A 69,309-nucleotide genomic window follows, 5' to 3' on the forward strand; every position below is an offset into this window, starting at 1 on the left:
TCGTCCTGCAAGGGCGGGAGGAAGGCTCCTCAGAGTGGAGAAAGGCTTCAGGCTTGAAGGACATGTTTTAATTAATTAATAAATTAACTTTGGTTAGTAGAGTGGTAGGATAGGAGCAGGATCCAACCCAACAACAAATGGACTAATCAATAAAACAATTTTGAAAACCAGAAGTGCAGATACCAAGCTTAATGGAACAACCAAATTGCCTTAAATCAAGAGCTTAAATACAAGAATGCTGCCTCAAATACCAGAACTCATCATGGGCACTCAATGAAATTGCTGAGCAGTGGGGTTAGAACGGATAAAAGAAAGTACTTCTTCACCCAAAGGGTGATTAATGCATGGAATTCACTGCCTCAGGAGGTGGTGGCAGCTTCAAGCATAGACAGCTTCAAGAGGGGATTGGATAAACATATGGAACAGAGGTCCATCAGTGGCTATTGGCCACAAGGTATACAAGGGGCAGTGATGCTCTGTTTTCTTGGTTTTGGGGGAGGGCAATCAATGGGAGGGCTTAGTGTCCCTTCCCCACTGGCAGACCTCCTGAGGACACCTGGTTTTGGTTCACTGTGTGACACAGAGTGTTGGACTGGATGGGCCATTGGCCTGATCCAACATGGCTTCTCTTATGTTCTTATATTCTTAAAGGTCTACCCAAACGAAATTGTTTTAACCAGTTTTCTGGAAACCAAAATGGATGAGGTCAAATATGCAGCAGAGAGAGTTCCCTAATCTTGGAATATGATCCCCATAATTCTTGCGCCTCAGAAAATGGGAGATCAGGCATACATGCATATGCAACAAAGTCCAGGACTGCCCAGAGCAATCACAGGGCCACCCCACAACACCCACCAACCCAAATTGCAAGCAAACCACATGCCTTATCCAATTCTATGAGCCCTCTGCATAACCAGGGCCTTCAGAATGGGGTGTTCTTCCCCTTCAGGGGCTGTTATGTATTGGGCTAGCTTCGAGGAAAACAGGGCTCCTCAGGTAGCCAATCCTATTGGGATTTAGGGTTATCAGCAACCAATCATTTCCCCTGGATATGAGCCAATTGCGGCCGGGTAAACATGTTACCTTTTGTTTAGTGCATGCAAATGAAGGATCCTAGTGCCTGTGTTCTTATTGGGGAGTTACTGAAATGGGGTGGAGTTGGAGGTGTATATATCTGTCTCCCTTGGGAGCCACGTTGTTCTTTTTTGCAAATAAAGTTACTATCATGAGCTGAAGTCACTGCCTGGCTGACATCAGTTGAGCACTAGGCTCAATATTTAATAGGGGCCCAACCCAAGTTCCATGTCATCTGCTTGTAGAAAGGGAGTGTGATTCTCATATCCTGTGAAAGATACCTGCTTTGGCCAGCAACTTGGTCAACCAGCTCTTGGTGCAAATGGAAACAGAGCAATTCCCCAGTTAACCAGTTTCTCACATCATATACGAAAGCGATGTTGTGTCGTTTTGACAATGCTTAGCATAGTGGTTGGAGATGGCGTTCACGTGGAAACACCCCCCATTAAACCACTTCATTCACTGTCACATATAGCCTAGGGCAATTTTCACAGGGAGGTTGCTAGCCTCTCAACTGGATATAGCAAAGTATCTTAAAATGCAAGGGTGTAAATATGTCAAGAGGTGAAAGAGGACGTGGAAACGAGGTTCAAAAATGGTCTGCAAACGTAAGGGAACAAGAAAACCCCGAGACAATCCTGCAAATACCTCGCCTGCTACCATGGACCAGTGAATACAGTGGTTACCATGGCCGGGTGGTGGACTTCGGAGGGCAGGCTTTGTTTCCCCTCCTTACCCAAACAGAGAGTCTTGATCCAGTCTGTGGGTTTGTGTACTTTAGGCAAGCCAACTTAGCCCCACAAGAGCTAAGAAGATTGTTTCAGTCTGAATGTACCTCATACCTTTGGGTTTCTCTTAGCATCCTCTTTTTGAGTGATTCACTTGCTAAAGACAACAGAGATACCGTGTCGTTTTGAGAATCCAAAATGCGAACCGGAAAACTTTTTGCTTAATCGAATGCAACTAGAAGCACGGCTTGCATGCTAAATTTTTGTCGTTTCCCTTACTGGAAAAAGAAAGAAGCTAAAATGTAGATCCTAATAATCAACAAACCCTACTATCATTGATTCTCAGAGGGTTTCGCTGTTTAGCATGCAGAAAGAGTACCGGTTGAAGGCGCATATTGTTCCTCACTGAAATGACTACAGCATAGAATCTTCTGGTTATTAATATCTTAAAAATGGAGGTGTCCGCTACTGCAGCTGTTAGTGAACTCCAATTGCAAGATTTCTGGGGTCTGGGCTGAGGCTATGTTTGTAAAGCCAACACATCTTTTTGGGAAACTTTAGGTTACTTCGATCCAAAATGGCTTGCTGACCTCTGTCTTGCTCCTGCCCTCCTTGATACTGTTGCCTCCAGCCCTTTCCTGTCTTTCTTAAAGTTCCCCTTCATGCTATCCAGCAACAAGGCAACACATCTTAGCAGCTTGGAGACTCCATCCCTCATACTACCCCTGTCTGTTTTTACTCCACAAGCTTTCTTCTGGGTCGTTGGCCCTACAACTCCTGTTGTTTAACCCCATCCCCTCAGCTGCATGGTCTGTGTAGACCAGGGTGTTTTTTTCTGGGAAAAGAGGTGGTGGAACTCAGTGGTGGAATTCAGGACCACACAATGATGTCACTTTGGGTCAGCTGGAACAAGGGGGGAGTTTTTTATAGCTCAAATCACTCTTGGCGAAAATGGTCACATGGCTGGTGGCCCCGCCCCCTGATCTCCAGACAGAGGGGAGGGCACGGAGGGCAATCTAAACTCCCCTCTGTCTGGAGATCAGGGGGCGGGGCCACCAGCCATGTGACCATTTTCAAGAGGTGCCGGAACTTGTTCCCCCGCGTTCCAGCTGAAAAAAAGCCCTGGTGTAGACAGTTCATTTGTGAACTGGGCCCAGCTACCATCTCTGATCAGTGACTTTTGCCCCTCCCCTTGGCCAGATACCTTGGCTGAACCCCACTGACACCCACAAAACCAAAACAGCCCCTTGCCCACTCCTGATATGTCTTCTGTGCCCCCTCGTGCTTGCCTAGTCTTTCTCCAGAGCTACAGGCTGAGCTGGAGCCTGCCGGATTCATGGGTTTTGATGTGGAGTGGGGAGGCAGGAGTCGTGAATTTATCTGCACATATTGCAACTCATCACTTCATAAGGATGATCCAAGATTAATTGAGTGGGAGCAACATGTAACATTCGGTTTGTGAACTAAACTCATGTATGTATATTGTGCCATTAAGTTGGAAGTATCTGTATAAAAGAGATATTACCCGCGTAGTATTAATGCCTTCAAATTTATTTTGCTATATGTAACACGTAAAATCTCTTCAAGTGTATAGTTAAGAGATTTTACATGTTAAATATAGTAAAATAAATTTGAAGGCATTAATACTATGCGGGTAATATTGCTTTTATACCGATACTTGTTTACCGCGTTGCTCTCTGTTCGGATTAAGTTGGAAGTGACTTATGGTGACCCCAGCAAGGGGCTTTCGAGGCAAATGAGAAGCAGAGATGGTTTGCCATTGCCTTCCTCTGCAGAATCTTCCTTGGTGGTCGCCCATCCAAGTACTCACCCTGCTTAGCTTCCAAGATCTGATGAGATAGGGCCGTACCATACCATCCCACATCCCCGAACTAAACTATCTCCCATACTTTGGCGACCTTCCTTTGGTCAACTTTTTTTTGTTAAAACAAGAACCTTTGTAGTTGAGACGAAATACCTTCTGGGACATTCCTGTGGGGAGAATTGTATTTAAAATACCAGGAATCTCTGATGTGCACTCTTAAAAATTTCAGAGTGATCCTCTGAGCATAGTCCAAGATATAGTTAGTTTCCTTGATCTTGCTTCAATACAATCAGGCAAAATGCCATTTCTGACTCTGACCTTCTCTTGCAAGAAAATGGTGTGAAGAAGGCCTTCAGAGGACACATTCTGTCTTCCAGTGCCAGCCACATTATATTAATGGTGTGTGAAGATACTCTATGAAGACCAATTTGCCTTCAAGGGGGAGGATTAGGGCTTACTTCCGGGCCTCCTGGGAGCAATTTTGTTCAAATAGGTGGAAAGGAAGAAAGGATACTACAGCACAAAAGCTGTAGGAACCCCCCAGGAATCCAGAAGGAAAATATGCAAGTGTGGTGGTTTAGGGTCTTGGGAAGTGTACCACTGATGGAGATGAGAGGACTGAAGGATGCTTTTATGATGGTATAAATTTACTCATATGAAGAGAAGGATCAGGGATGCAGTATTCATGCAGAAACTTTGGCTTTCTTCGGTGACGATTTGAAGGATCTCTATGTGGCCATTAAGCTCCCACTGGGGACTAGGGTGTTACTTCCAGTGAAGTCATACAAAGCAGAGTTCCAACCTTCACAGCCGACGAGCTTTAACAGACTTAGAAGGGGGGGATTCTGCTTAGAACTGAGCTGCTAACATTAACATTTGTATTTTCTATACATGGTTTGCATCTTGTTTCAAAGCCTAGCTTGACGATGTGGCAAGGTCAGACAGCTGCCAAATCCCCACCAGAGGTGGTCTTAGCCACAAGTTATCTGTTTAAAGGACCTCTCACCTAATGCCCTATGTGTGCGCACAGTTGAAGCTGAACATGCACACAAGAGGCACATTTGCCTCAGTGGCAGATTCTTTCTCCCTGGCTTCTGGAATTAAAACTACAGCTCAGTTTTGCACTGAGGAGAGAAAGTTCCTTTTAACTATAAACATTTTCTTTTGTTTTTGCTTTCCAACTAAGATATTAACCTTGACTGTGTTATTTCCCAGAAGAATTTTGAACCCGTGGCAAAATTATGACTCCGGCATTGAAATGTTTATATTACAGTGAGATCTGATTGCCCTGTCAATCAGACCCGTTGGGTGCCATGTCTCCTGGGGAATGTATTATTTGTTCTAACCTTTTATCTTGTACTCTGTAAAACAAATAACCATTATTCTGTAAACAATCAGTGTTAAGGGCATTTAAAGCCCTCCAGTGTTACTGGTCTTTACACGTCTCCCCCTAATGGAGATTGTGTCTGGGGTTATTCCATATAAGAAATAAACCCATTTTTCTTCTGTAATCATTGTGTTTGGTGTCTTGAAATATATATATGGGTTAGTGGTAGTAGGGGACTTATAATTTACAGCAGAGTACTATTACAAAAATTGCCCCTAACAGTATCCAAATGCTGTGGGCCCCTGGCTGAAATGAGCCCTACCCACCATCACCCTACCTCCCTCCAACAGAGGGGGAAAGAAGAGGAAGAGCTGGCAGTGGTGGCAGACGTCCCTCCACTGAAGGGCTCAGTGGCTGCCCTGCTCTCTTGTCTCTTCTGGGACTCAGGCCCCGGCAGACTGGCTTGGCAGGCACCATGCTTGCACAGGGCAAAAGCAACCCCTTGCTTGAACCTGGGAGGCCCAGGTGGAGAGGGGGCAGTGGTTCCTGGGGCTTCATTGTAAATGTTTGTCTGAGTCCCCCAAGTCATTAAGACCACCCTTAATCCCCAATACCAGCCAGATTCCTAATTCCACTACCAACAATGCAAGTGAAGTCAATTGTGACCTTAACTTTGGGGCACATAAGCACAATGACGCGGCATGTTGGCCCACCAACATACACAGCACCAATGCAGCAGTTTTTCTTAATTTCAAACATGATCGCTACTGAGGATTTCCAGTGTCTTGGGGTGAGAAGGCACAAGAGGTGATGCAGCAGCTGGAGAGAGGCAGAGTAGATGCACCAGCACAGAGGGCGCCCAGAGTGGAGAGAAGTGAGCCAGGCGAGTGGGAGCGAGTGACCGAACTTTTCAAGTGTGTCAAAAACTTGTGCATAAATAGCAGTATGTTTGGGTGCTGGGGAAACTATCTGTGAAAGGACTGAAGTAAACACTGCTGGGCCTTAAGGGTTAAATTGAGCATCCTGATCATTGAAAAAAAGAAACGCTGAGCCCAGTCCATTGGGAATTTCCGTGCATGTGCCACAAGGCCTGCGAACTCTCTGGTGTGGTTCCCTTTCTTTCAAGGAGGCGGGCTTGGGAGAAAGTGGTTTGTGTCCAACAGTGTGAAACAACCACGAGCTAAAAAGGAATTAGGAGTATCCTGGATATTTACACACTGAGAAGTTGTCCTGTGCCTTCCCCCTTGAAAGCAATTGGAGCTGTTCAGGCTATATAGTACGGAGAGGGTCGGTGCTGCATAGTGGTTAGAGATCAGGAGACTTGGGTACAAATCTCCACTCAACCAGGAGGCTCCCTAGGTATCCCTGGGCCAGGTACTAGCCTACCTCACAAAGTTGTTGTTAGAATAAAATCGGGAAGAGGAAAACCTTGTGAATGTCTTTGATCTCCGCGGGATGAAGATGCCATAAGAAACAAAGATAATGTGCCATTGTACGAATCCCACAAACAGAAGTGCCTTTTGTTGTTTTCACTGCGAGAGAGAGTAGCATCCCGCCCACTTTTCCTGGATAAATATTGCAGCCTTAAAACAGGTTCCAGAACTCCTGTCACTTAACACTCCTGAAGTGATAATGGTTATCTGGAAGAGGCGGATACTTGTCAAGAAGCTATTTGCACGTGGGGCTTTCCTTCCTCCCCCTTAAACAGGAGAAACCTTCGCTATGGTTGTCACTGCATTCATAAGAGCAAATTACATCAAGGCACTGAACCTTGGAAAGTTTAAAAATAAGTCCTTAGCGGATGCAGCTACCAGGGAAGATGCTCCAGGGCCTCTCTCTGCCTTTAAATAATGCAGAGTAATAGGCTACCCGTTTAGTTATTTTTAGGGGGGGAGATAAAAATAGCGGCGATCTCACATCTTTTATATTACTGAATCATAATGTGGAATAATGAAGGCAGTGTCATCGCTTCAGCCGGGCTTGCCCTCATGATAGAGGAGAGTTGTGCCAGGGCGGGCGGGCGGGCAGCCTAAAAGCAGAAATGGACGGGGAGGGCTGCATCAAAGCCTTGGGAATAAGTGTTTCGGATGACCCCTAATGGCAGAGGATGAGGGCGACTCTTGGAGAGAACCCATAACTGCCTTCACAGACAATTTAGGGCTGTCTGCTCAAACAGGCAGCAGCTCTGCAGAGTTTCTGGCATGGAAAGGCCTTTTCCCTCTCCTGTTACCAACCTGAACTCTTTCAGCTGAAGAGAGCAGGGATTCAACCGGGAAGCTTTTAAAACAATGGGAAGATTGGAAGATCTTGCATTTGTGGTCTAGCAGTAGCCCCTCTGTTTATGTCTTTTACGGAAATTCAGTCCTTTCTCCATTTCCTTTAACTTTAGCATCACCTTTTGCATCACTGTCTTAGGACATTGTATTTCCTTCGGTTTAAATTCCAAAGTATTTACAATTTCAAAAGAATGACCATAAATGCACTTTTGGAGATTCATACCGAACAGCGGCAGGACTCTAATCTGGAGAGCCAGGTTTGATTCCCCACTCCTCCATTTGAAGCCAGCTGGATGACCTTGGGTCAGTCACAGCTCTCTCAGAGCTCTCTCAGCCCCACCCACCTCACAAGGTGATTGTTATGGGGATAATAATATAACATACTTTCAAAACTGCTCTGAGTGGGTGTTAAGTTGTCCTGAAGGGCGATGTATAAATTGAATGTTGTTATCATCATCATCATCATCAATACAGAAAGTGAAATCTGCAATATTTGTATATAAATATTTGAGGTCAGTTAATAAATACGATACACAGAGCCTTAGAGATGGAATAACAATCTGGAGCGTCCAGTTTTGCTAAAGCAATGGGATAAGACTTTAAGCCATATACCTGTTGCTACTATGGATCTTAAGCTGCAACTTATTCAGCAAAAAAAAATTGTGTTTAGGGTATATTGGACACCACAGCATCTTTTTACTAAAGGTTTAAGCACAGTGTCTAACAGTTGGTGGTGTAATTCACAAAATGCATCTCTTGCGCATATCCTTCGGTCTTTTTTAGTCATTCGGCCCTTTTGGGAGGAAGTTATTAGCAGGGCTCATTTTGAGGGGGAATGCACAGGAATGCAGTTCCAGCAGTTCCCCAAAGAGGTCACATCTCAGGTGGCCCCACCCACCTGACTCTTGGCCATTTTGGGCCTGTTTTGGCCTGGATTGGGGCCAAAACAGCCCAGATCAGGCCTCTGACGTGTGATCACTCTCCCGCTCAGCAGCAGCCTGATCCTGACCATTTGGGGCCCCTTTTCTGCCATTTTCAGCCCCTTTTTGCCATTTTGGGCCCAATTTCGGCCCTGAAGGGCCAGAATTGGGTCCAAAACAGCCAGTATAAGTGATGCCAGGGGGTGTGGCATATGCTAATCAGTTATGCTAATGACACACTTTCAGTGATGGCAAGGGGTGTGGTATATGCTAATGAGTTATGCTAATGAGTTATGCTAATGAGTCCCTCCAGCTCTTTTTCTACAAAATGACCCCTGGTTATTAGTGATATTAATTTTGTGTTCGAAAATTCATTTGTTTTTGAGTATGTTAATGCATTGTTCAATTACTTGCCTGTCTCTTGGAATCTAACCAATGGTCAACAGAAATGGACCCTCTGTGCCCTTACAGTTGCTAAAAAAACTGTGCATTGCTTTCCAATCTTTTAATGTCTCTCAAAATCAGTTTTTCAAACAAGTCAATCAAAGGATCATGTATTTCCGGTACAAAAAAACTTATACTTCAACACTGGAAGGACAAAAGCCCACCTCCTGTAAATCACTGGATTGAAGATTGTATAAACTTATTAACATTTGAACAGATTGTATACAGAAGGCAACTGCACATGGACATATTTAGATATTTGGAGTCTTTTATAGATACCCATGTATAGAATTGCTAAGAGTATTTCTGTAGCCTGCACTTTTTCTTTTTTTTTCTTTTACTCTCTTGTTTGCTTTTTGTTTTGTTTTTTTGTTTTTGCACTAATTCAAAAACAAATTAAATAAAAGAATAATCATAAACAATAGTTATAAATATACAAGACAAACAATGGCGATTTAAAGTGTTGCATTGTTAAGGGGTAAAGAATGGAAGTATCAAAAGGATATGTTATGTTATACAAGGGGCTTTGTGTTTCCCAAGGGTGTGTAGTGTGTAGTATTGTGTAGTGGTTAGAGAGTCAGGTTGGGATCAAGGAAGCCCAGCTTCAAAACCCCACCTTGACGTGGAAACTTGATAGAAAGCTTCCTTAGGCCAGTTATACCCCCTTAGCCTAACCTGCCTTGTGAGGATAAAATGGAGGATACTGATGTACACTGCTTTGGGTCCCTTTAGGGAGAGGGGGAAAGGTAAAGGTAGTCCCCTGTTCAAGCACCCAGTCATTTCTGACCCATGAGGGAACGTTGTATCACGTTTTCTTGGCAGACTTTTGTTATGGGGTGGTTTGCCATTGCCTTCCCCAGTCATCTACACTTTACCACCAGGAACCTGGGTACTCATTTTACTGACCTTGGAAGGATGGAAGGCTGAGTCTACCTTGAGCCAGGTATCTGAACCCGGCTTCCGCTGGGATCGAACTCAGGTCGTGAGCAGAGCTTGGGCTGCAGTACAGCAGCTCTGCAGCTGACCACTCTGTGCCATGGAGAAAGGCAGGGTAAATTTGCCCAGCTTTGCCCTGCTCCTACTATTCTTTCACATACATGTCCTAGAATGCCCTTAAAAGGTCTGAATTGGCCGTCACATCTTCTTTTGGGGCAGCGCGGCCTCTGGGCTCAGGGAGCTCTTCACTGGGGGGAGACAAACACCAGCCATGCAGCCGAAGCCTCCAGAAGTTGAAACATGCATGAGTATACCAAACCAGGCCCTTGGCCTCTCCAGGTCCATGTTGTCTACTCAGACTGGCAGCCGCTCTCCAGGGACTCTCCGGGCAGAGGTTTTTCACACCCTCTCCTACCTGCTCCTTTTAACTGGCTGTGCCAGGGATTGAACCTGGGGCCTTTGGAGCCCCAAGCAGAGGCTCTTCCATTGAGCCTCAGGCCCTCCCCTGCAGCTCTTCGGCATTAGGAGATGCTGGAGATGAAAAGACACCCTGATAGCCCTGCCGGTCTGCAGTAGAACAGCAGGATCTGAGTCCAGTAGCACCTCAGAGACCAACCCGGTTTTCAGGGCATGAGCTCTTGCGTGTGTTTGGGACTGGAGGGGGCTGCAGGGAGCACAGTGCAAGGGCACCGGCGCAATGAGCGGTGCTGAAGAAGGAAGCCCGGGCTGCCCCAGTAAACAGAAGCGGGGAAAGGGCTGGGAGAGCCTGTAGAGACAGGTGAGAGAGCTGGCGAGCCCAGGGGAGATGCTGCAGAAGAAGCAGGTGTTGGCTCTTGGCTGGGGTGTGTGTGTGTGTGTGGCCATCTTCTAAAGGCACCGACAGTCCCAGGAAACTGCAGGCACCACCAGGAGCAGGAAAGCCTTGCAAAAACTGCAAGCTGTCGGATTTGCAACGAGTAGCGCTGAGACTACAGCCCCACGGCAGAACAGGGCTGGAATCGCTCCACAGAAGAGAGCGGGGGATGGCCGGTGCGCTTTGGACGAGGCTGTGCAGTGCCTGGCCCTGGGCACTGCGCGCAGGCTGCGCGGATGTTGATCTGGGAGGAAGGCCAGGTGGGCCAGGAGGAGACTCCTCTCGAAGAAGCGGCCGGATCCGCCCGGTTGGGTAGACGCCGGCGACGTGAACTGGAGTGCTGGAAGGAACCGGGAGACCCTGCGACATGGGAACCGGGGCGCCTGCGTCGCTGCCCCCAGTCTGCGGGAGAGAGGCCGAGCGAGCCCGACTAGGCGCTCGGGCGAGGCGGCGGCGCTGGTGGGCTTCTCTTCGCCCCCTTGCTGCTTTTACTCTCTGCCAGTCCCGGGTATCGCCTGCTCGGGCAGCAGGGAACGCCGAGGCCTCCCCAGGGTGCCTTCCCAGAGCAGGAGATGCGCAGCACAGGCGGGGCGCCTCGGGAGCCTGGAGACCAGGAGGGGACCTTCTCCGCCCGCTGCGCGCTACCGGAGATGCTGGCTCGTCTGTCCCAAGAGCCTGGGCAAGGCCTAGATGTGGACAAAGGCCAGCTGGTTCTGCGCTTCTGAGCAGCTGGCAGTGCGCCCTGGAGAGGAAATCCCACCGAGCTCGGTATCAGAACTCAGGGAAGGCCTTAAACCTCCGGGGTGTGTGTGTGTGTGTGTCATGAGCACCCGAGGCAACCCATGGAGGCCCGCATTACCTGCTCTGGCTGGCAGCGGCTGTCCAAGATGCCAGGTGGAGGTCTTGGCATATAACCCGCTGGTGGGTCCTTCTAATTGGATGCTCCTGGGACATCTTGCTCCCTGCAAATCTGCAGCTCTGCCGCTGAGCCACGATCCTGGGAAGGGAAGGGCAGGCTGCAAATGTCCCCAGACACCGTGCTCCTTTATCAGGATGCGCTCCAGGACTGAGCCCTGGCACTGAATCCAGGGTCAAGGAAGACGCCCTGGAGAACCGCGCAGCAGCATGGGAGAGGACGGCCTGGAAAGCGGCTGAGATGCCCCAACGATGCTAAGGGCGCCTCGCTCGAAGGGTGGAGAAGTCGTGGGGCCGCTGCTGTTGGCCTCCCAGGCGAAATCCCAAGGCAGAAGAACTGACAAGCAGTGTTTCGTTGGACTTCTCAGGTCATCACCAGAGCAGCCCACCCTCACCACGCTCTTCCGCCGCTCCCGCGAGATAAAGTTCTATGGAAAGGGCGCCCCCTAGCGTTGTGGGCAGGATCCGGCGTCCTGAGCGAGGAGGCGGTGGGTCCGTGGCTGCTGGGGACTGGGGAAGCCTGGGGCCTGGGGCCTGATGTGGATAGCCCAGGCCAGTCTGATCTCAGAAGCTAAGCAGGGTCAGCCCAGGATTAGTAATTGGATGGGAGACCTCCAAGGAAAGCCAGGGTTGCTGATGCAGGCAATGGCCAACCAACTCTGTTAGCCTCTTGCCATGAAAACCCACCAGGGGTCGCCATAAGTCAGCTTTGACTTGAGGACACTCTCCACTATACCTGGAAAGGAATGGATGGAGAAGTGATGGAGCCCATCCAGATGTATTCACCCTCCCCCTGCTGGAACGGTGAGTGGAGGAAGGCCGAGTTGTGGCACCTGCAAGCTGTGCCGCTGGTTAGCAAGCGTTCAGGAGGGGTAAGAAACTTCCTGCCGTGGTTATGGTAGTTTCAGGAAGGTGACTGTGTTGGCCTGCAGTAGAACGCAGGATCTGAGTCCAGTAGCACCTAAGAAACCAACCAGATATCCAGGACAAGTATGGTAGTTATCTATGGTAGTAACTAGGGCTTTTTTGTCTAGGAAAAGAGGTGGTGGAACTCAGTGGTGGAACTCAAGACGCACAATGACGTCACTTTGGGTCAGCTGGAACAAGGGGGGAGTTTTTTAAAGTTTAAATTGCCCTTGGCGAGAATGGTCACATGGCCGGTAGCCCCGCCCCCTGATCTCCAGACAGAGGGGAGTCGAGATTGCCCCAGAGTTCAATCTAAACTCCCCTCTGTCTACCCCTAGGAGCTCTGGGCCGTGTGCCTGATTCTCGCCGCCTCCATTTTATCCCAATAGCCATGAGAGGTAGGTAGGTTAGGCTACGAGAGAATGGCTGGCCCAAGGCCGCCTGGTAAGCTTCATATGTATGTGTGTTATATGCCATCAAGTCGCCTCCAACCTCTGGCGACCCTGTGAAGGACAGACCTCCAAAACGTCCTATCATAACAGACTTGCTCAGATCCTGCAAACTGGAGGACGTGGCTTCTTTTATCGAGTCAAGCCATCTCGTTTTAGGTCTTCCGCTTTTCCTAGCATCATTGACTTTTCCAGAGAATCTTGTCTTCTCCTGATGTGACCAAAGTAGGGGATAGCCTCAGTTTTGACATTGTAGCTTCTAGGGAGAATTCAGGGTTGATGTGATCCGGAACCCACTTATTTGCCTTTTTGGCCGTCCATGGTTTCTGCAAAACTCTCCATGGCAAGCAGGCGTTGGTACCCTGGTCTGGCTCCAGTCGAACCCTCCGCTCAATAAGGCTGAAGTCCCAGCGCACCATCTTCTTCTGACTCAGTTGTGAGTCAATGCTTGGCTAGAAAGGGTTAATAAGAGAGCAGGGACCATCTGGTTTAAGAGAGAAAGTAAACTGTTAACAGCCTGTGCCCGGACTGGAGTGGTTCCGGTTCCCAACAGGTTGTGGGTTTGAGGAGTGGGTGCAAAAGCTAGCTAGAGTCCGGCCCTCTTTCTAGCATTACATGGAGGAAGATGCCTGGGGAAAAGATTGGGGGGAAAGATCCTCACTTTGCTATGGAAGCTGGCTGGTTAACTCCCCAACAAGGGTGGTGAGGGGTCTGGAGACCAAGTCCTCCGAGGAAAGGTTGAGGGAACTGGGCGTGTCTAGCCTGGAGAGGAGGGGGCTGAGAGGGGACATGATAGCCCTCTTCAAGTATCTGAAGGGCTGTCACAGGGGAGTTGTTTTCTCGGTGGACCAGGAACAACGGGTTAGAATGAAAGCAAGAGTTTTAGGAAGAACTTCCGGAAGGTCAGAACAGCTCCTCAGGGAAACAAGCTCTCTCTGGGGAGGTGGTGGGCTCTCCTTCCTTGGAGGTATTTAAGAAGAGGCTAGATGGCCATCTGACAGCTATGATGATTCTATGATCCAATATGAATTTAGGCAGATCATGAGAGGGAGGGCAGGAAGGGATGAGACGGCGCTAGGATCTCCTGCCTCTTTCTTACACGCCCAGGGTCATGCCAGTTGCCACTTCAGGGTCGAGAAGGCATTTTCCTCTGGGCCAGACTGCACAGGGATCCTGGAGGGTTTTGTTCTCCTTCCTCTGGGTATATAGCAGCAGACACTGCAGGGAGGAGTATGGGGGGGGGGAGGTAGCTGTGAACTTCCTGCGTTGTGCAGAGGGTTGGACTAGATCACCTTTGGGATACCTTCCAACCCTATGGTTCTATGTTTCTTAGCCTAATCGATAAAATGAAGGCGGGGAGCAGTATGCTGTAAGCCCTATGGGGTCCACCGAGGAGAAAAGTATATAAATAAGTATAAAAATAAATAGGTCCTGTAACGTTCTGTGGGGGCAAAGCAAAGCGCCAGTGCCTACTTTAGAGTAACAAAAGGCATGCTGCAGAAGGTGATCGACATGGATCAATCGATTCCCAAACGCGTTTGTACGGTTTTAGCTAGGAACTATCAGCTAGCGTAGATGGTCTTCCTTTCTCGGGGGATTCCCACGTGAGCAAGGACAGAGGAGGACGAACAAGGATGTGAACCCTGGATTTGTCATTCGCAGAAAGGGAGGGCCTTGATTTCTCTGGAGGTGGCCATCCTGGAAGTAAAGACCCAGAGGTTTATTTCTTTGGTTTGTGAGACTTCCGAACCCAATGAGATTTGTTTTTGGATTCGGATGTTCATTGTGCGCCATGACTTCCTACTGTATTGGGGCTGGCAAGCCGGGAGCTCATCTGAGGGGACCCCCACAGGTTGGGGCTGGGACTCCCTAATTTCCCCCCTCTTCCTCCCCGGAGGAAAGCCTTCTCGAGCTCTTTGAGAAGACAGCCCAACGAAAAGCCCGCGGCGTGAGCCTTCGCTCTCCCGAGCAACTGGCTCCCCATTGATTTTTCTGTTTATTCCAAGAGATTAATCCTCAGGCAAAGTTCATCCAGGCCCAGGAGCTGGTGATTAGAGGCAAGAACGTTGCAAGCAATGGGAAGCCGGCTTCAGTGGCCCTTCGGAGGCGGGCCGCTGGGGGGGCAGGGGCAGTTTTCGGAACTGAAGGCCTCCTCCTCCGGAAGGCATGCGAGGCAGGCGCAAAATACCTGTGAGATGCCCCCCTTCGTAGATAGATCGAGATGGGTAGCCGTGTCGGCCTGTCTGTAGCAGCAGAAAAGAGCAAGAGTCCAGTAGCACCTCTAAGACTAACAACATTGGCGGTAGGGTATCTGAAGAAGTGAGCTGTGACTCCCGAAAGCTCATACCCTACCGAAAACTTAGTCTTAGAGGTGCTACTGGACTCTTGCTCTTGTCTACCCTTTCGGAGAGGGGCTTTTGAGGTGGATGGGTGAGACTCAGGTCCCCCCAACCCGAGTCTGGGACCCTCCTCTCCATCCTCTGCCAATAAATCCCCTTCTCTGCATTGCTTCGAGGGAGGGGAGAGCGCACCGGGGGGAGCCGCCTGGGTAGGTGAAATTGACTAGACGCAGCCCCGCAGCTCCGGGCTCTGTTTTCTTTCATCCCGGCTTTGATAACAGAGCCGCTGGGAGCTTCCTCTGGGCTTGCCACTTTCCTTCCTCCAGCCCCCCCCTCCCGCTTTTTATTACTCGCGTGTAGTAATTAATTCCTCCTTGGCGCGTTTCCTCTCCTGCTAATCTTTGGGTCGCTGCTTCGTACATATGGCGAGCTGGTAATAACAAGAGGCGCGCGGGAGGGGGGAGGCTTCCTTCGCCTGCCTGCGGAGCGGGTCGGGCGCAAGCCGGTGGATCGAGCCCGGTTTTTTCAAAAAATAGAGGCGGGAGAGAAAGGCGCTCCAAGTGTTGCGTTATCTCAGGAGAAACGGTAGCCTTTCTGCCCCGCCTCGGTCATCCCCTGGAAAGCATCGCCAAAAGGCGACCGATCCTTTTGGCAGTCGTTTCTGCGGAGATCTGTTTTCCCAAAAGAGCGCATGTGCGCATCGGATCTTTTAAAAAATATAGCAAGTATCCAGGTCTAGTTTCTGCACCTAGAGAGTCTCTCTTTGCAAAGTTAGGCGGGACGTGCCCAACTTCTAGTCTGGCGCTGGTAGCTGCACAAAATCGGCGGGGGTGGGCGGGGGTGGGAGACTGGACAGAAAATAAATGACGAGTAAAAATAAATCAATGCAAGGGGCGGGGCTGGTGCTTTTGAACTTTCGGGAGAGCTCGATCTATTTGGTCGCAACAGGTCCGTTTTCTTTGCGGGCTTCTCACTGGGTATCCAAGAGGTCTCTTGTAAGAGCCCGGCTCCGCAGGCGAGTTTAGCCACGCGGCGCAGTTAGGGGCGCTTTAGTTCTCCCTTCTTCGCTTAGACATATTTGATTTACCCTGGAATAATTCCCAAATCATGACGGATAAAATCAAGGAGCATAAGTACTTTAAGTCGGGGGGAAGTTTCCTTGAAATCAACAGGTAAATCCAGATTAAAAGATAGAACTTCGACCTAAGCGGTGGATCGGGACCTAAGGAGGCAATCCAAGCAGCAATTAGTGCCCCAAACTCACAACTCGTTCACATTGGAGCAATCCCGATGACTTGAATAGGATTACTCTGGAGTAAATAGGGACTCCGCATTATGGTTTGCAAAAGCATACTCTTTTTTTTTTTAGAAGTGTAGAAGATTTTTGAGATTTTTCAGATCATAAAAACTGACAGAACACACTTGTGGGAAAGAAAGTTTCAGCGATTCATGGGGCTGACTTAACTTCCAAGTAAGTATATTTTGGAAAAGGGAGTTGTTTATTTCTCAGGCAGGCAGAATAGTTCTGTTGTAGCCTTTTCTTTTAAAAATGGGAGGGAGGGAGGGACAAACAGACAGACAGATAAAAAGAGGAGAGAGGCAGGTAGACAGACAAACTTATTGCTCGATAGTTCTGTATCCCAGATTCCTGAGAGAATAATTGCATTTTCCTTTGAAGAAAAAGTGAATCTGCCCAACAGGTCATCCAACAACCGAAATGTTTGCACATAGTTGGAACTTCTCATGAGCTGCGAAAGCTGTTTTATCACCCCAGTCTCTCCGCGATTTTGCTTGTCTCTCAACACCTTTGTCTGCCCAGAAGTTTTTTCTTTCTTTTATTTTTAACTTCCTCGGGATAAAGCCATCACTTGCCAGTCAACAGGGGATAACAATTAATTTAACATTAAGCTTAGACCCCATCCACGCCATTCACTTGATGCCTAGGGATGGTGCGTAAGGAGTCTTTCAGCAAATGGGAGGGGGGGAGAGAGAGGGAGAGAGGGAGATAGGGAAAGAAAGAAAGAAAGAAAGAAAGAAAGAAAGAAAGAAAGAAAGAAAGAAAGAAAGAAAGAAAGAAAAAGAAACTCAACATGTCATGTATTTTATATCACTCGCTTTCTCTACAAAGAGCAAGATTCGGGTCCAACTAGGTTCCCAGAGTTTCCACAGTCAAAGCTCCTTTCCTCCAACACTAAAAAAAAATGCAACATTTACAAAAAGTTCTCCAAAGTTGCAGTATCTTTGTTCAGCAGATATGGTGAATTAAAAAAAAAATACCTTGGCTAGGGCCAAGCGTCTTTTAGAGCTTCTAAGAGACGGCCCTACTGCTTTCTCAATGTAGCTGTGGATTTGATCCTCTTATAACTATTGCCAACCGTCCGGAGGCTAAATAGTAGCAATATACCTTGAGTGTGTGTTTGTGTGTATACATATAGATGTATACACATGTGTACATACACACACACACACACACACATTCATTCCCAGCATCTGTCGCTGTTGCTGGCAAATGTCCCATCCTGCCAAGAAAGAGGAGGCGGGGGCGTCGCGGAGGGTCCCAGGCCAGCGCCCTGCGCGCCCTTCCCTCGCCAGCCTCCAGGTACGCGGCGAGCAGCGCTTCGCAGCGCCTCGCCTCGCCTTCTGGAGGGTTAATGCATCAGGCGGCGAGCTTGTCTCGGGCGGCCAATCAGAACTCAGCACTGGCAGCTATATTATAACTCAAGGCGGACTCCTGGCGCAGCGTTCCGGCCGCGCTCCGCTCGGCACCCGCAGCCCTTTTTGTCTCCGGCGCGCCGCGGCGCGATCCAACGCCGATGAGGTCCGTTAGCGGCGGCCGCCGCGCAGCTCGGGGTCGCGCACCTGCCTCGCTGGGGCTCGGGGGCTAGTGCCGGCGGCGCGGGCGGCGGAGGCGAGGCAGGCAGGCAGGCGAGGCAGCCGCCGCTCTCGAGAGACGCCGAGCGAGAGACGGAGGCGCGAGAGACGCGCGGCAGCCGGGCGGGGAAGGGCGAGCGGCAGGCGGCGCAGGGCTGGTGCTCCGGCCGGGGGGACGGCATGCGGCTCTCGAGGGGGCGGCTGCCGCCGGCGGTCTTGGTGGGCGCGCTGCTGCTCTCCTGCGGGCTGGCTTGCGGACCGGGCCGGGGCTTCGGCAAGCGGAGGCACCCCAAGAAGCTGACCCCCCTCGCCTACAAGCAGTTCATCCCCAACGTGGCCGAGAAGACGCTGGGCGCCAGCGGCAGGTACGAGGGCAAGATCAGCAGGAACTCGGAGCGCTTTAAAGAGCTCACCCCCAACTACAACCCGGACATTATTTTCAAGGATGAGGAGAACACGGGAGCCGACCGGCTCATGACGCAGGTGAGCCTCTGCGCCCGGGCCTCCCCCACACCCACCCCGGCCGGAGCGTCCCCCGCCCTGCCTCCCTCGGGCGCTCGCTTGGCCTCCGGGCGCAGCCAGCTGGAGGCGAAGGGGCGCGGGCGGGTCTCCCTCTACCCGCCTCGGGGCCTTGAGACAGGCGGGAGACTGGATGGAGGCTGAAGGGGAGGGGGCTGTGTAGGAAGGGGGCGAGACTGGCCGGAGCACCGCGCGGTGCCATTCCCTGCCAGTGGGTTGGTTGGCTGGTTCTTCCGACCGCATCTGGACCTCCCCCCTAGGGATCCGCTTGGGACCAAGGAACCGGGTCCAGCCAAAAAAGACCCCAAGCGCATATCCCCGTGCCAAGCCCTGCACTCCCCGGGGCAACTCAGATGAGATTTATTATAGGGGATTATTTTAAAAAATCCCACCTTGCAAACCCCAAAGGCGGGTGGGAGGAAGAATAACGCGAATAAATCTGGCATGCTAGCTTGCTCATCAGTCCCCATCTTATTAGCCTCGGAGCGACGCTCCGGCAAGCCCATCTTTCGAACTGTGCCCACCAGCGCATTAATATATCGACATCTCCTTAAGGATGCTCGCCGGCGCTGCCGGCCTGCCTCTCCAGGGGCAACTTAAGCGCGGCATCACTTCTGCTTTGGAAAGAGGTCAGCTTCCACCGGCGGGGCTCCCCCTCCCCCGTGCACCTGATTCCCTTCATATTGGATCAGGGCTCTGCTAAGAACCGAGATCCAATCTCCACCGGCCACCAACCCCTCGCGACACTAGTCCACATTGCTGATGGGCCACGATCAGTATTCGTCTCTCGGGCAGACGCCTCGCAGCTCTCGAGTTGCGGAGTCCCTTGCAACTACCTGCCAAGCAGTCAGTCCCAGGCGATGGGTTTCCTTCCAAATATAGGTCAACAGCCTTGCCTGCTCCCCCCGCCCGCTATTAATATATTTAAGCCCCACCTTCGCTTCTATAATAAGAATTCAGCAGGAGGCTCCAGGGAGGGTCGGGGCTGGGGAGTTTCCCCCCCTAAAGTCTGTCCCCTCCTTTCCTCCTCCGCCTCCCGGTTCTTCTCCCCTGGCCTGATTCCCCGCACGTTTGGGAGATGTACTCGGGCGCAGGGGGATCTCGGCCCGACCACCTTAAATCTCCTGCGCCTTGGAGCGCCGGCGCGCGCGCCTCTTGGCCAGAGCGCGGCGCGCCAGCCTCGGCGAAGTCTGCCCGGGCCGGCGAGCGGGGCTGCCTGCCTGCCTGGAAAAAATGCGCAGCCCCGGCCCGCCTCCCGAGGCGGCCGCGGCCACAAAGCCCGGGGGGCGGGCGGGCTGGCTCTTGGGCGCGACGCTCCGATCCCCGGCCGGCCTCCCCGGGTGCCCGGCCTCCCCTTCTCCCCCTCCCGAGCGGCAAAGACGCGCGACCAGGGGCGAGCCGGGCTCGCATTTTCAGCTCCACTTACTCCTCGCGTATCGATCGCAACGGCTAGGATGGCAGGTCGTATCCTTTGCGACGCGGCGGCTGCTGCTGCTGCTGGCTTGTGCTGCTTGCAGGAGCTCTAAGAAAAGCGCGGCTCCCTCCCTCTGCCTGTCTGCTCCGCTGCAACGTTGCTACGGTCTGGCTCTCCCGAGCTCAATACGAGCGAGCGCTTCCTCTAGGGACACAGCGGGGGGGGGGGGGCTGCGGAGACCCTGTGGGGCGGGCAGCACCGGGGGGGGGGCGAACTTTGCAGAGATGGGACCGGGGGAGGAGGAGGAAGGAGGAAGAAGGGTCTCCCTTCTGCCTCTCTTCCCCAGCGCAGAGGGAGCGCGCCCCGTCTGCCTTCTCGGCGGCTGGCCTCCTTTCCCTGCAGTCGCTGGCAGCGTTTGAACTCCTGACCTTCTGTCAACTCCCCTCAGACGGATGGAACAGAAAAACCGATCGCCCCCCACCCGCCCGACACACGCAGGCACGCACGCTTTCCGGGGGCGATTCCCTTTTCCCACCGAGGCACAAAAGCCGGCAGGAGAGGGGCCTGCGGTGCCGTGGGGTGGGGGGTTCTCACCAAATAGACTGGGGGGGGCTGGAAGACACACGGGCCGGCTGGGACCCCGAAGCGAGGGAGTGAAGGAAAAGAAACGCGGCGGTTCCAGCCAGGCTCGCAGCTCTTCCCCTGCCGGCTTTCGGCGCTCTTCCTCCGCTTCCTCCAGCCTTGGCGTTGCGGGGGGGGGGGGAGATCTGACGCCCTGGACGGGGCTGTTCAACTCTCCGAGGAGCTGCTTGAATGCCTCCGCGGCGGGTTAATATTAACTCCGCGAGAGTGGGAGAAGAAGGCAAACAGAAAGGCCCTTCCAGGAGGCGGGGCCCTCGCTGGTGCACAGGTGGCGGCGGCCCTGTCGAGGGCCTGCTGCGCGCCCAGCCCGCCGCCCGACCTCCCGCACCGGCCCTCCCAGCCGCAGCTGCGCGCCCCGGCCATTGGCTGGATCGCAGGCGCGATAAGGGTGCCAGGCCGCTGACGAGAAAGCTGGAATTCGCTTGCGAGAACCAGGGGGAACTGAAGGGCAAAGGCACCCCCGCCCCCCAGAGCCGGCCTGCCTGCCGGGTGACCCGGGGCTGGAAGGGCGGGGAGGGCGCTGAGCAGCAGCTGCGACGCCCCTTCCTCCCCCAGGAGCCTGGCCCTGTTTACTGGGGAGTCGGTGCTGCGGTGCTGCGCGCAGCTTCCGTCCAGGGAATGGTGCCGAGGACGTGGGAGGCAGTGCCTTCCGAATAGCATTTGGGCTCGGGCGCAGACCTCCCGGGGAGCGGATCCACGAACTTGTTTTCCCGGAGCCATTGATTTGCAAAGAGGTTCGGAAGCCATGGAGAGAAGGGAGGGCGCAACCCCCGAGGGATAGTTGGGTGGGTAGCCGCGTTGGCCTGCAGCAGAACAGCCGGATTTCCCCCCAGGGACTCCGGGGAGACCAACGAGAGCGTGTCGGCTTCGGAGAGGCGGAGCTCCCTCCTTACGAGTAGGAATGGAGATGCCCGAGCCTTTGTAGCTTTTGCTGGGATAGAAAAGCTCAGGGCTGCCTATGCCTACTCGTAAGGAGGGAGCTCCGCCTCTCCGAAGCCCTCGTTGGTCTCGCAGGTGCCCCCAGCCGAGCCCCTGGGGAGAGGCAAGAGCGCTGGTCGGGCAGCCTGGCTGGCCCCTTCAGCCTGTGCGCGCCCACAGGCGGCCCCGCTGCGCTTCGCGGTGGCTGCGCAGAAGCGGCCCTGAGCTGCGGCGCACGACCCAATGAACTGATCGATAGCCGGGCGTCGCAGCTTCGGCCTCGGACCGTCCCAGCCCAGCCAGTCTCTCTCCCCGCCCCCTTCGCAGCTTGCCAAGAAGGCTGCCGGGAGCTGCGCGGGAACCCCAAGGCCTGGCTTCCCTCCCGGGTGCCCCGGGCTCAGCCTTCTCGGACCCCAGCGGCCAGTTTGGAGGGTAACTGGCGCTGCCCTTTCGGAGGGAGGCGGCGGGGGGCTGGGGAGGAAGCAGATTTCCCTTCCTTGGGGCTCCGGCAGGTTCAGTGCCCACCGCTGGCTTTTGTGGAGAAGCAGCGCAGTCCGAAGAAGAGTTGCTCCCGCCTAAACTCATGGAAATCAACGGACTTAGGCTGGAGTGACTCTTTTAGGATTGCATTGAAAGATATGCTGGGGGAGGGCGGGGCCGGGGGGCTGATCGGCCGCGCCGCTTTCGGAATCTGCGCCGCCACCGTTTGCTTTGGCCGGCCACGGCTTCTTCCCCACGGCTGAAACAGACCCGTCGCTGAGAGGTTAATTTCAAAAAGTCCCCCGGACGCCTTGGCTGCTCTCCAGCGCTGCGTCCAGGCTCTCGCAAGCGCTGCAAGGAACGCGCCGGCCCACTTAGGGAGTCCATAGGAGCCTTTACTAAATAAACCCTTTGGGCTCTAGAACCCAAAGCGAGAGGAGGCCGGGTTTGGATCTACTTGTTATTAAAACACGTGTGTGGTTAAACTGCTTCCATTGCGCTTGGAACCTGTGTCTGAAACCCTCATTTTCTCCTACTCAAGTCAGCGTCAATGTTCCATTATGGGATGGAGTAGGGAGGATCTCACACCTCCGAGTTGGTCCGTCAAGGCCCGAATTGTCGACTTTGAGCAGCTTCGGCTCTCCGGGCTCCCAGGGCAGAGATTTTTGGCAACATGGACTTACTGATGCTGGTATCGAACCTGCGACCTTCTGCAGATGCTCTAGTACCGAGCCACCAAGAGTGCGGGAGGGAGAACTCAAGCCCCCTCTCCCCCAAAGACTCTCTTCAAACGCGCTGCACAAAGTGGCTGACCGGAGAGGGAGTGGCCAAGGCAGAGGGGCGGAGTCTCGAATCTAAGACAGGGATGCTTGGAATTAAAAAGGCATTGAGCAAAATTAAATAACAAAGACAGACGCTCTCAGGCTATAGGATTGAGCGTGTATTGTTTCCGTGTTGGAAGAACATCCCTGAAAGTAGAAAACTAGCAGCTCAAGGGGTTCAGTCTAGTTTGCTCCCTGGCATGGCTTTTGTCTATGTGCGGGGAAGGTTGGGAAGGGGATTAAGTTGGCATGGAACAGTATTCAAACATGCAGACACCCCCCCCCCCTTCATCCACTCTCGATCCTGAAGCAAAATCTCTACCCGTAGAGTCAGTAGAATGCATATCCCCACCACCACCTCCAGAAGTATAAAATGTGAAGGGAGCGCAGTTTGAATGCTTATCCCGAAGCCCTTGGACGCTGCGATTCTTCGTAGGCCTCTTGAAGAAAAACACCTTCATTTCAGTTAGTTTGCTTAAGGGAAAAAAGTGACTTTAAATCAGTTTACCTCGAAGGTAAACTCCATTGGCATAAACGGGACTTACTTCCAATTAACACCCCGATCCGAAATATGCCACCTCGTGATTACTTGTTTACTTACTTCCCCAAGTGTAAAGTTTAGTTTTAGGATCTGGCTTTGCCAACTGCGTCGACCCCACCGAGGGTTCAGTCGGCTTATGCGCGTATTGGACGTCTCTGCAGGGAACCGAACTGACTTCAGTGTAAATGAATTTCGGGTCTAGACGTTTGCTGTTCGGATAAGCGGGGCTGTGGATTGAATTATTTAATGGTATCTGGTGCTTAAGACAATCTCCCCCCCCCACACCCAGTGCCTTTCTGGGTCAGCCCATCCCCTTGTCCATAGGGGCCAGGCAGCTACCTCCAGGAAACCTACGGGGAGGCGCTCTGCCCAGCTGTTGCCCTCAGTGGCATACTTCTCCTGACCATGGAGGTTCCATTTAGCCGTGATGGCTAAGAGCCATTGAGCGCACTATCCTCCCTTTCGCCATCCAAAGGCGGGGCCATCCTCCCAAATTCATGAGGCGGTGTCATGTTTTGCTTTCCGTTTTCGCGTCCCCCAAAGAGACCAGAGGCCAGCCCCCGCTGGAAGAAATCCTGCCGGAGCCCGGAGAAGTGATTCTTCTCTGCCAGGTGTCAGTTTTGCACTTAGGGAGCTGGGGCCCAGCTCCCTGACACAGCATTTGCTTGGCACGCAAAAGGTCCCGGGTTCAGTTCCTACTTCCAGTTAAAAGAGCTCAGCCACAGAGTCCCTGGAGAGCCGCTGCCAGTCGGAGCAGCCAGTGCTGACCGCCATAGGCCATTGTCTCATGCAGCTTTATGACGTCACAATCCGCGCACGGGTCTCAGAATCTGGATAGTATAGAACGCTTTAGGGAAGGAACCCTTTTAGTAGGCAAGGGCAGTCGCGGCCAGGTAGGCTTTGCTTTGTTGCCACTGATGAGAAGGGGCCTTAGGAAACGCCTCGCTCCTCAACGCATCGGATAGCCAGGGCCGCTTTTGAGATCAGAGGAATTGGAGGGGGGCGCAGTATAAGTGCATCGGAGTTGGATCTGTGGGATGCCCTGATGCGGGCGCTGCCTCCCTGACTGGCCCAGGAGAACCGAGTTCTTTGAACGAGAGAGAACTTCAGCAGCAAGAAATCAAGACCTTAAAACAGCGGCGGTGGCATTTATACAGCGCGTTTGCGTCTTCGCAGTGTTCACCAGCACTGGCTGGTAATAACCGGGAATGGTCGGTCTGTAGCATCTGCCCTTTTTAAAAAGTGCGGGTGCGGGGCTGGGAGGAAATGGCTTTCCTCGCGTTCCTTGGGGAGTTCAGAACAGAGGCTGGATCTGAACCCGAGATGTCCTGTTTCCTTGGCCATCACTTGGACGGGTGCGTGGTGCGATGGTTAGCGCGAAGGGAACTGCGCAGCCGCAGAGTGAGCGTGGCCAGTTCGGTTTTACTGGGTCGTACTGAAGATGGAAATATTAAAAGTACTTGCTTACACGCGTGTTTACTCGAAAGGAAGACCTACTGAGTATTATGGGGAGCCTTCTAATATGGGCTTCTTGGAGTGCAACCTAGTAGCGCAACCTTGCTGCTCGGGGACGTTAAAACCCCTTTAGAGTTTAGGTTCTCTCTCGGTATCCAAGCACTCCTTTTGGAAGCCAACCCCAGCCTTTCGCTCACCCTGACAACTAGAGGCGCAGCTTTCTTATCCGGGGGACTCCCTTCCTAGCTGCGAAAGGCTTCCAGAAACTGACTTCCGAGGAAGCCTTGGGGTGGGGGGAGGCGGCTAAGCTCTCTCCCGTTTCCTGGTGCTGAAATCCGCAGGGCCCTTTCCTCCGCGCGATCAGGTTTGGTGCCCCCTTGCCAAGCCCTTCGAGGGACTGCCCTCTGGAAAAGGCCCACCTGCCTCGAGGATCGCAGCCCCCTTTCCTTGCCGTCTGGCCAAGCGAGCCCGACCCTCCATCCGCTGGATCCCGCGGGAAGCAGAGCGGAGGCCTCTGTGGCGCTCTGAGTGCCCTCGGGCACCTCGTTGCCTTTGCCGTTCTCAGTTCACGCCCCCCGTCCGGAGCAGGGAGGGGGGCTGGAGTCCGGCGGTTTTGCCCTTTGCTGACCCAAGGGGGGCGTTGAGGGGTCCCTTCTGCTGCGCTCCACCGCAATGCTTTGCTTCCCTGCCCCGCAGCGCTGCAAAGACAAGCTCAACGCCTTGGCGATCTCGGTGATGAACCAGTGGCCCGGCGTCAAGCTGCGGGTGACCGAGGGCTGGGACGAGGACGGCCATCACTCCGAGGAGTCGCTGCACTACGAGGGCCGCGCCGTGGACATCACCACCTCGGACCGGGACCGCAGCAAGTACGGCATGCTGGCACGCTTGGCTGTGGAGGCGGGCTTCGACTGGGTCTACTACGAGTCCAAGGCGCACATCCACTGCTCGGTCAAAGCGGGTAAGGAGGAGCGGCTGGCGTCGGTGGGGCGGGCGGGCACCGGGCAGCGCCTCTTCAACCCCCTCCAGACCCTCCCAGACGTTCAAAGGTCTCCCTTCACCAGCCAGCAGAGCTTGGCACAAACAACCTCCGAGTTTACTACACATATTGCAAAGCTGGGCTTTTAAGAACTTACTACTGGTAGAAAACTGCTAGTAAGAAAGGAGGAAATTACACGTTTATTCCGCAGTAACAGCCGTGCGGGTACTATACTGAGAGGACTGGGCCGTGACCCCAACTGTTTACTCCCGGTGTGGTCGCTGCAGTTAGCAGTAGTAATCTATACTGCTGTTCCATGAAGTGCCAATTGCCGGATGAAGCAGTACAGTGACTGGTTGCAGGGTTTCCCAACCAGCGACCAGGAGTTAGTACTGTTTAACATGTATTTATGCTGGGTGCTATCCAGACGTGAATAATTCCTGTTTATGCTATTTTAGAGGGACAAGAGAAACTGGGAAGACAGCTGTCTGGGGAAATGGACCAGATCATGGAAGAAATGGGGGGGGGGGTGTTGCGTCTCCTGAGCTGCATATTGTTGGTGTGTGGTGGGCGACGAGACAGAGGGGCTGAGCGAAATGCTCGTAGTTTGCGGCAGAGAGGGAAGCTAGCCAAGTTGACAAGGTAAACAAAGTCCCTCGTTGGGACCGGAGCTGGCGGTGTTCCCTTTAGTTCTCTGGTGGTGGGAAGAGAATTCGCATCTTGCCGAGGGCCGTTTCCCCAGAGGAACACAAGAGTGCTCTGGGATCCAAGGTCCGTCTCTGCTCCCAGATGTTTCCCACGAGGAGGGCACGCAGGGGCCTTCCCCTGTTGCAACCCAGAGGTATTCTGCCTGGGAACCTGGCAGCTACCTTACCGAATGGAATGGATCTCGGCGAATACGCTTGCCCTTTGTAAAGGCCGCATATGGAGAGGTAGCGGTTGCGGGTCTAGATTCGGTCACTTAAGGGAGGTAGTGGAGAGCGCCCTCAAATCATAGCTGACTTATGGCAATTTTTCATGGCAAGAGACTAACAGAGGTGGTTTGCCATTGCCTTCCTCTTCAGTGGAGGTCTCCCATCCCATTACTAACCAAGACCCACCCTGCTTAGCTTCTGAGCTCTGACCAGATCAGGCTCACCTGGGCTATCCAGGTCAGGGTGGCCTTGAGGAATGCCAAATGCCAGGACCGCACATCTATACTCGGCAATCTACCCTCCCTCCGCAAACCAGTCAAGCCTCATTATCCTCAATTTCAAAAGGGCCTACTTGTGAATATGGGGGGGGGGGACTGAACTTCCCCGAAGGAGACCCGAGTTTCAACCCATCTTGAGAAATGTCACCGTTTACTGGAGGTCGGCTGCTGCAGGTCATGCAAGCAATTACTCTAGAGTAGGCTTATGGAATAGGCTTATCTACGACATTTCCCACGGGTAACCTTCCGAGACGCACGTGCAGGTTTGCAAGCTCCAGTTGCAAAATGAATCTGATCCAAAGAGACCTTCAAAGGCACTGACTGACCCCGGGGGAAGCCCAGCCCGAGGAGGGGTCGCCTTAGTATAAGGGATCTGCGGGGAATTAGCTGGCCTCCGGGACTATTTCAAGCCCCTTGTCGCTCAACCTCACGCCGGGTAGAAAGCGAACTTCTTCCAGGGCTGGGCTTGTCGTTTGAAGGGTCGTAGTTACTGGAGTCGATTAATTCCTCCAGAGTAAGCGAGGCGTGGACGATTCGATCCCCTCAAACCCAACAAAACCAAGCCGTTCAAAGCGAGCCTGCTCGGTTGCCCATTCACACGACTTCACTATCCCAGCAGGGGTGTATCGGTCGTCGGAATCACCCTGCAGATTTCTGGCCGGGCCAGCGAGTTCAATACTAGGCTCTGTAAATATTTTCATGCGGACAGCCGTGTTGGTCTGCAGTAGAAGAGCAAGATTCGGGTCCAGTAGCACGGTAAAGGCCAACTCAATTTCCAGGGCAGGAGCTTTCCAGAGTCAAAAAGATACGGCTTTGTGAAGAGGGTGTAAGAGGGCCGCCTTCCGGAGTAAAATCTAATCCGGGCATAGAGAGACTCACTTGCCCGAGGGAAAACAGGTTAACTAGCTTGCTGATCCACAAAGCACTTAACCCGGCACAATTGCCCTTATCAATTGATTGGGGGTGGGTGGGGTCAAACCGGTTTCCGGTAAGATCTTTTGGCCCTAGGAAAGGCAACTCAATGCAGAACGAGGCTTTGGTGGTGTGGAAGAACAGACCGTGAAACGCTCCTGGAGTAAGACTTTTATATAGAAGGAGAGGCTGTGCGACGCTTCCCCGCCCTATATTCGCTCTCAAATAGGTTAATTGGAAAACGCGTCCAGATTTCGGTCTCTGGGGTCCTTGCGCCTCTGTGGGGAGGTGTTAGTTTTAACCCAGATCGGCAGCGGTGCCAGCACCCTCTCCGGGACCCGGGCGGTCCTTGTGACAGCCGCAAGGGACATTTCCTTTCTGCCCCCTCCCTGTTCGCCGAAGGCCGCCAGGCATCCCCCCCTTTCCCCTGTGCTTAGAGCGCCGCTTGCTGGTCCGGCCGAGCACTGCAGCCCCTCCCTCCCGCCAGCCTTCTGCGTAAATTGTCGCTTTTTAGCAAAACAGTTAACGGTGAATGATTAGGAGGCGCACCGCTCGTTTTGTGCGTTTTTGCTTCCCTCACCTCCTCTGGGTTGTTCCCTGGCGCTCCGCTGCACTTTTCGCCTTTTCAAAAGTGCCAAGAAACACGCAGCCGCGAAAAAACAATCATGAACTTACTCTAAATATATCGCTTGACATAAGAAGGAAAGGATAACGAAGTGAGCCGGTGTTGGGGGTGGGAGGAGAGACCCATTCAAGGCGAGGGACAGGATTTCATTGCGAACGGCGGGAGGACAGCAGGCTTCCTCCAGCCAGCCGGGGGTGGAGAGGCTGTGGGTATCAGAGAGCATCTGCAGGCAGAAAGCCCTCGACTGTCTCTGGTACCTCCACTTGGAAGATCTGCATACTATACTAGGCTCCATGGGCCGACCATCTGGCCCTGGATAGAACAGCTTTGGAAGTTCCTAATCACCTCCCAAGCACATGGTTTAACTTCAGCCTCAGCACATTGCAAAGGAACAGGGGAAAAACTTGGAGCCCATCCTTTGAGAAGGCCTCCATTCAGCAGTGGCCTTTGGCTTGGCTTCTTTACCGCGGCTGCTCCAGAAAGGAAGGAAGGGGAACGTGTGTGATGTCCTCATAGCCGGTGGGAACTTTTTGGCATGATCGTGTGGCTTATGGGTTCAGAGCTTCAGCCAGATTTATTGGGCCCCGTTTTTTTCAGCCCAGGATTAAATGGAGAACCATAGAAGCTGCTCAGGGATCCACATCTAATATCATTCTGTTGTCAAGCCCAAATTGCAATGTGTAGTTCAGGGCTTCAGTGTGAAATGTTAGCAATGAATACACTGAGTAAGGGGCATGATTTTTAGTTCATTTTCTTTATAATTTCCTTAAGCTAACTACTGGTGAAACTGCCTTATACTGAGTCAGACCACTGGAATCAGAAATATTCCTGTCCTAAAACCAATCTTTATTCTTTAAATGGAAGCTGAAATGTCACAAAGTTGGTGGTAGAGAGTGCTGTCAAGTCATAGCTGACTTATGGCGACACCTGGTGGGGTTTTCATGGCAAGAGTCTAACAGAGAAGTTTTACCTTTGCCTGCCTCTGCAACCCTGGTTTTCCTTGGAGATTTCCCATCCAATTACTAACCAAGGCCAACCCTGCTTAGCTTCTGAGATCTGATGAGATCAGGTTTGCCTGGGCTGTCCAGGCCAGGGCTCCAAATCTGCTCTTTCTATGCTGGGGAATAAAACCCAGGTCTCCCACGTGACAGGCTGGGATGCTAATTTATATATATGTGTGTTTAATTAGGACAGTACATCTGTACTGTTGTATACAGATGGGACTATAGAGTGCATGATGGTTAAGGGGGCCTTCATCCAAACTGGTGTGTTTAGATGGTGAGGAAGACCTTGGCTTTTCTAGGCATGTTTCAATATTTTGGATATTAGAGGGAGACAGAAGTTAGAAGCCTGATTCAGTGATGAACGATGCCCAGAGGGGATACCTGGGCCAGAAATAAAACTAACTTTATACTGTATCCCATGGGTGGACTTGATGCTGTCTTCATTTCCAGTAGTGTTCTCCTGTGAAGCCAAGCACAATTGCCACAAGGGCTTGGTTGGGATGTTCCAATAGCCTAGAGCAAGCTGAGCCAAGTGGCTTGGACCTGGGTTCTGGTGAATGAAGATTTGTCCAGCTTGCTCATGGAGGCCCTCCAGGGCAAAGGCCTACCAGAAACATTCCCAATCCACTTAAAGAGCTCATCTGCTCCTGCCTGCCTCTTCCCGAAGTCATGCCTTCCCTCCTGCTCATCCCCCCCCAATAGGGGTGGAAAGAAAAGACAGAGCACAGCTTGAGATGAAGACACAGAAAGATTACCAGATCCATTCTTGATAGACCCTAATCAACCTTTCACAGTTGCACAACTTGGAAAAGAAATCCAGCTTGCTATGCTATTCTATGGGGAGAAAAGTGACTCAGAGCCAAGCTACAAGTGCCGCCTGACACAGGTTGGACACTTATCATCTTACCTCAAGTTTTGATAGGAAATGTAGGCATTCAGGTCTTACAGCTTGGCTCTCCATTTAATTGAAGTTTACAGAAACCCCCCCCCCCCCCCACACACACACACAGCAGAGGGGAAGGGGAGGGCCAATAAGAGCCCAACGCCTGCACTCCCCTCCTGATCGCATGTTCTCCCTGCCATAGACTGCTGCTCTGTAAACTTCAATTAAATGGAGAGCCAAGCTGCAAGACCTGGATGCCTACATTTCCCATCAAACCTTGAGGGAAGCTGACAAGTGTCCAACCTGTGTCAGGTGTCACTTGTAGCTTGGCTCTCAGTTGCAATGTCTCCCCATGATGTAGCTACTGGGAGCAGAGACGCCTCTGACAGGGAAGGAGCTGGCAATCTCAGAGGACAGGTTTGCGAAACTCCTAATCCCCTGTGGAATATCAAGGGCCTTTGCATAAGTGCTGCACAAGTAAGTTGATTAACAAGCAATCAAACGTGATTAAGTTGATTAACGAGCAATCAACAAGCAGCTTCATTTCCTCCCGAAAAGGGCCATCAAAATGGTTTTGCATGTGTGTGGGGGGAATAAACTGAAACAAAGCCCTGGTCCAAATCTCGCGTTTCAATGTTCAGCAGAATCTGAGAATCCATCAATTGTTCTTTAAATTCAACTTTGACAGCTTTCAAGAAGGCTAAAAAGTGGAGTTTTGCTGATGAATGTGAACACCAAAGTGCCTAACTCATTCTTCTTTCTCCTACTGTTCTCACCAGTCTTGGAGCTCTAGTTTAGCTGAAGTATGTTTCCCTCTCTCTTCCACTTCACTGGCTTATGGGGTGGGTTCCCAGCTGGCCAGACTACTCCCTACAAAGTTGCAAGGGGAGAAAAAATGATAGACCCATAAACAGCATATAAAGTTATTGCCCCACTAAAGAACCCTTTCTTAATGGATTTTTAAACAGTTGGTTCAAGCGTTTCACTCTGAACCACAATCCCTGTTACCAGATAACAGCAGATGATGGCGGCAATGGGTGTTTATAGCTCTTTTAAGCATGCAATCTTAAGAAAAATTTTCTGGGAAGAAGCCCCATTGAATAAAATGAGGTTTCTGAGAAAACCTGTTTTCCATGGCTTTTAGTGGGCAAACTACTTTCTAGGCATACCTGTTTATCCTTTCGTCAGCTATGAGGGAGGGGTTAGAGTACATGTAGAGGAGCTAACTATGAAATCTGGAACACATAATTATACTGAATCAGACCCTTGGTCCATCACAGTTAGTACTGTCTACTTAGACTGGCAGCCACTCTTCAGGGTCTCAAGCTGAGGTCTTTCGCATCACCCACTGCCAGATGCTCTAAAGCAGAGATGCTATTCTGGGGATTGAACCTGTGGCCTTCCGCATGCTGGGCAGATGCTCCACCACTGAGCCATAGCTCCTCCCCTCTTCAGACAAGCCACCTTATAATGTAATAGATCTTTGGTCCATCTAGTTCAGGAGTCTCTAACCAGCAAGATAGCTGGGAGGAATACACAAAGTACTTGAGGTGTTCCTTCAACTGGAGATCAATAGCCAGGACCTTCTGCGTGCAAAGCATATGCTTTATCACTGAGCTGTGGTTGACTGCCAGCTTGAGCTGGGTGTACTTCTGCAGTTGCACAAAAATTGGCGTGTATTCTATACTTTCTTTCTGCTTGCACTCCTCTGTCCATTTTGAAGTTAGTGCTCCGCTGCAGAGTATGTGCAGCTCCCTGATATTTAGGTGGCAGTCTCCTTCTCCTCTTGCATGGGATGGGCGTTGGAGATGCGCTCCTCTGAGAACACCCTCGGTGCCTTTTGCCAAAGGGACAATTCTCCGTAGGCATCTGCCACACTATTTTAACAAAGCCCTCCAGATAAAAATGTCCCCTATTATAAAAGCATTGGTGGAGCACATCTGAAGAGGCTGAGTCAGGGCTTGTCGAATAATTCAGTTTCTTCAATCTAGTGTAGTCCTGGGATGCATGGAAAGTAGGCAATGGTCCATCAGCTGGCTACTGGCCAATTTCTGGTGAGCCATCCGAAACCTATTGGCTGCTGTAATTCTTTGCAAAGAATGCTGGACTCGAGGGAACTGGTCCAGCAAGGCCCTTCTTGTATCCTTAAGCAAAAGTGTGCATTCTGCCTTATATAGCACCGATCAGCCATGCCCCCCCCAACTGATAAAAGATGCTCTCTATGCACACTTGCTGTGTTAATTTCAAACCCAGTGATGGTAATACATAAAACAGCAGGATTTGAGTCCAGTGGCCCCTTAGAGACCAACAAGATTTTCAGAGTGCAAGCTTTCAAGAGTCAGAGCTCCATTCTTCACTCTTGGTGGTCTCTAAGGTGCCACTGGCCTCAAATCCTGCTGTTCTACCGCAGACCAACATGGCTACCCACCTAACTATCCTCATGGAAGGTAATAAATAAAGAAGACCATGCCTGGCTGAAGTCAGCTGACTTCTGGTGCAATGGTTAAAGGTATAGGCTACAAAGTGGGAAATGCCTGGTTTAAATCATCCATGTGCGCCCTATAAGCTCTTAGATAACATGGGTCTCAAACTGTCCCCCACTGCAAATATGGGGATTATAGTGGCCCTCATCCATGTAGAAATAAATGCATGGGAGAGAAGGATGGAGGTGTATGCCAGTGTCCAAAGGCATCCTGTGCTGATCATTTATGGAGGTTTCCCTCTGTACAATCCCTACCCTGGCAAAATGGAAGGGGAGGGGATTTTGTATGCATTCAGATTTATGGGAGTGGGCTGAAAGTCTGGGGGAGGGTCCTGGAAATTCTCCTCCCACCGTGTTTCCATTTCTACATAGATGGGCACTTGAACAGGTCTCTTACAGTGCTACTATACAATGTTGTTGCAACAGACAACAGGCATAGCGTCTTTATTTGAACGCTCAATGAGTACAATTTGTACAGAATGGTGAGATTTGCAAGGGGCGCTTCCCAGCTCACGCTTTTAGCCACTGTGCTTTACTCACTCTCATCTCACCTTCAGAGCCATCTCTTTCTCCCTCTTCTCCAAAAATAAAAATTACCTTTTCCCTCTCGTACAGTAGCAAAAGCTCCCCTAACTCGGGCGAACAAAACTGGCTTCTTCCAAAGGCCGCCCTGATCCGATCCCATGTTGCAGGAAGCGAAAAATCCCCTGGGAGGGCCAAATCCAGGCATTAGCATTCAGCGCACACTCGGAAGGGAGAGGAATAATCGGCAGCATGTCAGGCGAGGTCGTGTGACTGTACAACACGGCTTTGCCTTGAATCTGGCCGTTCCAGCTGGTTTCCAATGGCCGAGTTCTGGCTTCATGGCTAGGAATCCGATGAGAAGATTAACAAGCCGTGTTCCAGGCAGGAAGATGCTTTCAGCCCCCATCTCTATTTGCAAAAAGTATGATCCTGGAGATTGGAATGCAAAAGAGGCAACTTCCCCTCACAAGGCCCTGAATGACTGTCAAGAGGGCAAAGGAGAGGAGGGCAGGCGTGGTCAAAGGGACTGAGGATAATGGGGGCGGCTGGGGGAACGGAGAGCAAACTCCTCCGTTTCAAATTCAAATACACATCTCGAGTGTTTTGGAAAAGTGGCCCAGTCTGTGCAAATAGGGGTTGGAAGGCCTTGGGCTTTTGGGGGAGAGTATGTGTGTGAATTGACATGGAGGGCCCAAGCACCTGAACAAATAGGGGGGGGGGGTGGAAGCTTTGGAAGTGTCCTCTCTTCTAAGAGTGCCTGCCTTTATTACGGGCCTCAGAATGACAATGAAGACCCTTTATTGGATTTTAATTAGGGAGCCCGAAGAAGGGCCTGCTCAAAGGAGCAGATTTTCACACCTCCGCCAGTTTGCTGGCCTGTTTACCAAGCTGCTACACAACTGGATCTATTCATCAAGCCCCTCCGTGTGTGCAAACAAGACCCAGGCAGAGGCTTGGGGGGTGGCTGGGAGGGGGAGAGGATTCACGGAAGGAAGGTGTCCTTTGCCTCCGCATAAAAGGCTCATCGCTCATTCCTTCCCCTGTTCTTTCCCCTGAAGATTTCTGGCTGGTTCGTTCCCCCCGCCCCCACCCTCCCCGCCATGCCAAGCAGAAGTGATAAAGTTGTGAGACAATCAATACCAATCTTTCCTTTTTGCTCTTCCTGAGAAAATCATTAGGAGACGTTCCAGCGGCTGATTTTGAACCGTAACGTCTGAGGCCGCAAGCCATAGAGTGAGGGTGGCTGGCATCAAACCGGTGTGTGCCTGTATCCCTGCTGCTTTTAGGAGGAAATTGGGACTTTTTTTAAAAAAAGCCCTATCCAAAAGCAGAAGCTATTTGGAAAGGAAGAGAGACATGTCTTTTTCTGTCATGACCTTTGTGGTTCTCAGCTGTGGGTAGCATCCTGCCTCCAGGAATGTCAAGCAAAAAACTTGCCTGAACTGCATTCACAACACACAATACATTTTGCAAATCATCTCATTGTTGAGGATGAGAAACCCAGTCTTAAAAGTTGCTATGACATTCTGGGGTCTCGCAAGAACAGTGGCCCCCCATGACCCTTTACTCCCAAGAGAAAAGCATGGGGCATCAAGCACAGTTTCCTGTATTCTGGTTCCATATTCTGGCAGATTTAGAGACCCAGATGTGCCCAGATGAATGTTTTCTCATCCTTTGGAAAGCAGTGGGTATAGCTATGCCCAGGGTGTTTTTTTCTGGGAAGAGAGGTGGTGGAACTCAGTGGTGGAATTCAGAACCATACAATGACATCACTTTGGGTCAGCTGGAACAAGGGGGGAGTTTTTAAAAGTTTAAATTGCCCTAGGCAAAAATGGTCATGTGGCCGGTGGCCCCGGCCCCTGATCTCCAGACAGAGGGGAGTTTAGATTGCCTTCCGCGCCACACCGGCCATGTGACCATTTTCAAGAGGTGCCGGAACTCCGTTCCACCGCGTTCCAGCTGAAAAAAAGCCCTGGCTATGCCACAAATGAAGATAGGTGTTATACCAGTTTAATCAGTTCAACACCTATGGCTTTTCCAAAGGATTTTGAAAAGTGAAGTTTTGAGGCTGCTGTGAAATTACTACTAGAAATCCTAATTCTCTTCTGTGTCAAAAAGATCTGAGTAGATGGAAGGACTAAGTAAGCCAAAATGTGAGTGTTTGTAAAGTGCCATCAAGTTGAAGTTGACTTATGGCGAGCAACCCGTTGCTCGGGTTTTCAAGGCAAGAGACTAACTGATGTGGTTTGTCATTCCTTGACTCTGTAAAGTGACTCTGGTTTTCCTTGGTGTCTCCCATCGAAGTACTAACCCACTTTGCTTCTGAGATCTGAGGAGATGGGACTAGCCTGGGCTATCCAGAAACTGTAGTGTATTCACTGTTCTATTTCATTCAAGGATGAAGTACACTTAGAATGTTCAATTACCTGTGAATTCTACTCAACTCCACCCAATTGCATAGAAACAACTTGCAATGATTACTTGGTCCTAAGACCATTCTGTTGCATACTCCTTAAGTAGCACAAACTACCAAGCCACAATCAGTTTTAGAGTTTTGGAGGACTGGAACACAGAGTTTCCTAGAGAGAATTTTTTAGCTTGCGATATGATCAGTCATTGACAGATGTGAGGTTTCTGCTAGGCTTTCCTCCAAAGCGCCAGATAGTAGCAACTAGAATAGCCGGTGCTTTTTTTCCTCTTTCGAACTCAGTACATCTGCCTTTGCATGGCCAGCGTGTTGCAAAATAGCTTTGGTTCTTCACGTAGTCTTAAGCTCATTGATATCTCCTAAATGTTGCTCCTGGGGGGGGGGGTCATGGAACCCTCCACAATGGCCTGAGCAGTAAATTGTAGGCCTGCAACAGAAAAGGGGGCTCGGCAAAAATTGTCTCCCCTTAAATTAGTAGAAAATTTGGTTTGGATGCAACCCATTGTGTCTCCCCATGTAGCTCCATCTAGCCACATACCTGCAAGTAAAATGACATCCCCATTTATTGGTCTTTCCTTATTTTTATGATAAATTCTGAGGTCGGTAAAATGAGTACCCAGTTTCCTGGGGGTAAAGTGTAGATGACTGGGGAAGGCAATGGCAAAGCACCCCGTAACAAAAAGTCTGCCAAGAAAACATCATGATGTGATGTCCCCCGTCCCCCCATGGGTCAGTAATGACTCCATGCTTGCACACCTTTGCCTTTAAGATTATGCCACAAATGGAAAACATCAGTCTTGCTTTGGCCTGTGTTGACAAATGGTATGCAACACTGCGAGGGCTTGTAATAACAATAGTTAGGCAAAATCATCAAAAAGTGGACAACTATTCTCCTAAGATAAAAAGGGATTAGTGATGAGCAGGGAAAATGCTATTGAATAAACTTGCCAATACTTCGGAGGGTAGGACAGGTGGATCCAACTCTTGTCTTTTCTTCTGAGGCATCAAGCAGGGGCAATTGCCAAACATTTCTAGACTAGACCAGAGTATGTTGGTGGTATGCCCTCAAGTCACAACTGACTTATGGTGACCTCGGTGAGGCAATGCAAGAGACTAACAGAGGTGGTTTGCCATTGCCTGCCTCTGCAACCCTGGTCTTCATTAGAGGTTTCCCATCCAATTACTGACCAAGGCTTACCTGAGCTATCCCAGGATATACTGGTTTTAATCAAAGAGGCTCACTTTTTTATTTTCGGTTGCTAATTGGCTGTATCCATTTTCACTGGAGATGACAATAATATTGGGAAAAGCTGAAGGCAGTAGGAATAGAGGAAGACCCAACATGAGATGAATTAATTCAATAAAGGACGTCACAGCCTTCAGTTTGCAAGACCTGAGCAAGGCGGTGAATGATGGGATGTTTGGGAGGTCGTTAATTCGTAAGGTTGCCATAAGTGACTTGATGGCACATCACACACACATTGCACGTTAGTTTTGGTTGGTAGAAGATGGTCTGATTTATTCACGTTTCTCATGCTGTTTCTTAACGGCTGCTTCTTATATTGCATATCTCCCATCAGGGTTTGCAAAATCTGTGCCAGGGATTGGCCCAGAATGAATTTGGGATGGGATGATGGCCGCATCTTGCACGACAGTTAGGATCCCTCTATATACATCATGAATACCATTCTCATGAGAGCCATTTCACACGTGAAGAAAACCTGGGTTGGTACGCTGTGTGCATCCAAGAGGAACCTGCAGCCACTTGGAATCCCACGGGGTCTGTGAGATGTGGTAAAGGAGTTTGCAAATGCACTCTTATAACGTATTAGGTGCAAAACCATGTCGTGTGTGGAATGGGCCCTCCAAGCTGAAGCCAGCTTTCCTTGCTAGGTGGTGCTTGAAAGAAATCAAGTATTTCCTCATATCCCCCAGGCGTTGTGCTGCTGTCTATCTGTCTTTCAGTATCTCTCTAGAAGCAGAAATGTGTAAACTGGATTCAAAGCTGTTCTTTTAAATCTCAGAATCTTTTCTTCACTTATAATGAATACTTTTACACTTGGGTCTTTCTTCCAAGAACACTTTCATTGTAGCTGATTTTTTTTAAAGGGAATCATATAAGCCTCATAAAGATAATAGCAATTTTGAAAAATCCACCAGCAGCCAGGAAAAAATCCTGCAGTAGGTCAGGTGAATTGTGGGCTAGGGGGCGGTTGAAACATTGGGGAGGGGCTATAGCTAAGGGCCAAGCTAGACGTGATGAATGACACTTTAAGGGCAAGTGAACAGACTCACGTGTATTCCTCCCTGTTTACTTGCGCTCCATTTGCACTCCACTCGATCACTACGTGGGGATCAGGGAGGAATACACGTGAGTCTGTTCACTTGCCCTTAAAGTGTCATTCATCACTCCTAGCTTGGCCTTCGGTGCTAGAGCATCTGCTTGGCATGCGGAATGTCTTAGGTTCAGTTTCCAGGCACCTCCAGTTAAAAGGAGCAGGTAGCAGCTGATGTGAAAGGCCTCTACCTGAGATCCCGGAATGCGGAGTCTGAGTAAAGAAGACTGATCTTGATGGCCCAAGGCTCTGACTTCATATAAGGCAATGTCAGGTGTCCATGTTTCATTACTGGTGTGGTGGGTTGATTCTTTTTGGTATCAGAAATTTTCCTGTTTGAAAAACAAACTGGGACCAGAAACAAAATCCATGCAATACCTTTTATTGGGGGAACCCAAAATAATATAAAACAGTGTGCAGTCTTTCAAGTTTGCTGTTTTCCACCTTCATTTTTAAATTTTTTGTAATGGCTGGCCTAATGAAGAGTTCTGGTAGGCTCCAAAGTTTGCACAATGTTTTGGGCTATTTGGGGATGGTTCCAAGAGTCCAGACAAGTCTGATCTCATCAGATCTCAGAAGCTAAGCAGGATCGGCCTTGGTTAGTAATTGGATGGGAGACCTCCAAAAAACCCCAGGGTCGATATGCAGAGGCAGGCAATGGCAAACCACCTCTGTTAGTCTCTTGTCTTGAAAACCCCAGCAGGGGTTTCCATAAATCAGATATGACCTGATGGCACTCTCCACCACCACCAAAAAAGGTATTACATAAATTTTGTTTCTTGTTCTGGATTATGCACGGGCCAATACGTCTGTTTACATCTTTTTTGAAACATAAGCTCTCAGTCTTTTAATGGCAACTCTCCTGTCAAAAATTTAAAAGAGGGATTAAAAAAACAACACATGCTTTAGGTGAGATATAGCCACTGGTCCTGCTGTGGCTCATATTACCAAGATGTTGGTTAAGGATCTGACCATTTTTTCTATCCACATATTCTACCCACAGAGCTGCTGTAGTATAGTGGTTAAATGGTTTGGCTACAAAGCACTCTGCTGGTTCGAATCCCACTGCTGCCATGAGCTCAGTAGGTGGCCTTGGGGAAGCCGCTCCTCTCAGCCCCAGCTGTATTGTGGGGATAATAATAACACTAACTTGTTCACTGCTCTGGGTGAACATGCGCAGTTGTTGTTGTTAATCATCAATGCATGAGCAGAAGGCACCCCACAGACAGGTCTGGTTTGCAACTCACCTCGAGTGTCATTAGCACACTTGCTAACCAGGCCTGACCAAGCGGGCAAATTCCTCCCCGGAGGACTCAGCTGCCGTTGGAGCAGAGAGTCAGCCACAGAGCTATCAATAATTAAGGGAGAGAAGCTTTCAGGCCCAGTGAAAATTGCTGTGGAGCGACACGGCCGGGGGAACGGCCACATCCCTGAGCTCAGCAGACTGTACTTGTGTGAGTACAACCCGTTTTGCCTTCAGGGATGCTAAGCAATCGTGTGCTGGTCTCGGCCGAAGGAAACACAAGGCTCCCGCGTCTTTCTGTAGTGAGCCTTCGGGTGCAAGGCCCCATCGCCAGGGCAGGGCCGGAGGCTGAGGCCCAGGGGCGCTCAGTGGATCTCAGCTAGCCCGGATTGGTTTGCTTTTGTTTGCATAGTTTTGTATTCCTGTTTCTTAGCAGCTGTGTGTCCCTCTGGGGAGTAGGGTTGCCAACATCCAGGTGATGCCTGGAGATCTCCTGGAATTATAGTTGATCTCCGAACGACATAGAATCCATTCACCTGGAGAAAAAGGCTGCTTTGGAGGGTGGACTTTATGGCAGTATACCTCAGTGAGGTCCTTCCCCTCCCCAAAATCTGCCCTCCCCAGGCTCAACTAGCATTGCCAGCTCCAGGTTGGGAAGTTCCTGGAGATTTGGGGGGGTAGATCCTGGAGAAGGTGGGGTTTAGGGAGGGGAGGGACCCCAGCAGGGTATAATGCCATAGAATCCACTCTCCAATGCAGCATTTTCTTCAAGGGATCTTTATCAGCTGGAGATCAGTTGTAATTCTGGGCGATCTACAACTACCACCTGGAGGCTGGCAACTCTAGGCTCAGCCCCCAAATCTCCAGGAATTTCACAGCCCAGAACTGGTAACCCTACAGAGATAAGCAGGTGAGAAATGCTTAAATGAATAAAAATGCTTAAATAAATGACTGGTAGCAAGGCGACAGATTGGCCTCAGCCTCTCCACCAACCATTTACCTCTAATGTTTAAGCTGCCTGTTTTGCAAAGGCTGTCAAGCTGAGTTGCACGAGCTGCCACATCTTGCATGGGCAAAAGGACGGAATGACAGGGAGGGGCAGGGCAGGCCTGTACCACAGCCATAGATAGGGGCAGGGGAGAAGGGCCACAGGGAATGAAGAACCGTTTCCTTTGTGGTGCCTGCCTGGAAACGTACTATCGGATGGAGATTGCTAAACTGAATCTAGCAGGCAGGCTGCAGTTGGCAAAGTGATTTGTGAGTTGTTCAGGGATGAGAAGTAGCACCAAGACAGGGATTAGGGCTATGGACACGTGGCCATTTCACGACACTGACATCACTTCCCTATAAGAAAGAGAAAGCATGTGCGCTGCATGTACAGTGTGCATGTGCCTCGTTTGCCAGAAGGACGCAGAGTGGGAAAATGTGGCCTCTTCTGGCTTCCCATTGTTTGTACATGAGACAGAAGTAAAATGGGTGTATATGCATCACACAGGGAGGTGGTGTGGATGGTGGATCCATTCCCTGATCCTAGCAGAGATTCCAGAAGAACAAAGTCATTCCTGGTTAGTCCACTCACAGTTTTACAATAGCATACCCCCCCACTCTGCCCTGAAGCGCTCCTTCAGTCCAGCCTACCTCACAAGGTTGTTGTGAGGCTAAAAGGGTGGTGAGGGGGAGAGAAAATGTTCTCCTGGGAGGAACAGCAGGCTAAAAGAGTATTTACTAGACAGACAGTGAAATCCTAAGCAGAGTTGCTCCAGTCTAAGCCCATTGATTTCAATAGGCTTAGTCTGGAGTAACTCTGGGGGCAAGAAACCCTCTGCTATAGTATGTATTTATGAAGCCAGAGCCCTTAAATGCATCTAGTCTGAAGTCTTAAGACCTTAAGTCTGTTAACTTATTTCTTAAAGCACAAAACAAGCACAGCGTGCTGCTTATTTTCCCCACCTGGACGTGATATCCACCCATGTCAGGAAATTGTCATGAATGAAACAAGCAAATGTGGTTGGGATCAAGGCTCATATTTAAAGCAGACAGTCAACAATCGAACCTCCAGATCCAGAGGCAGCCAGGCCCCTGAATGCTAGTAGCTGGAAGGCGACAGGTTGGAAGGCCGCTGCCTTTCTGCCTTGCCTCTAAGAGCACCTGGCCAGCCGTTGTGGCAATTACAATGCTGTATTAGACGGACCTTTGGACTGATCCCAGAGGGCGCTTCTTCAGCCTGTCATGTTGTTCGTGGGCTGAAAGTTGGCTTGGGACTAAGGAAACTTGGGTTCAAGTCACACTAGGGTAGATCCAGCCAGCTTTCCTGCTGATAAAAAAGGGACGAGGGCCCCCCTTTGATCACCCAAAAAGGTTGTGCTGGAGATTGTGGGACCTGCATGGATGAAAGCCATGTAGGGCGGGAGCCGTAGAGAGGAGTGAAGAAGCAGGCTGGCCCATCACTCTCCCTCACCACAGTCCCCTCCCCTTTGTAAAACTGCAGTATCTGCCTCCCATCTCAAAACCATGAGAACAGGTGCAAAATGGGTAATGAAATCTATAATAGCCGTTGTACGGATGCTGGTTCTCTGTGCCAGGCACTCACAGGGGAGGCCTTCAGTCTAAGTCATTTCAGGGAAGAACAATTCCTCACCCCTGCCTCTGTGCTTAAGCTAGTAGGTAGCTAACCCAGAAGGAATGCAACATGTCTGAAAGCACACAAAGTCCTGAAAGGGTTTTGAATCAGCAATACACACACACACACAATCTGATGGTGAATGTAAACAGGTCTGAGCTTCCCAAAACACTCCTTGTTTGAGTATTGATGTTTAACTTCCTGGGTAGAGCCAGAGACCCACCCCTGATGCCTGGCGAGAGACGCTAAATTGTTTCAGGCAATAAATATGTCCAAGGAAGCTGGCATATTGCACTTGAGATCGAAGGAAGGCTCCAGGTTCTGAAATATCCGTGAGGGACTAAATACTCTGGCTCCGTTGATCCTGTGGTATTGTCACCTCTACTGAAACAAAAGCCAAGAGGAGCCTTTTGTTCTTAAGACGCACATTTGACACATAAGCTTGAGAACACAATGGCAAGAGAAGTCAAAGCAATCATTTAGTTTCCACACACACCCCTTGGTAATCATTATATATTATGGCTCCATCTATGTACCTGACTATCGATCGCATTTCTGTCCCACCATTCTGTTAGGCGCTCAGGGCAGAGTACAACACAAGTTGTACTTTTCCCTCCCAACAACCCTGTGAGGTAGGTTAGGCCTGAAAGTCAGTAACTAGCCCCAGTATTCTTCATGGTTGAGCGGCACTTTAACAACACAGTGCACTTTCAGTACTCAAAGCGCTTCATTTACATTGTCACAGTAATCCCTACAACACCCTGAAAAGGTAAGCCAGTATTATCTCCCTTTTTCAGCAGGGGAAGGGAAGAGACTGAGAGGATGTTGCTTGCCAAAGGCCACCCAGTGAATTCTTGGCAGAAGCGACTTGAACCGGCAACCTCCGAGATCACAGCTCATTCCCTTATCCCAGTGTGTCACTCAGCTAAGGTGCCAGTCTACAAATAACCTAATGAAAATAGAGACGGATGGTTGTGGATTTTCCGAGCTGTATCGCCGTGGTCTTGGCATTGTAGTTCCTGACGTTTTGCCAGCAGCTGTGACTGGCATCTTCAGAGGTGTAGCACCAAAAGACAGAGATCTCTCAGTGTTTGACAACTACAATGCCAAGACCACAGCGATACAGCCCGGAAAATCCACAACAACCATCGTTCTCCAGCCATGAAAGCCATTGACAATATATAAAATAGAGAAGCATTCTTTTTTCCCTTCCTGGCCTGCTCTGTTTTTATTTTGAAGAAATGAGTTGAAGTATGGCTATTTCTGAGGCCTTCGGAGTGGCAGATGGAGATGACAGCTCTTTGCTACTGTTTTATGAACTGGCTGGCTTTAGCCATTTTAATGGTTGCCTGATTTTAGCATGGATTTTAGTGGATTTTAATGGGTTTGACTCTTTGGCTGTAAGCCGGGCCAAGACCCTAAATCCAAGAAATAATAATAAATTAATGTTAAAAGACAGGCGCTGTGTGTCAACATGAGGGGAAGCTACGCAAGGATTGCAGAGGGAAGAGAGGCCAGAAGGAGAGGCTTCGTTTCAGGAGGGGGTGAAGATGTAGGGACACTTCTGAGTAGGTTTGAGTAACCTTCACTCAGTCAGTCAGCATATTCCCTTCCAAACTAGGCCAGCAACAAACCAAATTAAAAGTGTGCTGGCTTGGGACGTGCCCTTTGCGCAGCTGCAGGTTTGCCTGCTGTTTGAAGCACATCCGAGAGCATAAACTCTCCCTAGCAACCGCGTTTCTATAGTAACAGATTTTCAGTGGCCACCGAGATATACAGCTCCATAGTTTATGCTACCCCTGTCTTGTTCCAATAAAAGTTGCCCAGAATAGTTCTTCTTGTACAGAAGGTGTTCTTGAGCAAAGCACGGTTTGCTCAGCAGCAACCTGAGCTCAGGGACTAAGCAAGGGGGAGTCCTTGCTGTCAATAGCATTTATATCTAGCTGAGAACTCAAGGTGGCCCACTCGGGATTCCTGGAAGGTTTCCTATCCAGGCATTCACTGGACAAAACTGGCTTAGTTTCAAGAAAGTTGTTATTATCATACCCTAGACAAACCCTGGGGTTTGGCATTTTATTTTGATTTTAACTATAATCTATTACAGTTTTTAATCTATTATTGTAAGCCCCCTTGAACCACGAGGAAAGGCAGGGTTTAAAAGTTTGAATGAATGAATGAATGAATGAATGAATGAATGAATGAATGAATGAATGAATGAATGAATGAATGAATATCCCTGCTGATTTTTCTCATCCTAGTGCAGCTTGAGATAACAGTTTACAAAGTGTATTTATGGAACTTTGAGGTTCCTCCAAGCTGATCTGGGGTTCCTACTGAAAAGAGCAACAGCATTTGACAAGCTTCCTTAAAAGACAGAAGAGCCTGCCCTGGTCAACTTTCCCCTGCACATCTCAGTCATAGGAGAGTGTTGGCTCCATCAGAGGGTGCCCACCCCGTCTGGTGTGGGGCAACATTAAAGCCTCAAAGATCCCGCTAGCCCTGTGAACAGACTGTGCACCCAAGAAAGTTCCCCCAAAGTTCTCTGCCATCCACAGGAGCTCTTTGGCAGATATGAAAAGTGTCACTCGAGGGAAGGTGGTTTGAAAATTATTCTGCCAAATGGGGAAGAATGATCTTTTAGCAAGTAGGATTCTCACCATCTCATCAACACAACAAGATCTCAAATTGTGTAAAGAATGGAATTAAGTTCATGTGCAGAGCTGGCTTTTTGGGGCAAGGAAATGGGAGGAGCTGCTGTAGCATAGCGGTTAAGTGGCTGGGCTGTGAACCAGCATGTTCAACTCCTACTACGGCCGCAAATTCTGCAGGTGGCCTTAGGTAAGCTACTCCTCTCAGCCCCAGCTGTATAATAACAACATGGACTTTTTTCACTGCTCTGAGTCTGGCACTAATCTGTCCAGAAGGGCGATACATAAGCACACTGTTCTTCTTCTTCTTCTTCCCCCCTGGATAGAAAACTATTATATGAAGCTTTTGTTATCCCAACATCAGTTGGAATGGCCAGTCCAAATGGCAGTTCAAGCCCATCTCAGCCCTGAAGCTAGCAATTGCAGGGCAGGCTGGCTTTAAAGATGGGCATGGTGTGTCGGTGTCTCTGTAGGACTAGCATCTGGGCAGCTGAGTCCTTACAAGGGGAAGACTCAAAGCAAGCCCACATTGACACCTTCCCCGGCTGCCCCTTTAATTCTAATGTAATGCGTGCTAACTTCATAGGTAAGGAAGCAGGTGTACAAACATGTAAGGGGTGGGAAGGAGGGGGGGAGATTAGATTTCAAAGGCTCCCTGCCTGTCCTGGGAAGGAGGCAGACATGTTTCAGTCTGGCATTATCATGCACGGAGGCTGAGTCCTGCACTCTTGCCAACGGGAGGGATTTTCCCAGCATTTAATTGTTAAAAAAGGAGTTGCAGGCTCAAAGCTACACCTCCGATCTGTCCTCAGATGTACAAGGGGGGAGCCGGTGCTTACTCAGTTCAGTCTCCAATTTGTGGGCCGTTTGGCATTCTGAATTTCCCCCATCCCAATGATAAAAGTGAGAACACAAAAGGACTCTAGAGCATTGTCAGGAGGAAGCCGTCAAGACCAGGCCTAACGGCTACAGCTGGAGCTTCCGAGTTGCAGATGGTTACTTAACACTTGAACCACAAATGGAATAATCCACTGGGAAACATTTGGTCGGCATCCCACAAGCGTTCGGCAGAGAGGGACAAGCACCCTGCACGTGCTCAGAGCGCTCCCGTCTTGATTGCTTTAATTATTCCTTTGGCATTAAAACATGTTCCTGGGCTGAAATTAAGTCCTGGAGTTCCCCTTACATGTAAGAAGGTCTTCGAATTATAAGTAGAGATATGGGGACAGACATGGACTTGAGCCAGAAGTAGATTGTGTTTTCCAGCAGCCGCATCCTCACAGTGGAGGATTAGCCGTTGGGTTAACCACACTGTAGAGGAGGAGGCCAGCCAAATGGAAGGCATCTGTCTAAAGCTGGCTTATGCATTACCAGTGGAACCTGGAAAACCCCAAGAATGTAATATAGAGAAACAGCCTGCCACATTCCTATGAATCCTGAAGTCTCCATTCTAGCAAAGAGGAGTAGAGCTGGCATACTGGACTGGTTCACACATAGTGCCAAACCATGATTCAGGAATGCTCCTTGCTCTTGCGGCACCCCCTTTCTGCTCTTCTTCCCCTTGCGTGTTGCGATTCAATTATTTATTTGTGTTTAAGCGTAAACCAGTATTCAACATTACATCTGAGCCAGTCAGCAATGGTTTGCACTAGACCTAGACCAAACTTGGGATTGCAAACTACGGTTTGGAGCAGGCAGGTTTGCTATTGTGGTTTGGAGGTCAAGTGCCCACCACTGTTCCCTGGTTTGGGTGTCATGGCAAATTATGGTTTGTGCTGAAATGGAAATCAAAACTGGACATATGAGAGGAGGGGGCAGTGGTGTGCATGAGCTCAGGGCATATGTGCCACTAAACCATGGCTGAATCTACTTTTGGGAGGGGCCCATAGGTTGAGGGACAGCCCACCAACTCTTGGTGAACTATCAGCAACCTCTTTTTGCCATCTCGACTGTCCAGACTTCACTCTCTTTTTTTTCCTAGACAGGAAGTAGTTCTCTTTGTTCTGACCAGAGGCATCCTGGGAAGGGGAGGATTTAGCTTTATTTGGGTAGTCGAGTTTGTGCATCAAATTTCATTACAGGAGCAGGCTTCTGTGGTTTCCCCATTGCTGGTGTGTCTGTTGGTGAAGCACAGAAGCAACAGGGCTTCCACATAGCAGTTTTCCCCACAGTATCCCTGCCTCAGTCCCCCAGCAGCAGCCCCCACCCCTGGATCACCAGGGCTTTTGCAATATTTTAAACATCTGTGCTAGAATATTGTTATAGCAGTATAACATTATAACAATATGTGTAACAAGTTCTCTGAATTGCCAGCGTTCATTTTTAAAAGGCAAGCCTCTAGCTTCTTCCTTTATATCTCTGCAAAGGATTTGGACTTTTAAAAAATGAAAGCTGGTTTCACATACTGTTACAGCAGTATAACAATAGTCTCGTGCTAATTTTTAAAAAGATTAAAAGCCTCTTAGTGGCAGGGGGAGGAAATGGTTGCCCTGGGGGGAGCATTGGGGAAAATAGCTGCCATGTGGGCAGGAAAATCCAAACTTTCCTTTCCACATGACAGCCATCCAGGCTTTAGTGCAATCTTTCCCAAATCTTCAGAGCAAAGCAGGTTTGAGAAACTTTGGAGAAAAGCTGGGAAAACTTGGGAGGTGCACAAATGTACCACAATGCTGTGGAGAAACAAGGGGGGGGAACCCCACCTTTCAACAAGCATTGAACCTGAGGCAAATTAGCCGTGTGGAAATGGCCAACACTTTGTAGTGTTGATAGCATTCTATTTCTCTATGCTAGGAAAAGTTTTACCAAGCCAGTAAAAAATATCGGCTGCCCTCAGTCTGACTTCATTGTCAGTCTGGTTTAGTGGTTAGGAGCAGCAGGACTCTAATCTGAACAACCGGGTTTGATTCCTCATTCCTCCACTTGAAGCCAGCTGGGTGACCTTGGGTCAGTCACAGCTCTTTCAGAGCTCTCTTAGCCCCACCCACCTCACAGAGTGATTATCATGAGGATAATAATAACACACTCGGTAAACCGCTCTGAATGGGCATTAAGTAGTCCTGAAGGGCAATATATAAATTGAATGCTACTATTATTATTATTATTATTATTATTATTATTATTCACATTTCACACAACACAATCAATAATAAAGATCACATGTTATCATTGATTGGCCTTGCTGAGCTGATACAAGTTTCCACCAGAAATCTAAGTATCAGCCAAGTATCAGTGTAAAATGCACGCTGTTCCAATAACGCCGTCTTTTGCAGTTCTGTAGGTGTTGTATCAGAAAGCTGCAGTTTTTCCATATAAGTTGCAAAGTTTTTTGAAATAGTTCCCAGTGCCCCGATGACAATGGGAACTACTGTTGTATTCTTCATCCATAGTCAAGTGGTTTCTATTGCCAGATCTCTATATTTAATCGTTTTTTCTTGCTCTTTTTCTTTGACTCTGGCATCCCCTGGAATTGCAATGTCAATTCGCCAAACTTTTTGATTTTTTCCACAACTGTTATGTCTGGTGTATTCTGTTCAAGGTGCCAATTAGTTTGTATTCTAAAATCACATACGATTGTGACTTGTTCATTTTCTAGCACCTTTTCCACCTGATGTTCCTATGAATTCTTTGATACTGGCAGATTATACTTTTTACTCAATGACCAATGAACCAGCTTTGCAATCCTGTCCTGTCTAGCTTTGTAGTCCGTCTGTGCAATTTTGCTGCATTCAGAGATAAGGTGGGACACAGTTTCATCTTTTCCTGCCGAAGTCGACATTTTGGATTTTCACTGATTTTCTGAATTTTGGCTTTCATAACATTCATTTGCAATGCTTGTTCTTGCGCTGCGAAGATCAGACCTTCAGTTTCTTTCTTGATTGTGCCCATCTTCAACCATGCCCAAGTTAGGCTGTTGTCACTTTTTCCTTCAATATTTTTTAGATGTTGCCCATGTAAGGGTTTGTTCTTTCAGCCATTTAATCTATTCTCAAACTGTTTCTTCTTGTATTCAGCCTTTGTTTTGGTTGTTTTTAATATGTTCTCTGTTTTTATTATTATTATTATTATTATTATTATTATTATTATTATTATTATTTAACATCTCTGCAGAAGCTAAAATGTATTAAAGGTTCACTTATTTAAAGACAAGTACTGTTCCATGTAGATATAGTGGCCCAGAAGTGTCCCTGTGTCACAAGCAAAGAGAGAGTCAGCAGGCCTTAGGGTCAATTAAGAAGAGGGCCAGGTCTTGGGGACCAAGGAAGACCTAGAGGACTGAAGGCTAAGAGAAGATGGAGAGGGCTGATGAAAGTGTTCCTCTTGTCTGTTGTGTATAAATAGCTTTAGAGCGTTTAGTTAACTTTATAGTGTTGATAGCATATCAATATACAATTGCAGAGTGGAGAGTGCCCTCAAGGCATAGTCTACTTATGGTGACCCCAGGTGAGGTTTTCATGGCAAGAGACTAACCGAGGTGGTTTGCCATTGCATGCCTCTGCAACCCTGGTCTTTGCTGGAGGTCTCCCATCCAATTACCAACCAAGACCGACCCTGCTTAGCATCTGAGATCTAACAAGATCAGGCTCACCTGGGCTATCCCAATCAGGGCAAATATACAATTACATAGCTATTTGTGCGTTTGTGTGTAAAGTGCCATCAAGGAGCAGCTAACTTATGGAGACCCCAGAAGGTTTTCAAGCCAAGAGATATTCAGAGATAGTTTGCCATTGCCAGCCTCCACCCTGGACTTCTTGGTGGTCTTCCATCCAAGTACTAATCAGGGCTGACTCTGTTTAGCTTCTGAGCCCTGACAGATTGGAATAGCCTGAGCTATATAGGTTGGGGCAATTTTTAGAGTACTTTTAATTCAAGCAACCTGTATTTGTGGATATGTTTAGGTTTTCTCTTCACCCCTCCGTTTTCCCCCTTGTGCTTCAGGTTCATTCCTTTCATAAGCATAAAGCCCCAAGGTTTGATTTGATGTGTTTGCATACGGACCGATATTTCCACCTTAGTATGATGTGTTTTTCTCTCTTTTAGAACAAGAACAGGTATATTTTTATTTCAATTTATTTATTGACGGACTCTATAGACCGCTTCTCTGGGGAACTGCTCAAGGCGGCTCACGAGTCATCATAAAAACAACATGAATTACCAATATCAAAAACAAGCCCGAAGCATAACAACAGCATAGAACAAACATCGAGCAGCTTCAAATGAGATTCACAAAACAGGCCTCGGGCCAGAAGCACAACTGAAGCCAGTAACACCCCTTAGTCAAAAGCCTCGGTAAAAATAAACGTTTTGGCCTGGCGCCTGAAGGAGAGAGAGAGAGGTGCCAGGGGAGCCTCAAGCGGGAGGGCACTCCAAAGGCAAGGCGCCAACGCTCACACGCATCGGGGGGTAGTGGGTTGATGGAGGCTGAAAACAGATCATCCTGCCCTGCTGGGGAAGCCCCTGGTGGCAAGAGAAGCTGGCCTAGAGGTTATACAAGACCTGGAACCCACAGTGAACCCGCATGGTGTAGCAGATAGAGTGTCGGACAAGGATCTGGGAGAACCAGGTTTGAATCCCAGCTCTGCTGTGGAAGTTCACTGGGTATCCTTGGCCACTCACTCACTCTTTTAGCCTAACCTTCCTGGGGACATAATGGAGGAGGAGTGAACGATGTAAGCCACCTTGGGTTCCCATCGGGATATCTTTCCATATAAAAAGGAAGCCGTGTTCCCGATGACACACTTTTATCCTGATGCACCTGTGCAGAAGCACCAGCATAAAAAGTGCAGCCTGGCCAATGCAGCCTCCAGAGGGAGCCGCCACTGCAGGAAGCCCAGCATTCCTGGGTTTTCTAGGAGCCGTTTTTTTAAAAAAACAGGCTCTGTTGCTAGTCAATACATAAATACTCCTCTGTGTCTCAAGACGAGTTTTCTTCCTATTCCTACTATTGTTTTACAATATGGAAACTACGGTACTGAGACCCTGCCCTTTGAATGGTAGCTTCATGATGTGGGGTGTGGCACTCTTGGGGTGCTACGAATGGCTGGTCCTTTGGTTTGATCCAGTACATCTGCCTGTGTGAGTCCAACATGTGCACATCTGCTACGTGATGTGATGCTGTCTGCTCTCTCCTCTTCTGACCTCATTTGTTGTGGTCATGGATGGGGGAGTGCAGTGTGGTGATACTGTGGCTTCTGTGGGGCGTAGTGTGGTGATGAGGTATAGTGGTTAAAGTATTGGACTTGGGCCTGGGAGGTGAATCCCTGCTCTGCCATGGATACTTGCTGGGTGACCTAAGCCTAAAGCGAAACACGTAAGGAACTAGCCACTGTGTGTGACAGAATGTTGGACTGGATGGGCCACTGGCCTGATCCAACATGGCTTTGCTTATGTTCTTATGTTCTTAACTAAAAAACTTCAATAAATCCTTTTACCTTGTTCCTGTTTCTTCTTTTATTCTGCCTACTGGTGGACCATTGTTTCTCCAGCAAGGGGTGGGGGCAGCCTTTGGCCAATCATGCACGCTCAGCCTAGCCTACCTCACAGGTCTGTTGTGAAGATAAATTGCAGGAGAGGGGAATGATGTATGCTGCTTTGGGTATCCATTGGAGGTGGGGGGGAAAGGCAGGGGATAAATGAAGAGAATGATAACATTAATAACAATGATGATGACAATAACGTTGAGTATAAACTTCAATGAAAAGAGCAGCAGTTACTCTAGAGCGACAATCACCCTGGCATCATGAAGAGCAGAAAGGGCTGAAACGAGACTGAAAGTGGCCACCAGCCCGTTCTGAATACTTGTCCAAGTGCAGGCAAGTTTATTCTACTGGATCTCTTTGTTCTGCTCTAACGTTCTCCTCCTTTCTTCCCCATGCAGAGAACTCGGTGGCTGCCAAATCGGGTGGCTGCTTCCCTGGATCCGCTTTGGTGAATCTGGAACAAGGGGGCACCAAGCTGGTGAAGGACCTGAGCCCTGGCGACCGGGTGCTGGCAGCGGATGGGCAGGGGCAACTGCTTTACAGTGAATTCCTCACCTTCCTGGACCAAGAGGGGCCCCCCATACACAAGCTCTTCTATGTCATCGAGACCCAGAGGCCCCGGACACGCCTCTTGCTCACGGCCGCCCACCTGCTCTTTGTGGCCCCGCCACAGAACCATTCCCAACCCCAGCCCATTTTTGCCAGCCGCGTGCGGCCAGGACAACGCATCTATGTGTTGGGCGAAGGGGGCCAGACGCTGCTGCAGGCTGCAGTGCACCGGGTGTCCCTCACGGAAGAGGCCTCAGGCGCTTATGCCCCACTGACCGCTCAGGGCACAATACTCATCAATCAGGTGCTGGCTTCCTGTTATGCTGTCATTGAGGAGCATAGCTGGGCCCACTGGGCATTTGCCCCTTTCCGAGTAGCCCACACCCTCCTGGCAATGCTCTGCCCCAGCGGCCACCCCTATCCCAGCCTCTCTCCATTTGCTGCACCCAGTGAGGCTCCAGCTGGTGTCCACTGGTACTCCCGCCTCCTCTACCACATCGGCCGCTGGGTATTGGATTCTGAGATGTTGCACCCATTGGGCATGGCCAGCTGAGGGGAACAGAGTTCGAAATACTCCATTTTTATCCACCATAAAAAAATGAAATAATACACATGGGGGAACAAACTAAAATGAAGAAAGAAAGAAAGAAAGAAAGAAAGAAAGAAAGAAAGAAAGAAAGAAAGAAAGAAAGAAAGAAAGAAAGAAAGAAAGAAAGAAAGAAAGAAAGAAAGAAAGAAAGAACTTTAAACCAATAATAATAGTAGGACAGTCCAAAGTAGACTTAAAGGAACAGGAAGAGTCCAGGAAGTTTTGTTTTAGTTTATAAATATATATATTTTTATTTGATTTATATTTTTGTCTGTTTTGTTGTTTTGTCGTCTTCATCTCCTGGCTATTTATTTGTTTGGTATTTTGAAATAGATGTTTTAAAGAATATGAACCCGATCTTCAAGAGCCTTAAATAGTTTCTTTGGTAATTTATTATCACGCGAACTATATACTCACAGGGAGAAGAAAATTATTTTGTGAGGCCAAGCAAAACTGCACAGAGTTCTATTTTTCTATATGTCACGTGTGTCCAGACTTTCCGAAAGGAAAAAAAGTCTCTCCTTCTCGTCTGCCCATCGCTTCGCTCATTCCCTTCCGCGAGTCTCGGAACAAACAGAAGAGAAGCTTCACGGTGGGGGGGGGAGGGGGGGTCCGTAAATTATATTTTTATACACAGAATTGTAAATTCAATTTTTTTGAGAGATCAATACTTAACAGTCACATTTCATTTTTTTGAAATAGTGTAAAATATGAGAATATATTATTTTAATTTAAATAGTATCAAATGTAACGTTGGCTCCTGTATTGTTTGCCGTTGTCTTTGAAATATTTTGCTTTGTATAAAACAAAAAACAAAAGGAAAGAACCCCTTGCGTTCACACTCTTGGAATTCAAGACTGTTACACAAAATGTTCTCGTTTGCAAACCCATTGGGGAGCGGGGGAAGGGAGAGGGGAGAAACTCTCTTATTTTTACCTTCAAAATCAAAATGAAAAAATTTATGAGAAAATAATATTTTTTAAAAAGCGCACATGTTGGTGATTATGTGACAACAGAGAAGAGTTTGTACAGAGGGGGGAAGGATGTTTTGCATTAATAAACTGATAAATAACCGCTGTCAATTTACTAAAATGTATTTTTGAATATTTTGTAATAGTTTTAATAGTTTTATAGAAATAAAATGTGCCATGCACAGTCTGGTTAGTATATAAGAACAAAGACTTCCTGGTGCATAACATTTTTTTCTTTTTAAAAAGCGATTTAAATAGGAACTGGGAGCATCTGATATCACGGGTGGGGGAAATGAGTAGTGGTCTCAGAGGTCCCCAGCGCAAACCTCACCTCCTCCACAAACACGTGAAGTAAAACGAAAATCCAGTGGCCCAGGGAAGGCAAATATGAAGTCTTAAAATTCACATCTCCCTTCATGAAAGCTCACGTCAAAATAAACAGAAAAGAGTCCAGTAGCACCTTTAAGACTAACCAACTTTACTGTAGCATAAGCTTTCGAGAATCACAGTTCTCTTCATCAGATGCATCTTAAAGGTCTTCGTCTTAAAGGTGCTACTGGACTCTTTTCTGTTTTGCTACTACCAACTAACACAGCTAACTCCTCTGGATCTATCAAAATAAATGTTAGTCGTTCAAGGTGCCACTGGTCTCCTGTTTTATTTTGCTAGGACAGACTAACACGGCTACCCATTGGCAATTAGCCTGAGTTAAGCCACTCTCTCCCCACCTTAGCCTTTCATCAGCAATATGGGGTAATCGTATCAGCCTACCTTACAGGACAGTTGTAAGGATTACAAAACCACAATGGTGCGTATCCTACCATGTGATGGTGTAAAGTGGCCTTAAGTCATAGCGGGCTTATGGCGACCCATGGTGGAGTTTTCAAAGCAAGAGACTAACAGAGGTGGGTTTGCCATTGCCTGCCTCTGCAACCCTGGTCTTTGTTGGAGGTTTCCCATCCAGTTACTAACCAAGGCTGACCCTGCTTAGCTTTTGAGATCTGATGAGATCAGGCTCACCTGAGCTACCCAGATCAGGACATCCTACCATTTAGAGCATGGAAAAGAGTTTTTGTGTGTTCCTGCAGCCCCTTCCAACCCCAGAAACATCACTCCCAGAGTTAGGAAACCCATGCAAAGAAATAACTTTGTGGGCTGGGAGGGCAGGGAAAAGGGGGCAAAACTTCTTTAGAGAGCTCAGCGTAAGAGACAATTTCATCTGGCTGCCCCTCCTCTCTCCAGCCTACCAAGCTGCGGTGATCACTCAACCCCAGGAATGATATTTCAGGGGACGGGACCGGGCGTCAGGAATGGAGAGCAATGTGGGAAAACATTTAGGCTTGAACAGAACGATCTATGACAATGAGTATCAAGTGTTTTGAACACTGAAAATACAATATTATTGCCTGGCTGAATCTATCACAATATTACACATAATAACATTCGATTTATATACTGCCCTTCAGGACAACTTAATGCCCACTTAGAGCAGTTTACAAAGCATATTATCCTCACAACCATCACTCTGTGAGGTGGGTGGGGTTGAGAGAGCTCTGAGAGAGCTGTGACTGACCCAAGGTCACCTAGCTGGCTTCAAGTGGAGGAGTGGGGAATCAAACCTGGCTCTCCAGATTAGAGTCCTGCTGCTCTTAACTATTACACCAAACTGGCTCTCAGCCGTACAATCAAAGACATGAAGGATGGTACGGAAATCAGTCATACAAAGAACCTGGCCCCTGCCAAACAGACCATTTGTTGCTCCTGCAAAGTCAAAAATTGGTAGCTCATACAAAGTGCACAATCATGAGGGTTATCCTTCATTTTTAAAAATCAAAAATTGGTAACACAGCCAAGCCTGTAGATTGTTAAAAAAATCTATCCCCTCCTTTCTCAGGGGGTTTCTTACTTTCAACAGTGTAGGACATCATGAAGAAGGTCTTCAAACACATCCACACCACCAGGAGTATGGGACATGATTAAAGGATCTTGCCTCCAAAGATGCCATCCATTTGGAGCGGAGTGAAATCAATGGCTGATTCCGCACACGTTGGATAATGCACTTCCAATCCTCTTTATAGATCATTTGGAACAGATTTTTTCGTGTGCGGAACAAAAAATCCACACAATTGATAAAGTGCATTGAAATTGCATTGAAAGTGCATTATCCAACGTGTGCGGAATCAGCCAGAGTTTGCTTTATGTTAGGTTTCCTTTATGCTAGAATTCACTTCTGACTGATAATGTGCTAACTTTAAGACTTCTTCAAAACAAAACAAGGAGAATCCCTAGAAGCCCCTAGGCTTGCTGTTAGACTATTCTTATCTAGAAGTCCAGTTTTGTAAGCAGTTTCCTGTGTACATAAATGGTCTTCCTCCAAAAGTAACCTTTCTGAAAACCCATCTCTCCTTTTTGACCAGCTTGTGAATCTGGGCTCGATGCAAAATCTCTACCTCAATTCCTAGAGCTTTAAGCATGATATAGAAAGGTCCACAAATCATAATTTCGCTGAATAAGCTCCATTTGAGTTGAGATAGAATGGATTCACACACACAGCACAATTGAGGAATAAGGCTTGGCAAGAAAAAAAGAAGGAATTTATTTTGAGGTATTTTGACATTCAACGAATTACCACAGTGCCGTATCAGAACTCCCGTATGGCAATTGGGTATACACACAAGGGGGTCAGATACTCTTTGAGCAGCATAGATTACATGTCCTTCCATATTCCCACAAATGCAAGCCTTTGACGTGGGGAGTCTTAATCTTGATATATTTCTCAGGTGCCTTTCAGGGGGGAAAGGCTAGATATTGGGATAGTTTTACTCCAAGATACTGATTAAAAGCAGGGCTTTTTTCTGGGAAAAGAGGAGGTGGAACTGGGTTGCCCTTGGAGATGGTCACATTGCTGGTGGCCCTGCCTCCTGATCTCCAGACAGAGGGGAGTTTAGATTGCCCTCCACACCGCTGAGGCAATCTAAACTCCCCTCTGTCTGGAGATCAGGGGGCGGGGCCACCAGCCATGTGACCATTTTCAAGAGGTTCCGGAACTCCGTTCCCCCGAGTTCCAGCTGAAAAAAAGCCCTGATTAAAAGATACCCTGGGCTATGTCTTCCAGGGCTCTAGGGTAACTCCTTGAGCAACCCACTGGTTGTCCTGACTTGACAGGGTTATAAAAGCTTCTAGGCCAGCCTTAAGGTCTACCAGAGAAACCACCGGTTGGGATATTTGTATGAGAAGCGCTGTGGAAGATGCTACCACGGTTTGCTTCTGCTCCAGGTGCCAGCTGGATTCCCTCAGCTCCTGGGGAGCCATGCCTCTTTCTTCTCAACTTGCCAGCTCTTGATTGCCTACAGGCCAAGATCCTGACAGCTACTCTGCCTAACTGGAACTTCGACAAGGTTGCCAAAATAATTTGCAATAATTCCTGGCAAATCTCATGGTTTTTTTCCATCCTAGCTGTGAAGTAGCAACTTGTGTATTTGCTGACAGACCTGGGGGTGGGGGGTGGGAAGCACTCTAAAGTTCAGAGATTCAAAACCAAAGCTGGAACTGATAGCTGAGTGCAAATAATGCAGTGAAGTTACGCTGTGCTGATTAAAGAGGCAAAAAGTTTGAGGAAATACATACTTGAGAGTAAAGAGGAGAGATTCTTCGCTATCTGACTACATCTTGCAGAAAGAGATAAGAAGTGTGGCAGGAGAGAGAAGAAGCAGGATATTGCCCTGTTTTGCCCAATAGGAGACAAGTCAAGGAAATGACCCCCAGGAAACAAGAGAGGTGCTACTCTCACTGTCCTAACTAAGTGACCCTTGCTGCCCCCTGCATGGAAGGCTCTTCTTCCTTCTTGCTGCTGCAGTACACCAGACATTGCTATTTCCAACAGGAACTACATTTGGGTTTGGGACCTGAACTTCTGTTCTGCTCATGGCAAATCCCCACCCCCTCTAGCATAAGGAGCCATCGCCTGATAAAAGAAGCAGGGGGCAGCTCCAGCAGCACCTTTAGAGGAACGGATCCACAGGACCTCATACACCACATCCAAAGTACAATGAAAATAGTTAAGCGCACATTTCATTGCCCTCTTCTATAATATCTAGGGCAGCTTACTCTTCTCTTGATGTCCCCTCCACCCTACTCCATCACCCATTGCTGGCACACTTGTGCGAAGACATGATCAATCATCCTGTGTCTGTGTAAAGTTGTAGCCAACTTGTGGAGACCCCTGCTGGGGTTTTCAAGGCAAGAGACATTCAGAGATGGTTTGCCATTGCCTGCCTCTGCATAGCAACTCCGGTCTTCCTTGGTGGTCTCCTATCCAAGTACTAACCGGTGTTGACCCGACTTGGCTTCCGAAATCTGACGAGATCGGGCTAGATCTTATAATAAAGGAATGAAATGCGCGGGGATTGTTGCTTTTGGGATAACCCTCTGCTCTGATATTTCACTCGCGTTCAGAGTAAATGGAGGCGCTTGGAGAGGGGCGTGTTGTACACGACCTTGACCTTCCCTTAAAAAGCAACCTCTGCAAGATGTGAACCTCTCTTGTCCTCACTGATCAGACTCGTGCGTGCCACTACTACACCCTTGTTCAGAGCGGGACAACAGTATCAGGGTTGTAAACCTGCCTTGAAGTAGGGAACTGCTCTCCCTACAAAGTGGCGGCCTTTGGGCTTGTGAAAGCCATTCTCAGTTCACCCGGCGCTGTGTCAACATCATTAAAGCTGTAAAGTCTCTGTTGCTGGAATGTTGTGACTACCTTTGAGGTTATAAACTCTCCGAGTTTGGATTATGTACATTTTGGGGTGTATACTATGCTCTATAAAAACTCGGAGTGATTGATAATTCCCTCCCTAATGTCTCCGCAAATAGGCTTCTAAGAGCTTTCTCGTTATCAGCACTGCTAGAGATTCTTGTTTTTTCCCCCTTCCTTTTCTGGATTCCATTTTCCAAACTTCTCAGTGTTATGTCAACAGCCACCATACTGGCCTTGATCAGAATCACTGTGCCAGCTATCCACTAGATGTTAGACAAACAAGAAAACTCCATTTGGAGAGGCCTACATTGTACTTCTCCATGGGCCAGATGACCATCACTGACAGCCAGTTTATACCTTACCCTCAGTCCTGGAAGTCATCCAAAAATGACTAACCTAATGTATAAACCAGCAGGTCTTAAAACTATGGAACCTCCGCTCTGAATTTTACTTACAGGTTGTACGTGAAATTTCCTTTCATCTCTTGCCCTTCCTCCAGAGGCCCTGATCTAGAAAGAGCATAAGAAAGAGCAACGCATGAAATTTCCTTATATGAAGTCAATCAGATAGACCTTTGGTCTGGCAACGGCTGCGTCTGCATATCATTGAGTGTTGCACTATTATTATGCTATAGTGATCATTTGCAAAAGAATCTTCCTGTGTGGAAAGGCCAACCCAGTTGTAAACAACTGCTATAATGCTACGATAATGCAATTTCCGACAATGCATGGATGCTGCTAAGGTCAATATAGTCTTTTCAGACCAGCAGCCTCTCTTTAGGGTCTCAGGTGGGTAGCTGTTTTGGTCTCTACAAGATCTGGGTCCAGTAGCACTTTCAAGACCAACTAGATTTCCTGGGTATGAGCTTTTGAGAGTAAGAGCTTGAGCTTAAAAGCTCATCCCTTAGAAATCTAGTTGGACCTGAATCTTGCTCTTTAGGGTCTCAGGTAGAGATCTTTCTCATCACCTACCACCTGATCCGTTTTTAACTGGAGATGCCAAGGACTGAATCTGGGCCCAGCTGCATGCCAAACAGATGCCTACAGCTGAGCCACAGCCCCACTCCAAAGGAAGATTGGAAGATGCAGCCATGTGGATCCCCCCTGCCTTCTATAGCTTCCGTACACCAGAAAACTTTACAGCGCTATTTTCTTGAGAAAGATGGCTGCACATTTGAAACTGAAACCAAACTCAACCAGAGATGCATTCACACAACCTTTTCGGGCACAGAGTGTTGGATCGGTGGTATACATTTTGTTCTGCTGTAATCTTGTTTTTCGGCCCAAACTTGGCTTCCAAAACAGATCACAGGAATTGAAAACTGATACGAATGACAAACTCTAGTGCAAAGGTTGTTGTGGATTTTCCGGGCTGTATAGCCATGGTCTTGGCATTGTAGTTCCTGATGTTTCGCCAGCATCTTCAGAGGTGTAGCACCAAAAGACAGAGCTCTCTCAGTGTCACAGTGTGGAGAAGATGTTGGCAGGTAATTTATATCTACTCAGGAAGGTCGGTGACTCAGCCCAAACCCACCCTCCTGAGTAGATATAGATTACCTGCTAACATTTTCTCCACACATTGACACTGAGAGATATCTGTCTTTCGGTGCTACACCTCTGAAGATGCCAGTTACAGCTGCTGGCAAAATGTCAGGAACTACAATGCCAAGACCACGGCAATACAGCCCGGAAAATCCACAACCATCGTTCTCCGGCCGTGAAAGCCTTCGACAATATATCTAGTGCAAAGGTTCTTTGGAAAGAGAATTCTTAGCTGCACTGGATGCCGGCGCAATGGAGATTATCTGGTCTTCATGACAACCCAGAGAGGTAACTTAACCTAACCAAGGCCATTCAGCAGAAATCTAAAGACAGGTCTCTGCAGTCCCAGTCTAGCAATGCATCATATGAGATGCTCAAAGACAGCAGACCAGCTTATCAGCTTGTAAGGTACATTGGGTCAAAAATCAGAGGGGCAGGTTGGTAAACTTTGTGGCTGAGTGGGAATATGAACCCAGGACTCCTATTCCCAAAGCAACACTCCAATCGCTACATCGAAGGGCAACATACCTGGGAAACGTACACTGAGCAAAGACTTCTGGAATATCAAGACCACACAAGCACCGACTGACTCAAAAAGCTGCCATCCTCATTTCTTGGGCATAACAATATTGAAACTCAGGCTACGCCCATACAACAGTGGATTCTGTGCTATTGTTGCACTGTAGCAGAGCCAACCAGAGAGGAGACCTTAAGCTCAAAGACGGCCTCTGATTTACACTCTTCTCCAGTTTTTGGCCTTTGAAAAGTTTCTCAGCTTTTTTTATGCACATCACATGTTGACAGTTTTAAAATTCAGCTAGGGACTAAAGTTGCCAACTTCTATGTGGGGCCTGGAGTTCTCCCAGAATTACACTGGATTTCCAGACTACGAAGATCAATTACGCTGGAGGAAAAGGCTACTTTGTAGGGTGGGCTCTGGCATCATGTCTCTGCCGAACTCACTCCCTTCCCCCGACCCCATCCTCCCCAGGCTCCACCCCAAATCTCCGTGAATTTCCCAACCTGGCAACCTTACGAAAGACCTCAAAAGTTGGAAATGGCTCATTTCCAACTGAAGTTTCTTGTGCGGACAAGGAAATCAAGTTGCAAATGATTGCTATGGTGAAAGAACAGTGCAATATCCAACCATGCGTGGATACAGTCTTAGCAATCTTCATCATAACAGCCCTGTAAGGTAGGTCCAGGGTTTTTTTTTAATGGGAACGTGGTGGAACGGAGTTCCGGAACCTCTTGAAAATGGTCACATGGCTGGTGGCCCCACCCCCTGATCTCCAGACAGAGGGGAGTTTAGATTGCCTTCCGCGCCGAGAGGCGCGAAGGGCAATCTAAACTCCCCCCTGTCTGGAGATCAGGGGGCGGGGCCACCAGCCATGTGACCATTTTTTTTGAGGGCAACCCACTGAGTTCCACCACCTCTTTTCCCAGAAAAAAAGGCCTGGGTAGGTCCATATTATTATCTCCACAGAACAAAAGAGGGCTGAGCCGAGAGAGCATTCCTAGCAGAGAGGTGAGATTTGAACCAAGGACTTTGCAGTTTGCAGCACTGCTTCTTGGTCCTCTTATACTCGCTTTCAGTGGTGACTCTGGTATGAGTAGCCTTTGCATGTAGTGCGCCTGCTTTCTTAACCAGAAATTGAGATAAAGATGAAAAGAGATTTTTTTTTTAAAAAAAAGCTACAATCCTTACCTACCCACCGCTCCAACTTCTGAATAATTGAAATGCTTGTTTCGTTTGTGGGAAGAGAAGAAGCCATCTTAAACACATAGGCCCATTTGAGGGTACCCCCCCCCCCCGACTCTTTCATTTTCCTTCAGGACAAAAGTCCTTCAGAGTCTCTTCTGCTGCAAATGGATATTCTGAAGCCGCTTGGACGGCATCTTGACTTGTTTCAAATATGTCAGGAATTCAAGGTGTGTCTATAGGGCCCTTCTGTCGTTCCCCCTCACCTCACACCCAAATTAAACACTGAGTGGACTGCATAATATTTACACGTGAAATAATCTATGGACATGCAAAGAAAATCAATTTGTCAAAGAGCAGGGGCGACAAAAGGAGGCAGGAATGAGAGGCTGCCTCCTTCTGTGGCGACTGGGAGGGAGCCGCGCTTGGCCCCTTCTGTGTTGACACGCAATCTTTGGGTGTTAATGTGCTGGGCGGATGACCTCGCTAAGGCACGCTGCTCTGCCAGGCCTCTTTAGAAGTCTCCAGCAGGTTCTCCCTTCTTCTTGCTAGTGAAGGTCACCAAAGTGACTGGCCCTTCAAAGGCCACTTGAAGGCTCCCAAGTAACACCAGCAGAAAAGAGTAAGAGCCCAGCAGCCCCCGTAAGACTAACAAAATTTGAGGTGGGGTATGAGCTTTTGTGACTTAGGAAAGCTCATTCCCGTCTTATAGGTGCTACTGGACTCTTTCTCTTTTCTGCTGCTATGGACAAACACAGCTACCCATCTTGAGCTATCTCCAAGGAACACCTGACTGTCAAAAAACGGGACTTGATGGTAGCCTTCAGCTATCTTAGTGCCTATCTTTTAGGACCTAACTCAGTGCAAAAAGGGTCAGGATCAGGGCTTTTTTTCTGGGGAAAGAGGTGGTGGAACTCAGTGGGTTGCCAACACAGAGGGCAACTCTTGGCGGGAGGTGGTGGTCCTGGTACCACATGCACGTGCGCAAAGTGTGCACACACACGCACTCCCAGGACCAATGATGTCACTTTGAGTCAGCTGGAACAAGGGGGGAGTTTTTGAGAGTTTAAATCACCATTGGTGAATATGGTCACATGGCTGGTGGCCCCGCCCCCTGATCTCCAGACAGAGGGGAGTTTAGATTGCTCTCTGCGCTAGGCATGATACCTGTCTGGAGATCAGGGGGCGGGGCCACCAGCCAGGTGACCATTTCCATCGATGGTGATTTAAACTTTAAAAAACTCCCCCCTTGTTCCAGCTGACCCCAAAGTGATGTCATTGTGTGGTCCTGAGTTCCACCACTGAGTTCCACCACCTCTTTTCCCAGAAAAAAAGCCCTGGTAACAAGTAGTTTATATTTGTCTGGCCAGGATTTGGGAGACCCAAGTTCCAATTGCCGCTCTGCTGTGGAAACTTGGCAGATGACTTTCAGCCAGTCAGACTCTCAGCCAAACGTGCCTTACAGGACTGTACAGGATAAAATGGAGGAGAGGAGAACAGCATGTGCCGCTTTGGGCACCCATCAGGGAGAAAGGCGGGAGTAAACGAACGGGACATTTTGACTCCACCCTTTCTCCAGAGAGCCAGGGGTGGTGTTAGCCATGGCTAGTGTAGTATCGCGTTTAGAGTTTCAGAGCAGGATTTTGGACAGCCAGGTTCAAATCCTCAGTCAGCCATGGAAGCTTGCTGGGTGAGCTCAGGACAGTCTAGGGTTGCCAGCCTCCAGGTAGCAGCTGGAGATCTCCCAGAATTACTGTGATTCTCGAAAGCTTATGCTACAATAAAGTTGGCTAGTCTTAAAGGTGCTACTGGACTCTTTTTGATTTTGCTAGGGAGACAGATGGCTCCCCCCTTTCCATTTCATGCTAACAACAATCTTGTGCGTTGAGGGGTGCAGGAGAGAGACGGGCACAAGGACACCCAGCGAGTTTTATGCCTGTACCCAGACATGCCTGCCAGCCCTGCACTTTAACCCCAATGGCAGCTTCTCTCAAACGTGCCAATGGAATCAACGCTGTGAACGAGCTCCCAGCATGCAAACATATATTTATTTATCTGAACCCCATTCCGACTCCACGCCCTTCCTTCAAGGAGTTTAGGGAGTTGCCCATGGGGGTTTCCCCACGGTTTATGCAGCGCTCCAAAATCTTTCCAGGGCAGAAAGCCGCTTTCTCCCTCCCCTCCCCTCCCCTCCCGATACGTGTTCCTCTCATCTTCGGTGCCTGTATTTCAAGAACACTTGATGCCCCGCAAATTATTTTTAACCTCTCTGCAGCAGATCGCACGGCTCCAGACATGTGCCAGAGGTTTCCTGCATTCCACTGAGCGCACATGAATGGGCACATCTGCGCAACCTGGGACTCGGCACCACGTGAGCTCCCTTGCCCAAAAAGTGGGGAGAAAGCGACCTCTAGTGGCTGCTGGGTATCATTGCGGGCATGCTGCTGGACCGCGTTACTTGTCCTGGCAATGCGGTGACTAAGAGCCAAGCTATAAGTGACGCCTTACACAGATCGGACACTTGTCAGCTTCCCTCAAGTTTTGGTGGGAAATGTAGGCGTCCTGGTTTTACAGCTTGGCTCTCCATTACCGCTGCAAGACCAGGATGCCTACATTTCCCATCAAAACTTGAGGGAAGCTGACAAGTGTCCAACTGGTGTCAGGCATCACTTGTAGCTTGGCTCTATGAAAATGGCCCCTCGCTTAGGGTTGCTTGCTAGCTCCAGGTTGGGAAATTCCTGGAGATGCTGAGGTGGAACCTGGAGAGGTCAGGGACTGGGGAGGGCAGGGACCTCAGTGAGGTAGGTATATTGCCATAGAGTCTACCCTCCAACACAGCCATTTTTTTCCAGAACTGATCTCTGTTGTCATTCCAAGAGAGTTAAGTTTTAGGTGGGTAGCCGTGTTGGTCTGCAGTAGAACAGCAAGATTTGAGTCCAGTGGCACCTTAGAAACCAACAAGATTTTCAGGGTAAAAGCTTTCTAGACTCAGAGCTTTTCATGTCTGAAGAAGGCAGCTCTGACTCTTGAAAGCTTGAAAATGAAATCCTGCCCTCAAATCATAGTTATGGCGACCCCTGGTGGGATTTTCATAACAAGAGACTAACCGAGATGGTTTGCCATTGCCTGCCCCTGCAAGCCTGGTCTTCCTTGGAGGTCTCCCATCCAATTACTATCCAACGCCAACCCTGCTTACCTTCAGAGGTCTGACGAGATCAGGCTCTCCTGGGCTATCTAGGTCAGGGCTTACATTGTGAAAATCTTTTTGGTCTCTCTGAGGTGCCTCTAAGACACAAGTCCTGCTGTTGGCTTGGAGGTTGACCACCCCATCCCAGCTGGGACCTTGGTTATAGCCATTAGTTCATGTTGCATTTAACGGGTGAAAGCAAACAAACTGAAAATGAACCCAGACAAGATGGAAATGATGCTGGTTGGGAAGGCAGAGATCTTGAAAGACATTGTACTCCCCACTCCCGATGGAGTTCATCTGTCCTCTGCACCCTCAGTTAAAAGCTCGAGGTTATACTGGATCCAGCACCACTGCTAGAAACGTAGCTGCAAAAAAAGCTTTCTACAAATTCAGTCTAACCTGGGAGATGGCTCCCTACCTCGACACAGCTGATTTGGCCACCTGGTGACATCGAGACTTGGCTACTGTAATACGCTGTACAGAGGTCTCCCCTCTGAGTTAACTGGGAGACTCCAGTTGGTGCAGAACGCTGCTGCTCAGTTATCGTCGGAAACTTGACCGAGCACGAAGAGCTTCAGGACTATTTGGGGATTTTTAAAAAGAAGGTAAGCAATGGGCCTATGTACAGAGTTCGATGTGCGTTCCTTTGCATATGCAGAGCTCCTGAAGAAAAAAGTCCAAAAATAGGGAGGCTCTGACTTCAGATTTCTCAGATTGTATGGCGCTGCCCATGGCTTCCATTAGTCAGCTTTAGATTACTTACCCAAAGCTAATATCTGCAAGTATCATTGCCTTCTTAGTGCACAAAAATAACTGAAATGGATTCTCAAAAAAGTTAGGCAATAACTGTGATTGGTGATCATTTCTATTAATGAACTGAATGCAGAAATATTGTTTTAAATGAAGTGTTCTAATGCAAAAATCTTGCAGCAGTAAAACATAGCTTCAAAATATACACCAGTAATAATAATAATAATAATAATAATAATTATATATATATATATATATATATATATATATATATATATATATATATATATATTAAATTTATAGTCCGCCCTCCCCGCAATTGGGCTCAGGATGGATTACAACATACAGATAAAAACACATTAATAAAACAGTACATCGAATAATAATAAAAGCCAGATTTAGCAGCATAAAAACAAACTCTGCGCCACGTTCCTAATATCCCAGGACGGGATTCACTCCACCCTTCCCTGCCAACCATAAGGGGAAGAGAGGGGTGAAGACGTGAGTTGGGGCAGATGACTCATATAGCCCCCCACTAATAGGAGACAAGCAGGGAGGCCAATGGGTGGATACTGGCCTCAGCCAAATGCCTGGTGGAACATCTCTGTCTTACAGGCCCGCCAAAAGGACACAAGGTCCTGGCGGGCCTGAGTATCCTCCAACAGAGAGTTCCACCAGGTTGGGACCAGGACTGAAAAGGCCCTGGCCCTGGTCGAGGCCAGTTGAGCCTCCCTGGGGCCAGGGACCACCAGTAGATGTTTTCCTGCTGATCTAAGCGCTCTCCAGGATACATACAGGGAGAGGCGGTCCCTCAGATATGCCAGTCCCAGTCCATTGAGGACCTTATAGGTTAAGACCAAGACCTTGAACCTGATCCGGAATTCCATGGGGAGCCAGTGCAGCTGCTGCAAGGTTGGAGTCATATGTGCCCCGTACGGTGAACCCGCCAGGACACGTGCAGCAGCATTCTGGACCCGCTACAACTTCCGGGTCAGACCCAAGGGAAGCCCTGCGTAGAGTGAGTTACAGTAGTCTAATCTGGAGGTGACCATTGCATGGATCACCGTAGTTACGTCATGGGTTGAAAGATAGGGGGCAAGTTGCCTGGCCTGCCGAAGGTGAAAAAAGGCAGACTGGGGAACTGCTGTGACTTGGGCTTCCATTGATAAGGAGGAGTCCAGTGTCACACCAAGACTCCTGACCGCCGGTACAGGCACAAGTGGCTCCCCTTAGAATGCTGTGATGGAAAAGTGTGTGAGTTCTCTGTCTCCCGCAAATCTGGACTAGCAGATTATCTATATATGAAGCACGTACATGTTACTAGAGATCCATTAGCTTTAATGGGCATTTAACATTTGTCCAGCGTAACAGTATTTCCATTCTCCTTCTAAGAATGAAGAAACCAGATTTAAATATGGAATCGTAGCAGTCATTTAAACCCAATTAACTGTGCCGGCAGCTGTACTGTTGTGTGTGTGAAAAGGGGAAACTGCAAAGGGTTTGCACAATACAGGATGCAATTCAAGCACCTTGACTGCCATCTTGTGGAAAAGCTAAAGAAAACCTCTCTTAAAATGTGTCAAAGATCCAGAGGAGTTAGCCGTGTTAGTCTGTAGTAGCAAAATCAAAAAGAGTCCAGTAGCACCTTTAAGACTAACCAATTTTATTGTAGCATAAGCTTTCGAGAATCAAGTTCTCTTCGTCAGATGCATGATACAAACTGGTCAAATACAGAAGAGGAGGAGGGAGAGGGGAGAGAAGGGGACTTATATAATATATAAAATGTGTGTTATTTTTCCCCCCAATAGGACCATTTTGCACATTACATGGAAGCAAACTAGAGCTTGCTACTGCCCATACATCAAACATTGACATGGGGCCAATCAGAAATGTATTTACTTTAAGCACTTTTTTTCAGTTTAGCAGCCAGACTGATCCTCTCCTGTAAGTCACAGCTTCCTAGTGTCTGACAAAGGGAGCTTTGACTCTCGAAAGCTTACACCCTGGAAATCTAGTTGGTATCTGAGGTGCTACTGGACATGAGTACAGCCCTAAACATGGCAGTAGCCCCATAAAGGGGCAGAAGGAGGGACCTTGGGGTCAGTAAGAGCAGGGCTGGGGCAGATGGGGCAAAAGACAACCAGGACCCAGGGCTTTTTTTCAGCAGGAACGTGGGGGAACGGAATTCCGGAATCAGTTCCGCTGGACAAAGTGGCTGCTTTGGAGGGTGGACTCTGTGGCATAATATCCTTTTGAGGTCTTTCCCCTTCCCAAATCCCGCCCTCCTCAGGCTTCACTCCCAAATCTCCAGGAATTTCCCAACCTGGAGCTGGCAAGCCTAGCACACGGAAGCAGGAACTGGGCAGAAGAAAGAAGATCAAAGGGCCCCGCTGAAGAAGGTCAGGTGGGGAAGTACCTGCCTGGGAGCAGCTAGGAACAGAGGAGGAGAGTGGCCAGCGTGGCCTGCACTCTCCACAGTGGGTAGAGGTCCAGGATTTAGGATTGCTCTTTCTCCCTCCATCACTCACCTGGCTGGCAGGGGGAAAGGCACAAGAACAGGCCTCTTGGGGTGCACTCCCAGTGTGGCGCAACAGTGTCACCCCCAGGAGTGACATCATCCCACAGGCCCCAGGAGTACTCCCAAGCTTCGCATGGAGCCAATTTGGCCCACTTGGGGACCCAAACTGGCCCAATGCAAAGCCCAGGAACACTCCTGGATCCTGCACGATGACATCACTCCTAGGAGTGACATCGTCACATCGCACTGGGGCCTGCGCAATGATGTCACTTTTGGACGTGACATCACCACACTGCACTGGGAGTGCGCAAGTGCACAAGGGCTCCTACAGAGAAGTGCCAAGTCCTCCCTCCATCTGGGAGGGGAAGGGGAACTGCCAACCCTGCCAGGACTCCCCTGGACTGTGATGGTAGGATTCCTGACCAGGAGGCCACAACTACCACTGAGCCAAGGCTGGGGGGCCTTGCTGCTGCTTGAGATAACCCTGCCAAAGAAGGCCAGAGCAAGGAACAATCGAAGACCAGAGGAAGGGGGAGGCTTCCTCAGCAGGGGAAGCAGGCCTAAGAACTTGGGCAAAAGCAGGTAGAGACACCATGGTACTTCCCTGGGGGGATGGCTCCCCTGGCCATGGCACTTTAGTGGGTTGGGAGGCCCTCGCTGTCAACATTGTGACATTGCTGGCGATGTGCTGACTTCACTCACTAAGTGGGTGGAAGTGATGTAAGGCTGCTGTGGTGATACTTTGGAGTTTTGCAAAAACTCCATGGAGTCCCTTGTCACTTCTGGTTTAAAGTGGAAGTGATGTCAGCAAACTGGCGACATCCCTGCCCCCCCCATATGCAAAGTTGCAGCTGATATCATCAGTTGTACCCCCTCTCACCCCTTGGTTATGTTGTGCTGGGAAGAGTGGATGAGGCTGCCATCTTGGGTTTCATTCTTCATACTCATGTTTGATTTTAATGTATTTAAATGTATTTCTATGTTTTATTTTTGTATGATGACACTGCTGTAACCCGCCCTGAGCCCGCTCATGGGGAGGGCAGGCTATAAATCAAATAAACAATAATAAATAATAATAATAATCAGCTCCCTGGGTTGGGATATTCCTGGAGATTTGGGGGGTGGAGTCTGGAAAGGATGGGGTTAGGGAAGGGGAGAGGGCCTCGGTTGGGTGTAATACCATAGAATCCAGCCTCCAAAACAGCCATTTTCTCCAGGGGAACTGCTCCCTGTGGCCTGGAGACCAGATGTAATTCCAGGAGATCTCCAGCCATCACCTGGAGGTTGGCAACTCTGCCAGTGGACATTAAATGGAATTGCTGGAAGGCTTCCCACTATAGTGGGAGGCCTAGCATCCCTATTGTGGAGTCCTTCATGACGTCTTTGGGCAGCCCATTCCACAAAGAAGGAGCCACAACAGGCAATGTTCAGGTATGAGCAACTGTGGATCTTACTTGTTTGCAGGATGGTACTTTCAGCAGTCTTTGCTCAGATGAGTGCAGCTGTTGGAGTGGCGTATATCAGAGAGGCAGGAGAAAGACTGATGATGGTTACCTGCCCAGCCTGATGTGTGGAGCATGCCCCTGCTCACCCAGCTGCCTGTTGTGCACCCGGGGAATGGCTGGCCAGCTAGCCCGCCCAGCCTCTTGAGTTCCAGTGATGATGTCAGGGAAGTGACGTCATCATGCTGGGGCTGGGAGTACACACACGAATGAAAAGAAAAGGGTAAGTACCGGGCCCCCA

The 69,309-nt window shown here is 49.0% G+C and overlaps 1 protein-coding gene across 1 annotated transcript; it reads left to right on the plus strand.

Moving 5' to 3' along the window:
* Window positions 1-17,886: 17,886 nt before the first annotated feature.
* SHH (sonic hedgehog signaling molecule) lies at window positions 17,887-53,281 on the plus strand. Its single transcript, XM_054991986.1, has 3 exons — window positions 17,887-18,346; window positions 25,350-25,611; window positions 51,402-53,281. The coding sequence occupies exons 1-3, from the start codon at window positions 18,044-18,046 to the stop codon at window positions 52,103-52,105; spliced, it is 1,269 nt and encodes a 422-aa protein (XP_054847961.1). The 5' UTR covers window positions 17,887-18,043; the 3' UTR covers window positions 52,106-53,281.
* Window positions 53,282-69,309: the final 16,028 nt, after the last annotated feature.

This window comes from Eublepharis macularius, chromosome 11 (genome assembly GCF_028583425.1).
Source record: "Eublepharis macularius isolate TG4126 chromosome 11, MPM_Emac_v1.0, whole genome shotgun sequence".
Lineage (NCBI taxonomy): Eukaryota > Metazoa > Chordata > Lepidosauria > Squamata > Eublepharidae > Eublepharis > Eublepharis macularius.

What these genes read in the sequence shown, in the direction of transcription:
- SHH (XM_054991986.1), top strand. Translation starts at nt 18,044, where the DNA reads ATGCGGCTCTCGAGGGGGCGGCTGCCGCCGGCGGTCTTGGTGGGCGCG. An exon ending in CCGACCGGCTCATGACGCAG is followed by an intron (nt 18,347 to 25,349) that starts GTGAGCCTCTGC and finishes CCTGCCCCGCAG; the next exon opens with CGCTGCAAAGACAAGCTCAA. An exon ending in CCACTGCTCGGTCAAAGCGG is followed by an intron (nt 25,612 to 51,401) that starts GTAAGGAGGAGC and finishes TTCCCCATGCAG; the next exon opens with AGAACTCGGTGGCTGCCAAA.